The 71,695-nt window shown below is 49.1% G+C and overlaps 2 protein-coding genes across 2 annotated transcripts; both read right to left on the bottom strand.

Annotated features, from left to right (window-relative positions):
• Positions 1 to 47,426: 47,426 nt before the first annotated feature.
• Positions 47,427 to 50,180, bottom strand: LOC142295639 (uncharacterized). The gene is made up of 4 exons (XM_075338738.1): positions 49,416 to 50,180; positions 48,988 to 49,076; positions 48,004 to 48,093; positions 47,427 to 47,784 (listed from the first exon to the last, which is right to left on the bottom strand). Exons 1-4 carry the CDS (start codon positions 50,165 to 50,167, stop codon positions 47,645 to 47,647), a joined length of 1,071 nt encoding a protein of 356 aa, XP_075194853.1. The 5' UTR covers positions 50,168 to 50,180; the 3' UTR covers positions 47,427 to 47,644.
• Positions 50,181 to 50,238: 58 nt separating this feature from the next.
• On the bottom strand, positions 50,239 to 57,139 carry LOC142297325 (microtubule-associated serine/threonine-protein kinase 1-like). Its single transcript, XM_075341561.1, has 14 exons — positions 56,847 to 57,139; positions 54,870 to 54,971; positions 54,318 to 54,411; positions 53,935 to 54,005; positions 53,453 to 53,538; positions 52,910 to 53,118; positions 52,297 to 52,435; positions 52,071 to 52,203; positions 51,770 to 51,935; positions 51,514 to 51,615; positions 51,140 to 51,262; positions 50,878 to 50,987; positions 50,306 to 50,533; positions 50,239 to 50,250 (listed from the first exon to the last, which is right to left on the bottom strand). The coding sequence occupies exons 1-14, from the start codon at positions 57,075 to 57,077 to the stop codon at positions 50,239 to 50,241; spliced, it is 1,806 nt and encodes a 601-aa protein (XP_075197676.1). The 5' UTR covers positions 57,078 to 57,139.
• Positions 57,140 to 71,695: the final 14,556 nt, after the last annotated feature.

The following is a 71,695-nucleotide window of genomic DNA, read 5'->3' as shown; positions in this document are numbered from 1 at the left end:
TAAAGAAATATGTACAATTCCTACAATTTCTATCAGATATTTTTGTTCAAACCTTCAAATTAAAAGTTACAATCTGCACTTGAATTCTGTTGTAGAGGTTTCATTTCAAATCCAATGTGGTGGCATGCAGAGCCCAACTCGCGAAAATTGTGTCACTGTCCAAATATTTCTGGACCTAACTGTACATTCAAATTGCATCAAATAAGTTTGACCAAAATCAAATTTTTGGGTCAATTTTAAGCAATGTGCCAAATTTGAACATTGGCAGCTTAACTCAATATTATGCATTGCCCATTCCTTAAAAAAAAAAAAAAAAATTGTCTCCTAACATTAAAAGCAATGAATAAATAATTGCTTTCCCATGAAATAACAGTTCTGGATAATATTTTCTTTGAAATTTATGTTGTACCATTCATATGTTATTCCTCCAAGAAATTTTTGAAGAAATTGCAACGGGGTATATGGAGACAGGACAGGGTCCCCTAGGCTGGCCCTAAAAGTTGTGACTCTGCGCTGTCCCTTATCTCAAAGGTAGGTTTGATGGTAACCAGGTTCAAGCCCCCAACGTGATCCTAACTGCTGTCCAGACCCTGATCTTACTCCCCCTCTTCCATTGCCTCGGGGTGGGCCAGAAAACACAAAGACAAAGCCCCACAAAATGATACGGATAAGGAAGAACAGAAACTTGTACACACAACACTCAAAACACACAGAAGAGACAATATGTGTAGCAGGGCGCAACGCAAAAGGGGAGGAAGTAACACACAACCAAGGAACACTCAAACCACTCAAAAGCCCCCCACGAATCACCATTATAAGAAAAGCACCAATACCGGGTTCGCTGCAGAAAAACTGAAGCTAACATCAGCACTTCCTGGAAGGAGGCAGTGTCTTAAATAGGAAAACAACAGTTGCACTTGGCAATCAGCAATTTGAGCACTTAGGTCCTACTCCAGCGATCCCTGCAAGGTCAGGTTACTGGTGGGATCGCTGGAGCATCGCTTAGTGTGACATCTCACCAGCGACCTCCTAGCAACTTACCAGCGATCCCTATCAGGTTGTATCGTTGTTGGGATCGCTGGTAAGTTGTTTAGTGTGACTGGGCCTTTAGTATTCCTCTTATCAAACCTCTTATCTACTAACACCCTGTTGTCAATATTATTTCTTACATTTCTAAGAGGAATAACAGGAACAGAACCGTACAGACATAGGTAAAAGTTTTGAGATTCATACAATATTTTATTTTCCCAAAGTTTGCTGCTTCACTGCTTTTAGATCTATTAGAAAGATGTTTCTATGGTAACTCACATACAATTATAAGTATTAGAAGTTTTTAAACTTTTTTGATAAATACACTAAGGGGTACTTTGCACGCAGCGACATCGCAAGCTGATGCTGCGATGCCGAGCGCGATAGTCCCCGCCCCCGTCGCAGCTGCAATATCCTTGTGATAGCTGCCGTAGCGAACATTATCGCTACGGCAGCTTCACATGGACTCACCTGTCCTGGGACCTCGCTCTGGCCGGCAACCCGCCTACTTATTAAGGGGGCGGGTCGTACGGCGTCACTGCAACGTCACACTGCAGGCGGCCAATAGGAGCGGAGGGGCGGAGATGAGCGGGATGTAAACATCCCGCCCACCTTCTCCCTTCCGCATATCCTACGGGAGCCGCGGTGCCGCCGGTAGGAGATGTTTCTCGCTCCTGCGGCTTCACACACAGCGATGTGTGCTGCTGCTGGAGCGAGGAACAACATCGGACCATCGCATCAACGTAATTATGGATTACGCCGACGCTACACCGATGATACGATTACGACGCTTTTGCACTCGTTAATCGTACCATCTAGGCTTTACACACTACGATGTCGCCTGCGATGCCGGATGTGCGTCACTTTCAATTTGACCCCACCGACATCGCACCTGTGATGTCGTAGTGTGCAAAGTACCCCTTAGTTTATACAAAGACTTAATATTTATAGTTGAAATGTATTATTCAAGATGTCTACAATTCACATTGACATACTGGATATCTGCTTCTAGTACTAAACGTTTATCACAATTCCATGTTTGGTTTATTCTCCCACTTTTTGAGGATAAACCACAGGTTCTCAACAACACTGAGATTTCATGGCTACAGTCCCAAAATGTCAATGATTAGTTTACTGAGCCACTTAGTTATCACATTTGCCCTGTGACATGGTCTCTGCTGTGCTGGAAAAAATGCTGTTCATCATCTTATTGCTCCTGGATCATTGGGAGAAGTTGCGCTTGGAGGATGTTTAGATTTCATTCTTTATTCAATGTAGTGTTCTTTGGCAAAATTGTGAGTGAGTCCCCACCATGGATGAGACGCAACCTCACACAAGACTCACAATATAACTCATAATTTCTTTTCCATACAATCATTCTTCCAAATGTAACAAACAGTCCAAACGAGGTTTTCATTAGAGAAATAACTCTACCCCAGTCCTCTGCAGTGCAATCCCTGTACTTTCTGCAAATATCAGTCTGTGTTTGACATTCTTCTTGGTCAGAAGTAGTTTTTTGCTGCCCTCCTTGACATAATGCTAGCCTAAAAAGATATTTGCATCACTGTGGGTACAGAGCCTGACTGCTGCCATTCCTGAGCAAGTTCTGCACTGGTGTTAAACCAATCTCATAGCTAAATCCTCTTTACGAGACTTGGCGCTTGTAGGACTTTCTTTGGTGAACTGAAGCCTTCTTTAGAGCAATTGAACCTCTCTCTTTGAAGATCTTGTTGATCAAAAAAATGGTTGATGTAGGGGCAATCTTACGAGTGGCAATGTCCTTGCCTGTAAAGGCCTACTGATGCAAAGCAATGATGACTGTACATTTCCTTGGAAATAACCATGGTTAACAGAAGAAGGCCATGAATTCAAGCTACAGCCCCCCTTTTGAAGTACCATGGTTTTCGTATGGGAAGAGAGTGTGTTGGGAAATGTTAATTACCAAGTTTGAGGTCTTACCTGGGATCTTGTGGTCACCTTCTTTTTGGACCTGTGCTGGGATGATCTTGTTAGTTTCTTCTCCTGCGGGCGATGGATAAAAAATTGATACTGCCTGATGGACCAGCAGAGGAATCACTTTCGGAGCTGTAGGACCCTTGTGATCATTGCAAATTGTACGATTTTCAAGGTCTAGAAGCGGTGGAGTCTATATACCCTTTTGTTGGCGCAGTCGTCAATATCTATCTGGAACTTCTAACTTTTTCTTTCTTGAAAGGCTCTGCAATATTAATGGAGGGCGGTCTCTGTTTTCTCCTTAAAATGTGTCCACTCCGTTGTGGTCAAAGTGGAGGAACGTTATGATTCAATTGCAGATATTTTGTCTTTGGCTTTAATAATGGTTTGCTGTAAGAACTCTATTGTCAATATAATGATGTCAAGGGAGCACTTATTAAGGATCTTTGGAAACTTTTCCCAGTAATGTGAATTTTTGGCAAAGAGAGTTGGTTGTAGATTGTTTCTCAGACCCCTAGGCATTTTACTTTGCCAGTGATACACAAGAAGTGTCCATCGATTGAGAAGGAACACTGGGCACTATTCTTTATAGTATAGACGGATTGCTCATTTCAAAAATGCCACAGGCAACAACAAGTCAACAGTTCACCACCTTGTTAAACCTTTGCAGGTGTGCAGCATGAGCCCAAGCTTAGATCTACTGTCTGGGATGCACTCCAAAAGACAAAGCCGTGGTAATATAATAAAGTGAAGAAGAAGGAAGCACTCACCAGTTTGGTAGAAATTTCAGACGTTACATTTATTCAGGCATAGGGGGAGGGTGCTGGGATGGCTGCACACAGACTACAGCTGTTTTGCTCCGATTACCGATGCTTCTACGGGTCCAAGGACCCATTAAATGTTAAATGTTATGTCATTTCAACTTCTACCTTAGTAAAAGACTTTCTGTTGTTAACTACAGTGGTGAGCAAAATAGTAACAATGTTTTGACATTATGAATTTCAGGCTCCATATTTCACCATTCACTATATCGTTTAGTATGAGACTACCTTTATTTTATAGACAATCGTTTTGGCTAACTCATACATAAATTTGACTTTAGCATATGATTAGTTATGCAGATTCATTTAATCTCACTCACTGCATTGTTACTGTTTTGCTCCTAGTGTTTGAATTTTTTTCTTCTTGGATACTATAAATTACAACCCGTTCTCACATTCCCTAATAGCTCAGTATTTTATTAGGTTAATTTCCAACCTAATTACAGGTGGTTAAAACATCGCATCAACCCAAAAATGGAATGATTAAAAAAGTTAGCTCAAGACGCAAAAAATAAGCCATCACTGAGCCTCAGATACCGAAAAATGAGTACAGTAACGGGTACTTTACACGCTGCGACATCGCTAGCGATTGCTAGCGATGTCGAGCGCGATAGCACCCGCCCCTGTCGTATGTGCGACATTTGGTGATCGCTGCCATAGCGAACATTATCGCTACGGCAGCGTCACACGCACATACCTGTGCAGCGACTTTGCTGTGACCGCCGAACAATCCCTTCTTCAAGGGGGAGGTGCGTTTGTCGTCACAGCGACGTCACCGCAATGTCACTAAGCGGCCGTCCAATAGAAGCGGATGGGCAGAGATTAGCGGGACGTAACATCCCGCCCACCTCCTTCCTTCCTTATTGCCGGTGGACGCAGGTAAGGAGATGTTTGTCGTTCCTGCGGTGTCACACATAGCGATGTTTGCTGCCGCAGTAATGACAAACAACATCGTACCTGCAGCAGCAACGAAATTAAGGGAAGGAGCGACGTGTTAACGATCACCGTTTTTGGACGATTTTGCGATCGTTGACCGTCGCTCCTTGGTGTCACACGCTGCGATGTCGCTACCGGCGCCGGATGTGCATCACTAACGATGTGACCCCGACGATATATCGGTAGCGATGTCGCAGCGTGTAAAGCACCCTTAAGGCTTTCAGAAAATGGCGCAATTCTTTTTTTTAAAAGCTTATGAATTATTTTTTTTCACCACTTAGATAAATGTAAAACTATACATGTTTGGTATCTATGAACTCCTACTGACTTGGGGAATCATATTGATAGTTCAGTTTTACCATATAGGGAAAACTGTAAATAAAAAACACAAAACAAATTGTGTAATTGCACTTTTTTTTGCAGTTTCACCGCACTTGAATTTTTTTTCCCATTTTCAATATAATCTGTGGCTGAATGAATGGTATAATTCAAAAGTACACCTCAGCCAAAAAACAAGTCCTCATATGGCTAGATTGACAGAAAAATAAAAATAAATACCTCTTGGAAGAAAGAAAAGAAAAAACGAAAAACGAAAAATTGCCAGGTAGTTAAGGGGTTCTTGAACATGGGACAATCCCAATGCCTCAATGCATTGCCTTTGTATTTGCTCCACATTATCATTGCAAGCATCTTGTTTCAGTTCACCAGGTTTCACCTCTATTTTATATCATTTGGGGGTGAGATATATTATAGATTGTAAATAAGATTCAAATATTTGCAAATTCTTTAAATTTGACGTCTACAATTCTTAGTATTCTTGTCCACGAGCTGCTAACGGTAAATGTTAACAATGCCCTGTTTGTACATCAGCTAATGATGTTACCGCAATGACAATATTGATCCAATAGAGATTCTGCATCCTAAGCAAGGATCTAAGCAATAGCAAGCAATTAGATTATATTAAATGAAATTAACATGCACAGAACATTATGGCTATGACTTGTATTGTGAATGATTAATGATCTTTGTTATTTCTCATTTTATGGAATGAATTTTTTGGAAACATTTCAAAGGCAACAAAAAGATTACACAAGGAAATAAGAGCATGTTTTCTTGGTATATGAAATGTTAACTGCTTCAGTTCTGGCTCAGCTAGATTGGATAAAGAACTAACTGATATCATTGCTGCTTAACATAATAATCAGTGACGTTACTAGAGTCCTATGGTCCTGGGTGCAAAATTTAGACCTGCCCCCCACTCCCCCGCATATTGATCATATGTATATAGAGTTCTAAATTCTATAAAGACATATGTGTTTTCCTCCATCATATAATAATGTCCCCCATCCTGGACCCTTCCAGGCATATATGTGTCATGCAGTGACTACCGGGGTCCCACCAAGGTATAAGCGGATTCCCAGCAAGTGCTGCAAAACACAGGGTACAACGGGAACATAATACAATGGTGGGCCTTGGTCAGTAGCGTAGCTAGCAGGGGGGCAGAGGGGGCTGTTGCCCCGGGCCCAGAGGGGCCCACCTGGAGCTTCTGCTACTCTTATAAATCCTTGTAAAACTGTAGGGGGGAAAAAAGTGCAATAGGGTCTTACCCGGTATGAGGGTAGACAGACAAGACAAAGAAGCACTCACCTTGTGAGGTTGTGCCAGTAACAACCCCTTATAATAGCCTGTGAGTGCCCGATGGTTTAGCTGCAGCCCCGGAAGAGGAATTTTGTATCACACAGGTAGAAGAGAAGACCAGGTTTATGCCGCACTAAAAACCACTGATGCGTGTAAATTAAAAGATTTCCTTTTTATTTGACAGTTCCTACGCATTTCAGAGACATCGTCCCCTTCCTCAGGAAAAAAAATAGCGTAAAACGCGTAGGAACTGTCAAATAAAAAGGAAATCTTTTAATTTACACGCATCAGTGGTTTTTAGTGCGGCATAAACCCGGTCTTCTCTTCTACCTGTGTGATACTCTTATAAATACGGCATTTGCTTGAGGAGGTGGGGCGTTGCGAGAGCACAGAGATCAGGTTGCAGTAAGAAAGCAGAAGAAAATGAAAGAAAAGCGCTGATTGGTGAAACAGCAGTCAGCAGGGGGCTACTGTGAGAGGCTCCTCCAATCAAAATGCAGATTTCTCTCACAGAATAGTGTGAGGACAGCATCTGTGTACAGACACTGCAGGCTGTGTTGCTGGTAAGTGGAGGGGATGGCAGAGTTCATTGTTTCATGTAAGAACTTCTGTCCTGTTAGTTATTCCCCTCTCCCTCCCTGTGTAGTGCAAAGGCTCCAGGGTCTTGAGAGTCAAAAATAGTGTGACCCCGACCTGTGTCTGCACCTGGTGGTGGGGGAGGGGGAGTTCACGGATGTGTAGGTCTGTGACACTGCCCTGCCTCTCTGCCATGCCACACTGCTCAATTACTTCAGCCCACCACTCTGCCCCACCACTGTATACTGACACCTGCTGCGCGGTGCTCCTGTCCTGACACTGTACTTAACTGTAACCATAGGACAATGCCACCAGTCAGTGACCCCATGACATCCTTAAAAGAGTTTTTTCACTTTCTGTTAATCTTCATCCAAGAGTGCACTTCAGTATAAAAAAAATACAAACCGTGTGTCAGGTCAGACTCGCCCATTCAAGTCTAAAGGCCGCTTTACATGCTATGACATCGCTCAAGCGATCTCGTTGGGGTCACGGAATTTGTGACGCACATCCGGTCGCTTTAGCGATGCCGTTGCGTGTGACACCTGTGAGGCAAATCCCGGGATATGAAGATGAATTATGACTCCAGTCATAATCCCTCATCACTCCCTGGCAGTGCCCCCTCCCTTCTTGTTCTCAGTGTTCCACTTACACCTCCATGGCCATGTCCTGTGATATGGAAATTAGGTGGCTTGGGGACAATGGACACAGGATGACTCCCTGCCGTGACCCTGTAGTGGGGGCTGCTAGCTAGTTAGCAAGGCTATGGAAATAGCCAGACAGAACGACTCCAGTAAAAAATGGTTCATATCTCGCAAGCCATATTTCCGATAAATATGGCAACCATAAAAATGGTGTCTCCGCATGCGGACGATGCTGGCACACCCTTTTTATGGGAGCAGGACGTTGGGAAATGCCCCAGGCGTGATATCAGCCAATGGGGAACTGGCAGACAGGTCATGAGTCCCCTCGTTCTGTAGCTAAATTCATAACTGTCACAATGAGAGCATTGGCGTCCGCCTACGACGCTCCCAGGCAAAGTTATGGCCCATATTCCATGTTGTGGATTGTCCATAACTCAAGCCAGGGGTGGAGCAGTGCTCCCTCTGAGGTCACTAAGGTAGGAGGGGACCTGGATTTGCCCAGGTTGATAACCCTACTTCGGCCATTTTCCAGTGTTCTTTTCGCTGGGGGCACGTGTAGGAAACATCTGTGGGAAGGATCCTAGAAACCTGGGTACAGCGCCCCCCTGTGGCCAGACGCAACAAGGTAACTGCTGGAACTGTGTATACCTGTTTGTAAACCATGCTTTATCTGTAACTGTACTCTGACATATGTATATTCTGTAGATTCCCTATTGTATATATTGTAGTTTCTAGTGTGCTTTAGGCTGATTAAATTATATAATTAATCTTGGGCTGTTCTGTTATCTCGATCTTGAATCCCACGTCTGTGTGTTCGGCTAATAGTTACCGTAAATCGGTTGGTGGCAGCGAATTGTGCCAAGGATTATTGTGGGGAGGCCAGTGAGATTCGGGGAGATTTTATATATTCCGCCCGCGGAGGTCGGGGGAATATATACCTTACTCTCACCGGGGACCCTTCAATAATCGGCATAAGTAGTATAGCGGCCTCCTTGCTTATGGTCGGGCAATTCCATAATTGGCCTGACTATAAGAGGGGCGCTAGAGAGCGCGTCACGTGCTCTGTCTGTCGGTCGGGAGGTATAAAGGAGGGGTGACCCCCACTTGTTACCCCCCGATTGTGACGTACTGGTAGCCAGCGCGGGGGATTTCTGAGTGACCCCCCCCGGTGGTTTGTGACAACACCTATGAGCGATTTTGAATTGTCGCAAAAACGTTGAAAATCGCTAATCGGTGACATGCCCCCCTATTCCCAATTATTGCTGCTTGGACGATGTAGTTCGTCGTTCCTGCGGCAGCACACATCGCTATGTGTGACACCGCAGGAACGAGGAACATCTCCTTACCTGCGGCCACCGGCAATGAGGAAGGAAGGAGGCGGGCGGGATGTTACATCCCGCTCATCTCCACCCCTCCGCTTCTATTGGGCGCCAGCTTAGTGACGTCGCTGTGCCGCCGAACGAACCGCCCCCTCAGAAAGGAGGCGGTTCGCCGGTCACAGCGACGTTGCCAGGCAGGTAATTAGTGTGACAGGTCTGAGCGATGTTGTGCGCCACGGGAAGCGATTTGTCCGTGTCGCACAACCGATGGGGGTGGGTACACACGCTAGCGATATCGGTAACGATATCGCAGCGTGTAAAGCGGCCTTAAGGCCAGTGTCAGACGAGCGTAGAGCATGGAATGCAATCTGCTGATGACACTCGGCTCCGGCTCTGCTGTATGCTGCCATTATTTTCCTCACTCTGTTTAGAGCTGAGAAAAATCTCGCAGATCAGATCTGTAACAAGTGCAATGTGAGATTTTATCATTGCACTTATCCGATTTACACTGTAATGTAAGCGAGCCCTAAGGCTGTGTAGAAAAAGTAGAGCCCATACAGAACATCCTGTAGCATGCAATTATTTTACGGATTCACTGCAACACTTCAAATCTTGTAAATTATAACATCAAAGTTAGCCTTTGTGTAGAGATTTATTGTCAGTAACAGCGCAGTCATCTGCTGAGGGTCCCCTATACCCATAATTAGGGTGCGGCACCGTAGTTGTAATCAGGATTACTGCTTAGGGGCCCACTCAGATTTTTTTGCTCCCCCAGAGCTGAACCCCTAGCTACGCCTCTGGCCTTGGTACTAGGGAAAGGGGAGCAGGGTCACCCCCTAACACTCACCTGAGACTGATCCCTGCACTTCCTAACAACCCTAGACGGATCCGTCCACGCGTACCCCGATCACGTGTCTAATGCCTCACTGGCTTTGATTTTCGCTCTGACTAGTGCAGGCCAGCGAGATGCTAGTCTTGCTACTGACATAAAAAAAAAAATAGGGGAGAAAAACACAACAAATAAAACTCTAGCAGGAAATTCTTAGCTGCAACTGAAGCCACACCTCAGCTTCCTCCATAGACTAGTTCCTTGCAAGTGAACAGCATAGGTGTGAGCTTTAACCGACATAGGAAGGAGTGAGGAGTGGATATTTATAGGAGAAGGATGTGACTGAAGCTGAAGTTACAACTACCTGTTAGATCATGGCAGGACAGAAATTAACCTTAACCCCCCTCAGTGCTGGATGGAATTAAAGTGATTCTTGACATCTTACTGCATTGTTACTGTTTTGCTCCTGTTGTTTGAAAACCCTTTTTTCCCCTGTATACTATAAATTACAACCTGTTCTCAAACTTCCTAATATCTCAGTATGTTATTAGTTTGATTCCAAAGTGAAAGTAACTGGTTCAAATCGAGGAGAAGCCATGAAGAAGATTTCCAAAGAGGAATAGCATCATACATCTAATTTATAGCGAACTCTCGGCCAACCAAATTGGCAAACTTCATCATATGAGTGCTGTGACAGAAAAATAAGAAATGAAGTCCGTTCATCTATTCAAAAGCCAAGAGGTGGGCGTCCATGAAAAATATCTGAGTCAACATCTCGACTCATCACAAGTCTAAGGCGGGCTTTGCACGTTGCGACATCGCAAGCCGATGCTGTGATGTCGCACTCGATAGTCCCCGCCCCCGTCACAGGTGCGATATCGTGTGATAGTTGGCGTAGCGAAAATTATCGCTACGCCAGCTTCACATGCACTCACCTGCCCTGCGACCGTCGCTCTGGCCGGCGACCCGCCTCCTTCCTAAGGGGGCGGGTCGTGCGGCGTCATAGCGACGTCACACGGCAGGCGGCCAATAGCGGCGGAGGGGTGGAGATGAGCAGGATGTAAACATCCCACCCACCTCCTTCCTTCCGCATAGCCGCCGGCGGCAGGTAAGGTGATATTCCTCGCTCCAGCGGCTTCATACACAGCGATTTGTGCTGCCACAGGAACGAGGAACAACATCGTACCTGTCGCGGCACCGGCATTATGGAAATGTCGGTGAATGCAACGATGATACGATAACGACGTTTTTGCGCTCGTTCATCGTATCATCTAGCATTTACACAATACGATGTCAAAAGTGACGCCGGATGTGCGTCACTTTCGATTTGACCCCACCGACATCGCACGTGCGATGTCGCAACTAGAGATGAGCGAACTGGCCGTGGTTCGGCTCGAGTTCGGTCGTCGAACGGAGGTCTCGTTCGAGTTCGGTTCGGCGAAAGTTCGACGAACCGAACTCGAACCGCATAGAAAACAATGGCAGGCAATCACAAACACATAAAAACACCTAGAAAACACCTTCAAAGGTGTCCAAAAGGTGACAAACAACTCACAACACAACACAAACACATGGGAAAGTGACAAGGACATATACTCATGCAAAAACAAAAGAGCAGGACAAGGAAAAAGAGGAGATATGAGTATATGCAAGGGAACGTCGATGCCATTACTGTGCAACTTGAGCCCTGCTCATTTTAGGCTTCCAATCTGGATAAATTGCCTGAGCTCACCATGTACGCCTTGGGGATCTTGTTGTGTCCCGTAGCCAGCGTTTTCTCGGAATGTGTCCTCAGTGCTGCTGGGGGTGTGCTGACAGCTAAGCACACGCATCTGTCCACTGACAATGTGGACAGACTAACGTTCACCAAGATGAACAAGTCATGCCTCTCAGAGGACTTTTCTTCCCCTGGCTCAGCCAGGGGAGGTGAAAGGCACGCGTATTTTTGAGAGTGCTTCAAGCAAAGCATCTTTTTCATCTTGAAAATGGGGTCAACTGATGCCAGTCAAGTGGGGTGTGTGTGGCCCAATTAGTGGAAACGAGGGAGACTGTGGTTGGAGTCCCCTCGCTGTGTTTTACATGCTTTTTGAAGGGCATGACATGCCTAAGAGGTTGAGTTTCAGCATCTGCAACTTGTTGGCTACAGAAAGGCTGCCTTTACACCCTTTTGAGACCGAGGATTTTCGAGACCTTATGCCCATTGCAGTGCCCCAAGAGCCGATGGCCATTCGCCACTCCTTTTCCAAGAAAGGCGTGCCCGCGCTACCACAGCAGGTCGCACACAACATCACCGATTCCTCGAGAAACTCTGTGTGTGACGGGTGCATTTCACCACAGATACTTGGACCAGTAAGCATGGACAGGGGAGTTACATGTTGCTGACTGGGCACTGGGTAACTATGGTAAGAGATGGAGAAGGGTCTGCTGTACAAGTCTTTCCGTCCCCACGAGTTGTGTGCTTTAATCCTTCCTCTGTATGTACAAGTTCCTCCACTGCTTCTGCCTCATCAACCTCGTGTTGTTCCTGCACCTCAGCCCAAACCCTTTGTGGTCAGGCCACCCTTCCTTGTAACTGCGCCCAAGGAATCCCACACACCTCCTTACTATGCTGGCAGCAGAGCTCAAGGCCATCAGGTGGTCAAATGTTTACTTTGAAATGTAGGGGAAATGTGAGTCACACCGCTGAGAAGTTGTGGACGGTTAGCTCTGGAGACCAAGTTTCATCAATGGTTGTCTCCACTCAACCAGCAGACAGGGAAGGCCGGGTGTGACAATGATGCAAACATGGGTGCGGCCCTTCGCCGTGACAATGTGACACACGTGCCTTGTGTGGCTCACGTGTTGAATCTAATTCTCCAGCAAGTTTTAAAACACCATCCCGGCCTACATGGCCTTGTGCAGCGGGCACACTCGCTATGTGCTCACTTCCATCGTTCGCACACAGCAGCTCAACAACTTTCGTCACTCCAGAAGTCTTTAGGTCTGGTGGTTAAACGCCTGAAATGCGATGTGCCGACACGCAGGAATTTGAATCTGCACATGTTGCAGCGTTTGTGGCAGCACCGCCGAACCCTGCTGCAATACGTTATGACATATAGCCTGGCCTAACTTGATCCAGAGGTGGTGCAGATCACGCTGCTGGAGTGGTGTCAGATCAAGGAACAATAAACCCTTCTACACAGTTTACAAATGTCGACGAAGATGTTTAGCACTGGCAATGCCATTCTCAGCGTGATAATTCTGGTCATCTACATGATGGAGCACACTGTAAGTGTCGCGGGCGGAGGAGGGGACGCCGCGCTCTCCCTCTGCTGCTCGGGTCCGGCTGCCACGGCTGCTGCGGCCTGCCGCTGCTCGGTGGCTCGAGCGATGGGCCGGATCCCGGGGACTCGAGCGGCGCTCCTCGCCCGTGAGTGAAAAGGGGAATTGGTGTTTTGGGATAGTTTATTGTCCGTGACGCCACCCACGGTTGTGGTGATTTGTTAACACCACCGCTGCTCTGTATGGGAAGCCCGGGAGTGATGGTATGGAGCAGCCAGTTGTTGTGTTGCCCCTCCGTGGGTAGGGGTTGGTGATCCCGGGGCCCAGTGATGGGGTGTTGGATGGTGGACAGGCGGGCTATGGGGCCTGTGGAGATGCAGGGGCAGCGCTGTGCCGCACGGCACGGAGGTACTCACTCAGCCAGTAAACACGACAGTTCTCGGTAAACAAACGGCTGGTTGGACGGGTCCCTCCGACGGTTCACGGTGCTGATGTTCCCTGCAGTTAGCGGTGATGGTCTCTTCCCTGCACCTATGAAAGTTTCTTTGGTAGCGATGGGTTCCCACCGGTTACCCACTCCTCGGCTTCAAGCTGGGCCGAAGGAGCTCTACTCAGGCGCTGGCCCTGGGAAACTGGTGCCTTGGCGGTGGCGTAGTCTCCCCTTATCGGTCGGACTGTTGCCTTCAATCGGGACTTGGTTGTTAGGAGACAGACGTCCCCTTCACTGACAGATTTGGCAAATTATGGCGACTCCTAGCCTTGCCGGGATCCGAAAGGCCCCTGCCCTGGTGCTGACTGTTCCTCGTATACTGCTCCGGTACCGCCGGGTCACCACCCGTCCGCGGTCCTTCCAGCAACCTCCGAGCAGTCCCCCTGCAGACTATCACCGCCGTCTGCTGACCTTGCTGTCACAGTCCGGGGCACACACCTGGACCAACTTCAGGCTTTACTACTGTCACTTTTCTGTCACTTCAGCTTCTCTCCTTTACCACTTCACCGTTTTACTCGTTACTACTTACTCCTCTACTTCCCTAGCTTAACTCCGTTCCTCACTCAAGCTCTGCCTGAGCTCAACCCTTGGTTCCTCCCGCCTCCAGGGCTGTGTACTCCTCGGTGGGCGGAGCCAACTGCCTGGCCCACCCCCTGGTGTGGACATCAGCCCCTGGAGGAAGGCAACAAGGATTTTGGGTTAGCTTGGTGTACCTGCAGGGAATGTGGGGTGCGTGTGGTGTTGTGACCTGTGACCCCTGGCTTGCCCAGGGCGTCACATTCCCCCTTAGAAAAACGCAGACCGTCCTCGGGCTGCCCGTCCATCACCAGTTTTATTTTCCTTTTTGTTTTTCTGAAAAAAAATATGAAAAACCGGTAACATACATACAAATTATGACATCATCCCACATCGGGAGGCACATTTCTTAAACGTTGCAAACAGTGTACGGTTACGGTTTGCGCTCTCTCCCACCCAAGCAACCTGGCCCTGATGCTGCCCCTAAAAACCAGGCAGCACCCCTTGACCCCAGTCCAGCACAAGTTACCCGAGCGGGATCTGTCCTTCCCCTCCAGAGGGTAGCCACCGGTTCCTGTGGTGGCTGGGCCCCAGCCTGCTCTGCTGTGGGCCCTCCCTCCAACCTGCCTCTCCGGAGGCGGTAATTGCGGAAACGGTAACGGTAACACAACTTATTTACATGCCACTTAACGTTTGTGGTTCCCCTGCAAGTTCACGGGCTTGTCCATGAGCAGTTCCTCATGTAACTTTTTAAACGGTCCCCACGGGGACAACGGTGCCGGCAACGGCCGGTTTCCAAATCACGGTTGACAATCAGGTGAACTTCACGGTTTCATTTTACTTATCATCTTTCATTTTCAAACACAAACGCTAGTGGTCCCAACGGGGACTGTGCAACGGTGCTCCGCTGCCTTTACTCCGAGTCCTCAACATCACCTGAGGGAGGGGGCGCGGTACTCACTCGGGACTCCTGGCTGCCCCTTAATTTCGCATCCAGCGCGAACCACCCCCTCTCCCCACAGTGCCGGGTGTACTGCACGATGTCGCCCGGCATCAAATTACGACCGGGATGCTCCTCAGGCAGGTGGGCATTCACATCCCGCCGGGCTATAAACACTTCGGCCTCCAGGCCCGGTTCATATATGAACCCATAGCCCCGGCGGACATCAAACCGCCTCACCTGCCCTTCGTACTGCGGGCCCCAGACACGGAACGTTGCCTGACGGAGGCTCTCTTTTTCTCTGATTGCACGGGCCACCAGCTCCGCTTTCTTCCTCTCCCTCTCACCGATCTCCGGGCCCAACGGTACCGGCTCCCTGTCCCAGTACGGCGCTGCTGCGAGCTCCGGCGCACGGGTCGGGCCCCGCAACACCTGTTTGACATTGCCTACTGCTGGTACTCTGGGTGACAGGTCCCGTGGTGACGTGGCCTTAGACGCTGCCTTGCATCGGCAACCCGGCGCAACCTCATCCGAGGTGTGGGGGATGGGCACAGGGGCTTTCCGCAGTTGGGCCTTCGGCACGGAGTGGGTCATCGGCTCCGGCTCGGGGACTTTCTTGGAAGACGCCTCCGGTTCGGTTTTCAGAGCCTTCCAGGGCAACACCTCCGGTCGACTACGGGCTCCGGCTACAGGTCGGCCCGACTGGGCGGGCATGCTGGGTATTGCTACCGGTTGCGGTGGTAGCGGGCCTAATGGCGGGGTCACGGCTTCCGAGACGGGTGGCGAGGGAGGCAGCGGGGGGAGAGGGCTTGGACCGGGTCCCGCAGCTGCGATGTCCGGCCCTTCAAGGGCATCGGGGCGTGGGTCACTCACCCTCCCTTCCTCCGCTTCCTCCTCGCGTCTCCGCACGGTTGCTATAACGTCCGCCATGTCGGTCTCCCACTCCTCCATGAGGAGCTGCATCTTGACCTGCAGCCTTTGGTAGAGCTGCGCGGTCCGGATCTCCACTCACGCCGCGGTTCCAGGCGCGGGGGCTACGGTGTTGCGGGACGGCATCCACATGCTGCTGGCGGCTTCTCCCAGGAACAAGATGTCCGCAGAGTCCTGGCATCCCTGCTTTTATAGCTGCATTCACATGCAGCCAGCCGCCATCGCATCCCCCTTAGCCTCTTTTCCGGCCCCTCCTCTATCGGGGCGGGGTTTTGGCCTTCGCGCCTCTACTACTCGAGAAGACGCTCGAGCGGGAACTTTTCGCGCCAAAGATGGCGACTTCTGAAATTTTCCGGCCGGATACCTCCGGCGGTCACAAGGCGCACCTCTACCCAATGGCAGAGCGGTAAGATCCTGTTCGTGACGCCAAGTTGTCGCGGGCGGAGGAGGGGACGCCGCGCTCTCCCTCTGCTGCTCGGGTCCGGCTGCCGCGGCTGCTGCGGCCTGCCGCTGCTCGGTGGCTCGAGCGATGGGCCGGATCCCGGGGACTCGAGCGGCGCTCCTCGCCCGTGAGTGAAAAGGGGAATTGGTGTTTTGGGATAGTTTATTGTCCGTGACGCCACCCACGGTTGTGGTGATTTGTTAACACCACCGCTGCTCTGTATGGGAAGCCCGGGAGTGATGGTATGGAGCAGCCAGTTGTGTGTTGCCCCTCCGTGGGTAGGGGTTGGTGATCCTGGGGCCCAGTGATGGGGTGTTGGATGGTGGACAGGCGGGCTATGGGGCCTGTGGAGGTGCAGGGGCAGTGCTGTGCCGCACGGCACGGAGGTACTCACTCAGCCAGTAAACACGACACAGTTCTCGGTAAACAAACGGCTGGTTGGATGGGTCCCTCGGACGGTTTACGGTGCTGATGTTCCCTGCAGTTAGCGGTGACGGTCTCTTCCCTGCACCTATGAAAGTCTCTTTGGTAGCGATGGGTTCCCACCGGTTACCCACTCCTCGGCTTCAAGCTGGGCCGAAGGAGCTCTACTCTTGCCCGCAGGCGCTGGCCCTGGGAAACTGGTACCTTGGCGGTGGCGGTGTCTCCCCTTATCGGTCGGACTGTTGCCTTCAATCGGGACTAGGTTGTTAGGAGACAGACGTCCCCTTCACTGACGGATTTAGCAAATTATGGCGACTCCTAGCCTTGCCGGGATCCGAAAGGCCCCTGCCCTGGTGCTGACTGTTCTTCGTATACTGCTCCGGTACCGCCGGGTCACCACCCGTCCACGGTCCTTCCAGCAACCTCCGAGCAGTCCCCCTGCAGACTATCACCGCCGTCTGCTGACCTTGCTGTCACAGTCCGGGGCACACACCCGGACCAACTTCAGGCTTTACTACTGTCACTTTTCTGTCACTTCAGCTTCTCTCCTTTACCACTTCACCGTTTTACTCCTTACTCCTCCACTTCCCTAGCTTAACTCCGTTCCTCACTCAAGCTCTGCCTGAGCTCAACCTTTGGTTCCTCCCGCCTCCAGGGCTGTGTACTCCTCGGTGGGCGGAGCCAACCGCCTGGCCCACCCCCTGGTGTGGACATCAGCCCCTGGAGGAAGGCAACAAGGATTTTGGGTTAGCTTGTTGGGTTAGCTTGGTGTACCTGCAGGGAATGTGGGGTGCGTGTGGTGTTGTGACCTGTGACCCCTGGCTTGCCCAGGGCGTCACATAAGCATTATTCGGAGACAGGTGTTGGGACAAGAGGAAGGGGAGGAAGTACAGGAGGAGTCATATGCGGAAGGGATAACAAGATCTACGAGGTCCAGATGGTCAGCGGCACCTAGGCGGCAGTCATGGTGGGGGAGAGGGATTAACAAGGGCGCATAGTATCAGCAAAAAGTGTTGAGGAAGGTGCAGGAGCCCATGAAGAAATGGAGGACGAACTGGCGATGGGCATGGAAGACTCAGCAGATGAGTGAGAGCTTGCTCACATTTCGGTTGTGCGAGGTTGTGGGGAGAGGGCAGAGGAAGGAGGCACGATTCTCACCTCTCTGCCACCAACACACCAAGGACTTGGTCCTCCTGGATGCACAAGACACATGAGCACCTTCTTGCTGCACTACCTACAACATGACCCTCGGACTGTACGAATTCGAAGTAATGCTAACTACTGGGTTGCCACACTGTTAGATCCCCGGTACAAGACAAAATTTGGCGAAATAATTCCTGCCATAGAAAGGGACGCACGTATACAGGAGTATCTGCAGAAGGAGGTACGCAATCTTAGATCTGCTTTTCCACTGAACACCAGTGCTGCACAGAGTGAATCTCAACGCTTTGTCATGGATAGGAGGAATGGTCTTTTACTTCTCCACATCTGAGCGACCGAGGGCTGGCTGCTGGGCTGAGATGGCATTGAGTACGGTGTCCCTGCAGAGTTGCACTTTTGGTCATATACAAAATGAGTTGAAAAAGGACAGATGCTGGTGGAAAGGGGAACAGGTGTGTTGGAAAGGGGAAAAAAGTTTTTGTCCGTGGGTTTGGTGGTTAAGCAAAAGAAATATTTGCTGCCAGTCCCACCATCTGTTACGGTGGGACTGGCAGATTTGGATAAGGTGGTATATACTATGTTACCGCTATATAACGAAAATGAATAAGAAAAGAAAAAGAAAGGTATATATCCCCATCAGCAGTCAGTGTCCACCGTGCTCCCAGATGGAAAAGGAGAGGTTGCCAACTGGAAGGTTAGGTGGAGGATACAGATCTGTGTGGCTATGAAACTAATAGTAGCCTGAACCGAGTTAGACGCCACTCGGATCTGGAGACTGGGAGCCCTGTTACCGTCACAGGGTCCACACGCCCACCCAGCCCAGGAACTCCCTGTTAACATCACAGGGGCCATTGAGTACACTGACCGTGTGCATTGGGGCCACACCTGTGGACAGCAGGCGCATCAGCAGCAGCAGGCCTGTTAATGCCACTGGGCTGCACAAGCAGGACTTGTAGGACAGGAGCTGGTCTTAACCGTTCTGCGTTACCAACTGTGGTGGCGGCCTGCATCGACGCCGTATCCCTGCCTACCTCTGGCCTAAAGCCGCAATGGGTTCAACACATGGAGGTGTGCTCTTTCGGAGCATAATAGAAGACTGCGCACCTCCTTGTTGGCTCCAGCCCGTTTTATAACCTGGGTCCGCCCCAAACCAGGGTGGACCACAATGCACCTCCTGGAGACAAAAGCAGAGTGACACGTCATGAGTGGCATAACTAGCGTCCTATTTGGAACCGCAACTTCAATAATGACCTCATGGCTGCCACGACACAAACACCTCACCAGTCATCGTCTGACCATCAATAATGAGGTGACAAGTCATAGGGGCGGGCCTCTGCAAGCCATTTGGGAGTGGCCTGGCCACATCGTCAGGACACCTGATGCCCTGTGGTCTATATGGGCCCCCCACATCAGGGGCAGGGCCAAAGAGTTCATTACCGGACCTAGTCTCTGATGCAGTAAGTGCCTGAGCATGCTCAGTAGCATGAAATACAGTCTCTGAAATACGACTATCAGCTTTAGCATGGTGCTTTTCGCACTAAGTGTGGGAGCATGCGCTGTATCCCGAAATGAAGACTTAGCCTCAGCAATGGCACAGTCAGGCTGAGCATACTCACTAGGCGAAACACTGTAGTTAGGCTGCGGCTGGGGTAAATCGGCACACGCATGCGCACTAGCTACCTCTCCACACTTAGACGTGGAGGAGAAATTGCTCTTCGGGTGTGGACTTGGAGATGCTGTCTATGAACAGAAGGAAAAGCTAAAGATGTGTGTTACAGCAAGGAGCCACCGCGGAAACACTTCGTTCAATTGTCAGGGGAGTCATTTTGGAGTTTGGTGAGGAGTACCGTAACGCCAGTGAGCAGCATCCTGTGCCACAGACCAACATTCTTACAGTGCTGTCTATACTGCTTACCGTGAGAAGAGCGTAAAGTCTGTATTTCTGGCAACTGGACATCACAGTACCCAGGTACGGTAGGCTGTGCCAAACAATAATGCGGGCACGCAACACTTTGTTTTATTAGCAAAACACATATGTGTTCTGGGTAGGCCGACTACTTATAGACAATAAGGGGTGCTTCACACACAGCGAGCTCGCTGCCGAGATCGCTGCTGAGTCACGCTTTTTGTGACGCAGCAGTGACCTCATTAGCGATCTCGCTGTGTGTGACAATGAGCAGCGATCTGGCCCCTGCTGCGAGATCGCTGCTCGTTACACACAGCCCTGGTTCGTTTTCTTCAAAGCCGCTCTCCTGCTGTGACACACAGATCGCTGTGTGTGACAGCAAGAGAGCGACAAATGAAGCGAGCAGGGAGCAGGAGCCGGCGTCTGACAGCTGAGGTAAGCTGTATCCAAGATAAACATCGGGTAACCAAGGTGGTTACCCGATATTTATCTTAGTTACCAGCATCTGCAGCTCTCACGCTGCCTGTGCTGCCGGCTCCGGCTCTCTGCACATGTAGCTGCTGTACACATCGGGTTAATTAACCCGATGTGTACAGCAGCTAGGAGAGCAAGGAGCCAGCGCTAAGCAGTGTGCGCGGCTCCCTGCTCTCTGCACATGTAGCTGCATTACACATCGGGTTAATTAACCCGATGTGTACTGTAGCTATGGTAGGAGAGCAAGGAGCCAGCGCTCAGTGTGCGCGGCTCCCTGCTCCCTGCACACACAGCTGTGCGCTGGTAACTAATGTAAACATCGGGTAACCATACCCGATGTTTACCTTAGTTACCAGTCTCCGCAGCTTCCAGACGGCAGCTCCGTGCAAGCGCAGCGTCGCTTGCACGTCGCTGCTGGCTGGGGGCTGTTCACTGGTCGCTGGTGAGATCTGCCTGTTTGACAGCTCACCAGCGACCATGTAGCGATGCAGCAGCGATCCTGACCAGGTCAGATCGCTGGTCGGATCGCTGCTGCATCGCTAAGTGTGAAGGTACCCTAAGACTTGCTGCCTCTAAACTGTCAAATTGTCACGTGCAGTTTAAATCATAGAGGGTCAGCGACACATGTTTGCATTGACTGTTGATTTTCAAGATTTCCATGACTGTGTTGCAGAGCTGTGTGGTTTGCATTCACACTGTTATCATCTGCCTTATCTGTGAGGCTTCAGCTAACAAGGGTATTCAGGGGGGGAATGTGTTTTGTCTATGTTTACGTAGATAACTGGGAAGCTCTTGTGATGCGCCACTGGTAAGTCATGTTCGCACACACACACACACACACACACACACACGCACAAACACACAATTACTGCTACGCAGAGGGATTAGCAGGTAGTAGGCAACAGAATAGATTGTTCAATTATTTAAATTGTATGCATGGTTCTTATTGTTTGTTTTGGTAAAGTTAAACAATCATTTATCAACCCAACTGCCTAGAGTCCTTTTCCTGTTGCCTGGTTTTGCTGCATACTGGGGAGCCCACCCTGTACACGACTTAAAATGAAGCATAAGTCGCAATGTGAATTTCACTGTGCTACAATGCGGCCTAGCGTGCCTGTGCAACCACCGCCTGCCCCATCAAGTGCATCTGCGTGCTCTTCATCCTCTGTGACTGTGGGGACAGCAGTCTCACATGGTTTTTCACACTGAACTTCCACCCCTTTACACGCAACAGGGAGTGTAATTGGCAGGTCATCACTTGTTTTGGAAGTGGAAACAGATGGTATTGTTGAGCTGTCAGACATCGAGAAAACCAACATTGGATGCAGGCTACATTCTATCCACACCTGCACCTTCGTCACAGATTGGCTGGACTACCTGCAGTTAATAATTGCATTCCAGAAATGGAAAGGAGTGTAGAATGTACATGTGTTGTACCTTGCTTGGCAGCAAAGGAACACTAACTTAGTATTACTGACAATTTTAGGAAGGCAGAAAAAGAGTCAGCTCTTTGGGCAAAGTAAATAGCGTGGCAAAAGTGGACAGGTGGGTACAGTGGCCGTGTTCTGTAGGTACCAGGACAGTAAAGGAAGCCTCACTTTCTATGCCTCCGAATGATCAAATGCAGCAAGGAATTCCCTGAGTTTGCTATAAAATTAGCATAGCAAAATGTGCATGAGGGTGTCATGCAGAGGTGCTGCAAATAGATTTGCACCAGTGGGACACTAATGGAAGTCCAACAGTCACTTCTTGTATGCCACTAAATGGCAGCATTTTTTGCTATTATAGCTGATTAAAAACAGAGTAGGAGGGTGTCATGCAGAGGTGCTAGAAATAGCTTGGCACCAGTGGGACAATAATGGAATACAACAGCCAGTTCTTGTATGCCACTAAATGGCAGCATTTTTTGCTATTATTATAGCTTATTAAAAACAGAGCAGGAGGGTGTCATGCAGAGGTGCTAGAAATAGCTTGGCACCAGTGGGACAATAATGGAATACAACAGCCAGTTCTTGTATGCCACTAAATGGCAGCATTTTTTGCTATTATTATAGCTTATTAAAAACAGAGCAGGAGGGTGTCATGCAGAGGTGCTGCACATAGATTTGCACCAGTGGGGCACTAATGGAGTACAACAGCCACGTTTAGGATGCCACTAAGTTTCCTCAGTGTTTGCTAGTATAATGGCTTAGTAACAAGGAGTTGGAGTGTGCAATGCAGGCAGACGTGCTGCAAATATCTTTGCACTAGTGGGACAATACAGAAGTCCAACAGCCACGTTTAGGATGCCACTAAGTTCACTCAGTGTTTGCTAGTATAATGGCTTAGTAACAATGAGTTTGAGTGTGCAATGCAGGCAGACGTGCTGCAAATATCTTTGCACTAGTGTGACAATACAGAAGTCCAACAGCCACGTTTAGGATGCCACTAAGTTTACTCAGTGTTTGCTAGTATAATGGCTTAGTAACAATGAGTTTGAGTGTGCAAAGGGCAGGAGGGTACAGTGGCAGGGTTGTGGGTCTGGGTAGAGGAATGGAAGCCTCCCTTTCTATCCCTCCTAATGGGGAAATGCAGCGAGGAAATCCCTGACCTTAGCTACACAGACGCTGTCATCTTGTGTAGCTGTTAAAATCTGTTTTCACTGCCCTGACTGTCACCTATGGCTCTGACCCTGCCGGTATTAACCCTTAGAAAGGCTGAAAGAAACTTCTATCCCTATTCTGTATAGCGCTGTGTATAGAGCGTACACAGCAGTATCGGAGACAGGAGCTACGCCAGCGGTGACTGACAACAAGACGCAGAAGGCAGATAATGGCGTGCTGGAGGAAAATGTCCGTTTTTATAATGCAGGGACATGTGACATGGACATCCTATCACACATGCCGTTGCTTCTCTGGCTAAAAGTCCACTTAGCTGTGTGTGTGTCTGGGATTGGCTGACATGCTGGCCCGCCCCACTACACGCGCGCGATTAGGGAAGGAAGACAAGGAAAAAAAAAATACAGCAGTGATCTGAATGCGCTGTTCCCGCACACTATACACTGAAATTTTATAATAGTGTGAGTCACAGAGTGACTTACACTATTACAGCGGAAAGCCAGCTAGTAATTAGCTTGTCTTTTTGCTACTAGAACCGTTCTCGAACGTATCTAGAACTATCGAGCTTTAGCAAAAAGCTCGAGTTCTAGTTCGATCTAGAACAGCCCCCAAAATCACTCGAGCCGCGAACTGGAGAACCTCGAACCGCGAACCGCGCTCAACTCTAGTCGCAACGTGCAAAGCCGCCCTAACAGTTCTGGCGTTACAAATATGGGAGGGAAGGTGGCTCATACACTTCATAATAGTGAGTTCATAAAAGTTCATGTAAGCCCTTTATGATGCATATTCACACAAGTGTGAATGGTGGCCTGAAAAAATGTGAAGAAGCCTCAACTTTAATATTATCATAAGAAATCTCAGCTCGAGTTTGAAAAAAAAGTAAGAAAAGGTTACAGTAAAAGATTGGAAACAGGTGATTTGGAGCAATGAGACGAAAGTCAACAGACTAGTCTCTGATGGGGACAAACAGGTCTGGAAGCAACAAGGGAAAAAGAAAGCTAATGAGTCGAGAAATTGAAGAAATTGTCAAGTTCAGTGGAGGAAACCTGATAATTTGGGGTTGTTTCACATCCAAAGGTATTGAGTACTTGACCAGGATCGATAGAGGTCTCATTGCTGAGGTATATGTGCGCATCCTACAAGATGAGTTACTTTGTCTACTAGAATACTATTGGCATGATAAGGATGACATAGTGTTCCACCAGGACAATGACCGAGGCATACGTCGAGATTGGCAAAGAAATGGTTTAATGTCAATGAAGTAGAGGTGTTGTATTGGCCTCCACAGTCCACAGACCTCAACCCAATGGAACACTTGTGGGTAAAGTTGAAGAAAAGCTGTATACATATGTGACACCCCTGGACTGTCAGGTCGTCACAGGGAACTGCACAAGCTGCCCTCCCATGCAGTATTCCGCCTCCCTCTTGGTTCTGGGTTCCTACTTGAGTGGTGTTGCCTCCAACAGCAAATCAAATCCTAGATACACCCTGCACCACACCCACCAGATACACCAGTGGATGGCTTGAGTGGAATAGAGTCGCCCACCTGGGGGGTCAGGGAGGGGAGGTGAGGAGTGTAGTCAGTCTGAGAGTAGAGAGCGAGTTGGGAAGTAGCCCTCGAGCTTTGAGGAGCTCAGAGGAAGTCGGGAGTGGTGACTCCTGAAGGAACTGTCTAGGTTGCAGACGGTGGTCTGAGCCTAGAGGAGTCGGACCCCCGGTCGCAGGGGATTGTGGCGAGGTTCCCGGACCTGTCGAGGAGGACAGCCGGCAGCCTAGCTCTATCACCGGTCATGGCCCGAAGTCACGACGGGGTACACGGACCCTAGGGAGTAGCTTCAGGCAACCCAAGAATTCACCTTAGGAGAACGAAGCCTTTATGATTTGTTCCCACCCGCTCCAGAATCGGGGCATTAGTGTTACGTCACCACTGGAGTCCGCTCCATCGACTTCTACTCCGATCGCCAGGCGACGCTGTGTTCCTGCCATGGATAGTGCTGGTGATGGGAGAGGAGTCGATGCCAGCAGCGCCGGTGGGCGCAGGCTCCACTCATTCACTGGTCTAGGTTTCCTGGGGATCTGCAGTGCCACTGGCTGACTGTAAGTGGTGGGTGTCTCCCAGCTGAAGTACCATCATTTAGCTACAGCCTATGGGAAGACACCATACCCTTTTTAATGCCCCTCCTGTCTGCTGACCTCTGCCAGAAATAGTTCTGAAAATTCTAGCTCCTGTTTCGTCCTGTTCTGTGATTGTGTGTGCTGATTACCGCTTGTTTCCTGACTACCCTCCTGCCTGCTCTTTTTGTACCTCGCTGCCCGATCTGTTTTTGACCTCTGCTTGTTTCTGATTACATCCCTGTATAGGGGTTAAAAGGTTTCAGGGTTCTGAGGGTCCTGCTTGGTGAGTGACTTCCCTCTAGCCTGTCTATTACAGCCTGTTATGATCCGGAACCATGGAACATCACCATAAATCATTGGTAAAAAGGTGACAAGAGCATTGGCAACTAATCTGGCCACCATCCCCTTGCAAACCATCAACACTAGAAGTAGCTGAGGGGTGAACTAACATCCTATGCACCGCGAACCCAGCCGGAGAACTAGCTATCCTAAAGGAAGGAAAGATGAATAACTCTCTGCCCCAGAAAATAGATTGCAAAGGTATAGCAATCAAATAGGTACAAGGCACTCTCAAGGGTTAATTTTCATATAATTTATTCCAAAACAGTCTTAAACATGTTTAAGACTATTTTGGAATAAATTATATGAAAATTAACCCTTGAGAGTGCCTTGTACCTATTTGATTGACTTACGGTTTGGAAACCAACAAGTGCACCTCGATATACCTCCACTATATTGGCTGTGCCTTATCCTTTTACATGCAAAGGTATAGCAAGCCCCCCACATTCAAAGACTGTGGTGATATAGGAAAACACAATACACAGATAGATGATAGGATTAGCAAAGGTGAGGCCCTACTGACTAAATAGGACAGGATAGGAAAGGGGCTGCTGGTGGCCAGAGACAAACTCCAAACAAACAAAAATCCAAAAACCTGATAGTAAAAAAAAACACCTCAGAGCGCTAGATACCTAGCCTAGCCTATACCAGGCTCTCTTGTCATACCAATGAACAGAAAGCAGGAATCATTCCAAATTCAAGAAGCAAACACATGGACTTATAGGAGCAAGACTCCAAACAAAGCTGCAGGGAGCTTCCCAGCTAAGCAACTGAGAGGGAAGATTCTTGCATGCAAATAAACTGACAATAACCACAGTAAATCACAAACTCAGATAAGAGCAAAAAGAACAAAACAACAAATAAAGAGCCAAGCACTTACCTGGGGTAGATGTGGCCTGGAGCAGGATGAGCAGGCTGGTGAATGTATAAACGGAAAAATAGCAGGAAAAGGACATCCAGCAAAGCCAACCGATAATATAAAATAAAAGTTATTTATTAAATCTCCATTAAAAAATAGGATTAAAAGGATTAGTAGAAAAGCAGATTTAACTGACATATTCCTGGTGAAACTGCCCTTAATTATAGCATTAGAAGCAGGAAATGACAGATCCTATTTAAATAAAAAAATAAGGTTTTTTTTGCCAGGAGATGCAGATTTCGTGCAGAAATTTGGTGTATAAATTCAAGCACCAAATCTGCATCTCTTGGCTGAAAAACACACAAAAACGGTTTTGATGCCATTTCGGTGCGGTTTTCTACCAGGAGATGTAAATTTGGTGGTGAAATGTCCGCACCAGATTTCTGCACCAAATTTGCATTTCCTGGCAGAAAACTGCACTGAGACAACCAAGAGATGCAGAATAGATGCGGGACTTACCAAATTCCTGCACTAAATCTGAATCTCCTGGCAAAAAATTGTACCAATACTGCATCAACAGTTTATTATGCAGAAAGCAGAGATTTTTTCTAATTTTTGTACAATCCCTTTTGACATCAGTATTTTGGCCTTTTTGGTCCTGAGTACACGCAGCACCGGCCACCGGCTCCATCGTGCATTGTCTAGTCTTCTCATCCTGTACATTTATCCACAGGATTTGTATAATACATGCTGGTCAGACCAATGGGGCCATGACGTGCGCTGCTCTCAGCTCGGAGATGGCAGAACTCCCATCAGTACAGGAATTTATAACATTTCTTCATGAAGAGCGTCAGCACCACATTCTCCAAAGACATGTTGGTCCCATTGATGAGATCTGCATGTACCATCCATTATGTGATATCCATAGATACAGCATAAATGGACAAGATCAGAAGACCCCTATATAAACGAGGTCAGACATGGTGGAATTAATGAGGATATTTGGTGCAGATTCTCTAGCACAAATTTGAAGGAGTTTATTGTACAATACATTTGAAGAAATCAATTTTCTTAGGATATAAGAATGGCCTATTTTCCTTGTTTGTGTCCTGGGAAAATTGGTAAAAAAAATAGCAAGGTGGGGCCTCAAAGGCACAGGGCACCATTTAGGCTATGGCCGGCCCTGGTTAAGAAGGATGCAAAATCACCAATCTGTGTTGCCGAATATGCGTATAATGCAAAAGTCCATGGAATGGCAGTGGGAAATAAAGTCTGCCATGTGTGCCAGACTCCCAACAGTCCCACCAGAGGGAAGACTATGTATCTCTTCATCCTCCTCCTCCCTCTCCTTCTCTGCAGGGGATCCATGCTGAACATATAGGATAAAACTGTTGGGGTAATACCCTCTGTAGTGCATGTGTGGCGCCCCTGTGGCTTCAGGCACCACAGGTTTCTGAACCTTGGCCGAGGTGCAGTATTCATCCCGGATACAGAGGAGGTCATCACCGGTAAACTACCACAATCCATACAACATACAGTAGATGCCCTCCCACTGGGACTTCGCTAGGGTAGGTGCTGGGGGTGACGAGGAATAGGTCTTCTGCCCACTAGTTTAGCAACCTGGGAGGTGGGGCACCTTGAGGGTAAGTAAGGAGTCACATCACACATAGTCAGTCAAGCCTTGACCATCAACCAGGCAGCAGCAGACAACAGGAGAAGAAGTGCAGCAAGGGACCTGCGATCTGGAGCTGGAGGCTTGACCCGGGTTAATAACAAGAAAGGGGATCCCAGGGTTCGCGGAGCATGCAGCAGGTACTCACAACCCGTTCCACTACCCAGGAGTTGGAGTGGAGGGAACACTAATAGAAAGGACACACAGAAGGAACACCGGCTGTGACCTCCAAACTATCTGGGATCGGCTGGAGACCATCACGGCAGAACTGAGCACTCCAAAGGCAGTGACTTTTCAGTGAGTAAAGACCTTTGAATGCAACCTCTGTGTCATCCCATCTTTGCCGGCGCCAACGGCTACTGCTACCACTCTCATCATCCCTAGGCCTGAGCTCTGCCTGTGGAGAGCTGTACCAACTGTGTGTTACCATCTGCCCCATTAGATACCCCCCGCAGCGGCGGCTCCTATATTAGCCGCATACCACAGGTGGCGTCACAAATACAAACTCTCTCCCCTGTAAATACACTCCATCTCCCCCTTTTATTGACACTGCAAAGCTTCTTTTTTCATTGTGAGCAGTGAGTGTTTCAGTAGACACAGAAGCGGGATAGTTTAGCTGATTATTGTATTGGGGCGCCCTGGACTAGCCAGGTCGTCACAGAGGGCACACGAACAACCCCACCCCCATCAGACAGGGACATCAGCCAAACACAAAACCCTTGTTGCCTCCCTCCAGTGTCTGATGTCCACACCAGGTGGGGCGGAGCCAAGCGGTTGGCCCCACCCACCGAGGAGTTCACAGACCTGGAGGCGGGAAAAAGAACAGTTTAGTCCAGGAGGTGGAAGTGAGAGGAGTAAACACTTGGGTGTCTGGGTTTGTGGCCCAGGCACTGACAGCAAAGTAGGCAGACGATGGTGGCTGTCTGCAGGAGTGGTGAAGCAACGCGGAACCGTAGGACCGGGGTCGGGCGTTGGCCCGCCGGTACCGACCGGGGAGCGAAGTGAAGCCAGCTCACACAGGCAGGGCCATCGGATCCCGACCAGGCTTGGAGCCGCCGACAATAGTCAAATCCGAATGTGACGGGAACCCCAGGGGTTTCCTAACAGCCAAAGACCCTATAGAACGCAACCGCCCACATGGTGAGGGTATACAGCTACCGCCTAAGGCTAGAGACCCAAGGGACAGCGCCTGCGGGCAAACGGGCTCCTCCGGCATCCATACACCGGGGAGCGGACTACCGTTGGGGATCCATAGTAGTCAACTAAGAGCATCAAGGTGCAGGGAAAGACAGCCGCCATCACCTGTCCGGGGAGAGACACTGCAGCCGGCTGCGGGACCCGTCCATCCAGCCGTTTGGTTTACCGAGGACTTTGTGCATCTCTTACTGAGTGAGTACACCCATGCCATCCGGCACCGCGCCACTCTGTCCCTGCAACCCTGCACCTCACCATCCCAGCCTCCCCGTCACATCACTGGGCCCCGGGACCACCGACCCCTACCCACGGAGGGGGAAAACAACATCCCAGCTGCTCCCTACCATCGCTCCTGGGATCCCCGTCACCAGCAGCGGTGGTGCCTATCTTCACCACGACCCGTGGGTGGCGTCACGGACTAAATCCCCCAAACCAACCACCCCTTTCACTCACGGGCGAGGAGCGCCGCTCGAGTCCCCGGATCCGGCCCATCGCTCGAGCCACCGAGTAGCAGCAGCCGTAGCAGCGCCGGACCAGAGCGTTAGCGAGCACCCAGCATCGGCGGCGTCCTCCCCGCCCGCGACAACTTGGCATCACGAACAGGATAGAACCCCTCTACTTACCAGTAGAAGTGCGCCTTGTGATCTCCGCCGGCGGTGTCCGGCCGAAAATTTTGAAGCGCCGCTATCTTGGCGCGAAAATCTCCCGCTTGAGCGTCTTCTCCGAGCAGGGAATGCGCGAAAGTGAAGCCCTGCCCCCAACAAACGGAAGTGCTGAAGAGAACCAATGGGGGGCGGGTGTGTGTCTGCCTAATGTAGCCGAGGCTATAAAAGCGGGGATGCCAGGACTCTGCAAACATAACCGGTTCCTGGAAACAGCTTGCAACATGTCCGCACCATTTGAGAGACCTGAGTCTCTGGAGCCTGCCCCCGCGACAGCGGCTTGGCTGAACACCCAAGTGATGCTGTTGTGCTGCCGTAACCGGGCCCAAGTACGGGACCTGCTAGATCGCTGGACCGCTGAGATGGAGGAGCTGGCCGCGGTCGTGCGGGCGCATGAAATAGAGACCATGCTACAGGAGCTGGTGAGAGACCCACACCCTTATGTCCCTAGAGGACCGGCCGCTGCAGCTGAAGGACTCGGTCTACCCCTGGCCCCAGCAGGGCCCGACCCATCGCCTGTGCTGACTGTCTGTACAACCCCGCTCAGACCGCCATCCCCGATGGAGGTGGCGGAGTCCGTGTTGCCCCGCCAGGGCCCGGAGGCCCGAGAGGAAGCCAGCCAATCAACAGCTGGAGCGGGTGACTTAGAAGAACCGATGGCAGACCTCCATACACCAGCCAATGACGGGTCACTTGCCACTGAGGAGCCACGAGTCTGGGCTCAGCTGGAAACCGTCACTGACCTGCCAAGTCCCACCCTTAACCCCCTGGAGTCCGATGACAGCGGCTCGGGGGCTGACACAGAGCCTGTCTCGGAGGAGGAGGGAGTCTTCGGCTTGTATGACATGGAGGCCACTTACATCCCCGGAGCGGAAATAATGGATACCGGGCAGCTCTTCCTCGTCGCGCCTGCCGTGCGCTGGAGGGGCTGGAACCCGTGCTTCTTCACCTGGAGTCGGGTGAGGAGTACGGAAGTGAGCAATAGTGGCAGCGGTCCTCCGTTGCACCCTGTTGTCCCCCGTTGGGACCCTCAGCAGTTTAATTGAATGACATTAATCAACCGTGACCTTCATCTGATTGTCTACCTGATTATTCTGGCCGTTGCCGGCAAGTTGTCCCCGGAGGGACTTTATGTGTTTACCACCTGCATGAGAGACTACTCATGGACACGCCCAAGAACTGCCAGGCCACCCACGAACTGGTGGGCATGTAAATAATTTTATAGGATGGAAGCCGTTATCGCCTCCGGAGAGGCAGATTGGAAGAAGGGCCCGCAGCAGAGCAGGCTGGGGGCCGGCCACCACCAGGACCGGTGGCCATCCTCCGGGGGTCAGGGGTCCCCCAAGGACGTGGGGTCCCCTGAAGTGACAGCCGGGTGTGAGAAACCGTACCCGTTCCCGCTCGGGCAGCCTGAACCTGGACTGGGGTCAAGGGGTGCTGCCCACTTCTTAAGGGCAGCATCAGGGCTAGGTTGCTTGGGTGGGAGAGCAGAAGACATCCGTCTGTTATTATTAAAAATGTTTTTATATGTGCAACATTAAGTGACCTAACAAAAATGCTTATGTTTGAAATGTTTACATGTTAATTTATATTTTTACAGTTTTTAAAAAAAAAAAATAAAACCGGTGATGGACGGGCAGCCCGCGGACAGTCTGCATTTCACCAAGGGGGAATGTGGCGCCCTGGACTAGCCAGGTCGTCACAGATGGCACACGAACACCCCCACACCCATCAGACAGGGACACCAGCCAAACACAAAACCCTTGTTGCCTCCCTCCAGTGTCTGATGTCCACACCAGGTGGGGCGGAGCCAAGCGGTTGGCCCCACCCACCGAGGAGTTCACAGGCCTGTAGGCGGGAAAAAGAACAGTTTAGTCCAGGAGGTGGAAGTGAGAGGAGTAAACACTTGGGTGTCTGGGTTTGTGGCCCAGGCACTGACAGCAAGGTTGGCAGACGGTGGTTGTCGTCTGCAGGAGTGGTGAAGCAACGCGGAACCGTAGGACCGGGGTCGGGCGTTGGCCCGCCGGTACCGACCAGGGAGCGAAGTGAAGCCAGCACACACAGGCAGGGCCATCGGACCCCGACCAGGCTTGGAGCCGCCGACAATAGTCAAATCCGAATGTGACCGGAACCCCAGGGGTTTCCTAACAGCCAAAGACCCGATAGAAGGCAACTGCCCACACCATGAGGGTATACAGCTACCGCCTAAGGCTAGAGACCCAAGGGCCAGCGCCTGCAGGCAAACGGGCTCCTCCGGCATCCATACACCGGGGAGCGGACTACCGTTGGGGATCCATAGTAGTAAACTAAGAACATCAAGGTGCAGGGAAAGACAGCCGCCATCACCTGTCCGGGGAGAGACACTGCAGCCGGCTGCGGGACCCATCCATCCAGCCGTTTGGTTTACCGAGGACTTTGTGCATCTCTTACTGAGTGAGTACACCCGTGCCATCCGGCACCGCGCCGCTCTGTTCCTGCAACCCTGCACCTCACCAACCCAGCCTTCCCGTCACATCACTGGGCCCCGGGACCACCAACCCCTACCCACGGAGGGGGAAAACAACATCCCAGCTGCTCCCTACCATCGCTCCCGGGATCCCCGTCACCAGCAGCGGTGGTGCCCATCTTCACCACGACCCGTGGGTGGCGTCACGGACTAAATCCCCCAAACCAACCACCCCTTTCACTCACGGGCGAGGAGCGCCGCTCGAGTCCCCGGATCCGGCCCATTGCTCGAGCCACCGAGTAGCAGCAGCCGCAGCAGCACCGGACCCAAGCGTTCGTGAGCGCCCAGCAGCGGCGGCGTCCTCCCCGCCCATGACAGTATCATTGCCGCTCACCATCTTGGTTGATTCCTGAAAGTTTTGGAGAGCAGTACAGATGTCAGACATCAATGGCCACTTGTTGGTTCTTATGTGTAGAGGTTTAGAAGAATATTTATGAGCATGTTGGTACTTGTATTCAGCTACTGAGCTGGCACTTGCAACCACTGCTGCAGCACTTCCAGACTGGCAGTAAAGGGGGCTTTACACGCTGCAATATCGTTAATGAATTATTGTCGGGGTCACGGTGTTTGTGACGCACATCCGGCGTTATTAACGATATCGCAGAGTGTGACAAGTACGAGCGACCTTAAACGATCGCAAAAGCGGTCAAAATCGTTTGCCGCGGAGACGTCGTCCTGAAACTAAAAATCGTCCTCTGCTTATTAGCGATGTTGTTCCTCATTCCTGCGGCATCACACATCGCTGTGTGTGACACTGCAGGAGCGACGAACATCTCCTTACCTGCCTCCATCGGCAATGTGGAAGGAAGGAGGTGGGCGAGTATCCCGCTCATCTCCGCCCCTCCGCTTCTATTGGATGCCTGCCATGTGACATTGCTGTGACACCGCACAAACCGACCCCTTAGAAAGGAGGCAGATCGCCGGCCAGAGCAACGTCGCAGGGCAGGTAAGTGCATGTGACAGGGGTAAGCGAGGTTGTGCGGCACAGGCAGCGATTTGCCCATGTCGCACAACTGACGGGGGCAGGTATGATTGCTTGCAATCTCGCTAGCGAGATCGCAGCGTGTAAAGTACCCTTAAGTGTTGCTGACTTGCAGAAATGGGTGCACACGCAGCGCACCTTCAGAAGTAGCTCAGGAAAGATCTAGGTAGGTTTTCAGAGAGTGCTGAATCATTAAGGTGAGCACGTGGGCCACACATGGTACTTGTGTCAGTTTGCCAAGCTTCAGAGCTATCACAATGTTATGGCCAATATCAAACACAACCATTACTGGTTGAATTTTTAGCAGGTAGATCCACAGATCTGTCTGGTCTGTTAGACCTTTAAAGAAGTTTGCGGTGTTGTGCTGATTGTCAGCTAAAAATATGAGTATCAGCAGTGCCTGTTGCTGCCTCACCAAGGCAGAACTGCAGCGATTCCAGCTTTAGATTGATATGGGCAACAAATCGGCGACGGAGGATGAAGAGGCGGAGGAGAAGAAGAAGGGAGTGCAGGAACTGGAATAGAAGGTGGCGGAAACTGCACTTTGACCAGGAAGTGGACGTGCTTGCTGATGGTGTTTGTGAACGTGCAAAGATAGCTTCAGGGAGGGAGGTATTCACACCTGCATCCTGGATAGGGGATTTGTGGTGCCCCTGTGGCTTCAGTCGCCACAGAGGTACTGCACCTCAGCCAGAGGTGTGGTGCCCCATTCCTGAGTAAGGAGGAGGGCGACTACCGGGACACACAAAAGCACACAACACTCCCAGTTAGCAGCTTGCCCAGGGACATGAGTGGGGTGGCTCATTAATGCTAGAGATAGCGACCAATTGGTTATGACACCCCATTCCGGCTTACCCGGGGGTGGAGCATGGCGACTGGGAGGAAAGTGTGTGGTGAAGTGAGAACCGAAGTGAGAGTCGAGGAGAAAAGACCTGTGGTCTGGAGCTGGGATATCTCAACCCAGGTACTAGGCAGAAGGGTTCCTAGGGGCCATAGGTTGTGCACCATACACTTGTGGGCTCATGCCACTCATAGCAGCTGAGTGGAGTGACTGGCCGCAAGAACGAGAACTGGAAACCTAGGCTAGGAGAGCATAACTACGTGCTCTGCTAGCAGTCCAGATGCCTGGGTTACTTCAAGTGCCCAGGCCGAACTCACATACGAATCCGCTGGAAGGTGTCCACATAGGGTCAGGTGCATACAGCTGGTAGCTACCCCGTAAGACGGCCCACGGACACTGGCTCAGGGCACTGTACGTTTGGCGCAGGACAGGCGGGAGAGGTCAACGCAGGAAGATGACCAGGGAAGGAAACATAGAAAGGTGCATCGGTATAGACCTCTGAACTACCCGGGATAGGCTGTAGCCCATCACAGTAGAGCCCGGCACATCAAGAGGGCCCCTGACATGTAACGTTGCTAAGGGACATTGAGCAGTGAGTAAAAGAACTTTGATTGCAATCCCTGTGTCGCTCCCTTTTTCGTCTGCCTCTAGCCCTGCGCTCCTCTAACAGAGTGGATTACTACTCCCCTCATCCTCCCTGGGGCCTAGCTCTACCTGTGGAGAGCTGCAACAACCAAGCTGCTTCATCATCATCCCCAGAAGAGATACTTCCCGCAGCGGCGGCTAATCATTGGCCGCACACCACAGGTGGCGTCATGAATATCAATTCCCATCATCCCCATCTGTACCGCCCCCGTGGAAGCAGCCGAGCTGCTCGGATCCAGGTTCTCGGTGGCTCGAGGGTCTCCGAACCCGGGAGTCGTGCGGCCACTCAAATGAAGGGGGTATTTACAAGGGATTATAGAGTTAGTGACACCACCCGTGGTGCGCGGTAACTGGGGTGAATACTGCCGTTGCCGTTGGGGAGTACCCGGGGTGATGATGGAGGGTAGCCAGGTGTTATAACCCTCCACGGGTAGGGGGAATGCCTCAGGACATGGTGTGGGGGTAAGGCCGTGGGATGCAGGGATCACTCTTGTACTCACTCAGTCCATTAAGCAGACACCGACAACCGGGTAAACCAAGTCTCTGGACACAGCTGCCGCTGAGAGGAGCTAGTTCGGGTCCCGTCCCCAATAGTGCTGTCTGGTCATCCGTGACCTGCCTCTTGGCACTAAGTTTACTTCTCTGGTGGTCCCGGTAGTGTGAAACTTGCCGGGTCCCGCTCCCCACTATGGCTAAGTGTGGGAGCTTGCTCTCAGGGCTGACGCTTGGGATTTTCTAGACCGTTTTGGATGGAAAGTCCTATCCCCCTCGTTGCGCTAGTGCTCTGATTCTGGAGTGGTTGGGAACGAATCTTGAAGGCTCCGTTCTCCACGAGTAAATTATCAGGTTGCCTGCAGCTATTCCCCAACCTATGGTCATGCCTCAGTCCCAGACCGGTGATGGTGCAAGGCCGCCGGCTGTCCTGATCGAGAGATCCGAGCCCCTTGTCACGATCCCCTGCGACCGGGGGTCCAACTCCTCTAGGCCCAGACCACTTTCTTACGAGAGTCACTGCTCCCGACCTCCTCAGAGCTCCTCACAGCTCGAGAGCTACTCTCTCACGACCAACTAAATAACTAACTACACTCCTCACCTCCCCTCCCTGACCCCCCAGATAGGCGACTCTATTCCACGCAAGCTGTCCACTGGTGTGTCTGGTGGGTGTGGTACAGTGTGTATCTAGGATTTGATTTGCTGTTGGAGGCAATGTGACGCCCTGGACTAGCCAGGTAGTCACAGATAGGCCCTTGCACAACACCCATTCCCTAATAAGGTGACACCAGCCAACCCACAAAACCCTAGTCACCTCCCTCAGGATTTGATGTTCACACCAGGGGGGTGGAGCCAGGCGGTTGGCCATGCCCACCGAGGAGTTCACAGGTCCTGAGGCAGGAAAAACAAGAGGAGTGTTGAAAGGAAAGGAGTGGAGAGCAGACGTGAGGAGGAGAGGAGTTGAGTTAAGGAGTAAATCTGTCAGTGTCCTGGGTAGGAGCCCGGGCACTGTGGCTAGGAGGCAGACGGTGGTGGCCGTCTGCAGGAGCTGGGAAGACAGCCCGGTGGAACTGTAGGTAACCGGGACAGGGTAGTGGCCCGCCAGTACCGAACCGGGGAACTGACTGGAAACCGGAGCACATGTGGGGGTACTCAGACCCTGAAACGCGGTCCCGAAACTACCGGACCCCATTAATTAACTGATTGAGGTCTGGACTGTAGGTCCTTTCCCACCCAAGTCCCGAAAGAAGGCAACAGCCCACCGATTCCGGATAACGGCCACCGCTCAGGCCAAGAGATCCAAAGGGTCAGCACCTGCAGGCAAACGGGGTCTCCCAACATATAACGCCAGGGAGCGGACTCCCATTGCTGAAGCACGGGCTGTCCACAGCTACAGAAGGTGCAGGAGAAAGGCGGACACCACCAACCCATTTGGGGGACCAGAAGCAGCCGGCTGCGGGCAGTGCCCACCATCTTTTTGGTTTACTAGAGACTCTCGTGTATCTGTCAGATTGAGTACCACTGTGCCCTCGGGCCACGCACCACCCTGCCCCGCCGAGCACTGACAGCGCATCGCATCAAACGGGTCCCGGGGTCACCACCCCTGCCCACGGAGGGGTTAACACCAAAAGGTGCACCAACATCTCCCCCGGGGTGCCTAGTCAACAGCAGCGGTGGTGCCTACATTCACCACAACCCGTGGGTGGCGTCACAAACTTTAATCTAAAACCCCCTTCAAAGCACCAGCCCCTTGCAGAGCGAAGTGACCCCCAGTCTGGAGGCGCTCAAGCCACCGACACACACGAGCCTGGATCCGAGCGGCTCGGCAGGAGCCGAGCGCGGGGCGGTACACATCGACTCTTCTGGCGTCATGAACAGGATTGAACCAGTCCACTTACCGGTGGAAGTGCGCCTTGAAGTCAGTGGTGATCCGTTGCGAAATTTGCAAAATCCTCCATCTTGCCGCCATCTTGTGGAGCAAAAATTCTCGCCTAAGCCGTCTTCCCCGTAGAAAGGGCGCGAAAGTGAAGCCCCGCCCCCTGGGAACAGAGAGGGCCGGAAAGTGCGAGACTGAAAAGGAAGCCGTGCAGAAGGTGTGCCACGAAAAGACCAATGGGGGGGCGGGTGAAGATCCCGTCCCATGTGACCGAAGGGATAAAGGGCAGGGACTCCAGGACTCTGCCACCCGTCTGGTTCCTGGACACTAACCGCGCAACATGTTTGACCCGTCCGGCAAGCCCGCACCCGGAACAGCGGTGTGGGTAGAAGCCCGGACGACCCAGATGTGCCTCTGTCTGCAGGCCCAAGTGCGTTTCCTAATGGAATGATGGGTGGCCGAGATGGGGGAAGTGGCTGCGGCCGTGCGGATACGCGAGGTGGAAGCAGTTTTGGAGGAGCGGGTAAGCGACCCACGCCCCTATGTCCCCAAGGGACCGGCCGCTGCGGCTGAGGGACCCGGTCTGCCCCCGCTCACCCTGCTGCTTCCCCTGCAGCCCGTACCGGTTGCTGCTGCTCGTCCGCCCGGTCTGCTGCCCCCGACACCGGCAGCGGAGTCCATCCCATCCGCCTGTGAGGACTTGCCTGTAGACACAGCCAGCGGACTGCCTTTCTTTCAGCCTGCACCGGAAGATCCCCCGGGAGGTGCCCGTTCCCGAAGTGAACCCGGCCATTGGGGGAGTGGAAGTTGCCTCGAGGAAGGCCCAGCAGATGAGGCCAGTTGCCCCCAAGTCCCAGGCCTCGGCTAAGGCGTCGCAGGGTTACCGCTGCAAAGCAGCACAACAGGCCACGACACTGCGGGGTTCCCAAGTCTCGAAGGTGCCGGTCGTAGCCGGCACGGGGGAGCTCCGGCAGGGCCCAGCCCTTGCGCAAAGGGAGCAGACAGACGCTCCGTACTGGGAGTGGCGGCCGAGCCAGCTGGGCCTGGAAATAGCAGCCCGTGAACGGCAGAAGGCAGAGCTGCTGGCTCGCACCATCTGGGAAAAGGAAAACCTGAGAAGTGCCACCTATTGGGTGCGGGGCCAGACCTATGAAGGCCAAGTCTGCCGCTTTGACCCCCAGCGTGGATGGGGGTTCATCTTTGAGCCGGGCCTGGAGGCTAAAATTTTCATATCCCGTCGGGACGTCAACTTCCACCTCCCGATGGGCCACCCGGACTGTGACCTGTTACCCGGTAACCTAGTGACCTACATCTTTCACTGCGGGGAGAGGGGCTGGTTTGCCCTTGGTGTAAAGAGGAGGAGAGCCACCATGTCCAGAGTCGTCCCCAGTCCCCTCCCCTACCGTACAGCACCGAGGTCATGGGTGAAGAGGAGTTCGAGGAATGTTAAGAGGGTAGCGGTTCCTGGCTACCATGTTCCAGTCCCCGTTGGGACTCTGCAGTTTTACCCCGTTTATACATAGACAAGGCCGAGAAGTTGCAGGCCACCCAATAACTGTTGGGCCTTGTAAATAGCCCTTTGGACCACCCTTTCGTTCTGCAGTTTCCGGAGAGGCTGGTTGGAGGAAGGGCCTGCGGCACAGTAGGCTGAGGTCCCGTCACCAGTGCAACCGGTGATAACCCTCCGGGGCTATGGGTACCCTGGACGTGGGGCCTCTGAGAGACTGCCGGGTATGGAAATTTGTACCCGGCCCGTTGTGGGCAATACCCGTACCTGGGCCTGTTTCCTGGACTGGGGAAAAGGGGTGCTGACCTGTTTTTAGAGGCAGCATCAAGGTGCAGGTTTGCTTGGGTGGGAAAGTGGAAGGACCCGGTCTCGTTTCCCGTTAATAAAAATGTTTTAAAGTTTGTAACATTAAAGTACAGTGCCTCCCGTAAGGGAAGATTTTTTGAGAACCACGTAAATGTAAATATGTTATTATACTTGTATATGTTTTTCCCGTTTATCTTTTGCAGTTAAAGCAAAAAAATAAACCGGTGGTGGTCGGGCAATCCGCGGATGGTCTGCGTTCAACCAAGGGGGAGTGTGACGCCCTGGACTAGCCAGGTAGTCACAGGCCCTTGCGCAACACCCATCCCCTAATAAGGTGACACCAGCCAACCCACAAAACCCTATCACCTCCCTCAGGATTTGATGTTCACACCAGGGGGGCGGAACCAGGCGGTTGGCCATGCCCACCGAGGAGTTCACAGGTTCTGAGGCAGGAAAAACAAGAGGAGTGTTGAAAGGAAAGGAGTGGAGAGCAGACGTGAGGAGGAGAGGAGTTAAGTTAAGGAGTAAATCTGTCAGTGTCCTGGGTAGGAGCCCGGGCACTGTGGCTAGGAGGCAGACGGTGGTGGCCATCGGCAGGAGTCGGAAAGACATCCCAGTGGAACCGTAGGTAACCGGGACAGGGTAGTAGCCCACCAGTACCAAACCGGGGAACCGACTGGAAACCAGAGCACACGTGGGGGTACTAAGACCCTGAAACGCGGTCCTGAAACTACCGAACCCCGTTAATTAACTGATTGAGGTCTGGACTCTAGGTCCTTTCCCACCCAAGTCCCGAAAGAAGGCAACAGCCCACCGATTCCGGATAATGGCCACCGCTCAGGCCATTCCAAAGGGCCAGCGCCTGCGGGCAAACGGGCTCTCCCGACATATAACGCCGGGGAGCGGACTCCCGTTGCTGAAGCACGAGCTGTCCACAGCTACAGAAGGTGCAGGAGAAAGGTGGACACCACCAACCCGTCTGGGGGACCACAAGCAGCCGGCTGCGGGCAACGACCACCATCTTTTTGGTTTACTAGAGACTCCCGTGTATCTGTCAGATTGAGTACCACTGTGCCCTCGGGCCACGCACCGCCCTGCCCCGCCGAGCACTGACATCGCATCGCATCAAACGGGTCCCGGGGCCACCACCCCTGCCCACGGAGGGGTTAACACCAAAAGCTGCACCAACATCTCCCCCGGGGTGCCTAGTCAACAGCAGCGGTGGTGCCTACATTCACCACAGCCCGTGAGTGTGTCGCGGGCGGGGAGGAGGGTGTCAGCACACCGCGCTCACCCCTTCTGCTCGGGTCCGGCAGCTGCTCATTGGTGGCTCGAGCTGTGGGCCGGATCCCGGGGTTTCTGGAGCGACACTCCTCGCCCGTGAGTGAAAGGGGGGTTTTGTGGTTGGGTGTGGGGATTGTTATAGTTCGTGACGCCACCCACGGTTGTGGTGATTTCACCACCACTGCTCAATATGGGGATCCCGGGGATGGTGATGCGGAGCAGCCAGTTGTTGTGTTGCCCCTCCGTGGGTAGGGGTTGGTGATCCCGGGGCCCGGTGATGGAGAAGTAGGTGCGGGGCCTGATGGGCGCAGGGATGCGGGGGCAGCGCTGTGCCTTGTGGCACTGTGGTACTCACTCAGCCTGAGACACGGACACAGTTTGTACGGTAAACCAAACGGCTGGTAGGACGGTCCCACAGACGGCTGCACCTGCACTCCCGGTAGGTGACGGTGATGTCCCTCTTCCTTGCACCTTTGTTTGACTTGTGGTAGCGGTGGATTCCCTCCGGTTACCCGCTCCCCGACTGCAATCTGGGCCGGAGGAGCTCTACACTTTGCCCGCAGGCGCTGGCCCTGAGAAACTGGTGCCGTGGCGGTGGCGGTGTCTCTCCAATACGGGTTGGGCTGTTGCCTTCAATCGGGACTTGGTTGTTGGGGGATCTGCGTCCCCGTCACTGACGGATTCGGCAAATTTGGCGACTCCTAGCCTTGCCGGGGTCCGAGAGGCCCCTGCCCTGGTGCTGACTGTCCTTCGGAACACTGCTCCAGACCACCGGGCACACAGCCAACGGGGTCCTTTCAGGAACTTCCAAACGGTCCCCCTCCAGACAGTCACCGCCGTCGCTGACCTTGCTGATCTGGCCCTACACAAAGCTGGACCCTTCAGGCTTCTTTCTTTACTGCCACTTCACTTGCTTTCCTCCTTTTTCCACTTTTCTACTTTCACTTTCACTGTCTTAACTCCTCTGCTTAGCTCCTCACTCCTGCTCCTCCCTGAGCTGTCTGCACTCAAGCCCTGCCCGGGCTAATCTGCCTGGTGTTCCCGCCTCCAGAGTTGTGAGCTCCTCGGTGGGCGGAGCCAACCGCCTGGCCCACCCCCTGGTGTGCATCATCAAACTCCTGGAGGAAGGCAACAAGGATTTGTAGTTTAGCTGTGATGTGCCTACCTGGAGTGTGGGGTGTGGTGGTGTTGTGACCCGTGTCCCCTGGCTTGCCCAGGGCGACACATTCCCCCTTAGCAAAATGCAGACCGTCCGCGGGCTGCCGTCCTACACCGGTTTTATTTTTCTGTAAAAAGGGGATAACAAGGTTAAGAAAACATGAATAACATTTTTAATCAAAACTCTTCCCAAGACGGGAGGCACATTTACTTAAACGTTGCAACGGTTTACGGTCACGGTTTCCGCTCTCTCCCACCCAAGCAACCTGGCCCTGATGCTGCCCCTAAAGCCCAGGCAGCACCCCTTGACCCACAGTCCAGCACAAGTTACCCGAGCGGGATCTGTCCTTCCCCTCCAGAGGGTAGCGACCGGTTCCTTTGGTGGCTGGGCCCTAGCCTGCTCTGCTCAGGGCCCTCCCTCCAACCTGCCTCTCCGGAGACGGTATAGCGGAAACGGTAACGGTAACCAACATATTTACAAGCCACTTAACGTTTGTGGTGCCCTGCAAGTTCACGGGCTTGTCCATGGATAGTTCCCATGCAAATAAACTTTAAACGGTCCCCACGGGGACAACGGTGCCGGCTCCTGCCGGTTCAATCACAAGGCAAATCAGATGAAAAACTCGGTAATTTTCATTTTCCTTATCATTCTTCAAAACTTTTAAACAAACAACAACTCAGTGGTGGTCCCAACGGGGACGGTGCACCGGGCATCCGCTGCCCTACTCCGGTCCTCCAGGCTCCAGGGCTCCTTCCAAGGGAGGGGGCGCGGCGCTTGCGAGGGCCTCTGGGCTGCCCTTCAATCTAGCGTCCAGCGCAAACCACCCTCGCTCCCCAAAGAACCGAGTGTACTGGACAATATCACCCGGCATCAGATTACGGCCAGGATGCTCCTCGGGCAGGTGGGCATTCACATCCCGCCGGGCTACAAAAACTTCGGCCTCCAGGCCCGGCTCGTAGATGAACCCGTAGCCCCGGCGGACATCAAACCGCCTCACCTGCCCCACGTACAACGGTCCTCTGGCACGGGGGGTTGCCCGCCGGAGGTGCTCCTTCCTCGGATCGCTCTGGCCACCAGTTCGGCCTTTTTCTGCTCCCTCTCGGCGATCTCCAGGCCCAGCGGTACCGGCTCCCTATCCCAGTATGGCGCTGCCGCCAGCGCCGGCGCACGGGTCGGGCCCCGCGGGACATCCAAAACGTTACCCACTGTCAGGAAGGTGGGCGGCGTATCCCGCGGTGTCATGGCCTTGGGCGCTGCCTTGCAGCAACAACCCGGCGCCACCTCAGCCGAGGTGTGGGGGATGGGCATAGGGGCTTTCCGCTGCCGGGCCTTGGGCTCGGAACGGGTCATCGGCTCCGGCTCGGGGAGTTTTTCAAGGGATGCCTCCGGTTCTACTTTCGGCGTCTTCCACGGTAACACCTCCGGTGTGCCGCGGGCTCCAGTTACAGGTCGGCCCGCCTGGGCGGGGACGCTGGGTACTGCTACCGGTTGCGGTGGCAGCAGGCCTAGTGGCGGGGTCACGGCCTCCGGGATGGGTGGCGAGGGAGGCAACAGGGGGAGAGGGCTTGGACCGGGCCCCACAGCCGCGATGACCGGCCCTTCAAGGGCATCGGGACGTGGGTCACTCACCCTCCCTTTCTCCGCCTCCTCCTCGCGTCTCCACACGGTGGCTACAACGTCCACCATGTCGGCCTCCGACTCCTCCATGAGGAGCTGCATCCTGACCTGCAGCCTTTGATAGAGCTGCGCGGTTCGGATCTCCACCCACGCCGCGGTTCCAGGCGCGGGGGCTACGGTGTCGCGGGACGGCATCCACATGATGGCTTCTCTGTTTGCTTCCAGGAACGGTATGCTTGCAAGGTCCTGGCGTCCCTGCTTTTATATTCGCGACTACATGCCGCCAGCCGCCATCGCGTCCCCCTTAGCTCTTTTCGGCCCCTCCTCTCTCGGGGAGGGGTTTTGGCCTTCGCGCCTCTACTGCTCGAGAAGACGCTCGAGCGGGAACTTTTCGCGCCAAAGATGGCGGCTTCTGAAATTTTCCTGCCGGATACCTCCGGCGGTAACAAGGCGCACCTCTACCTGACGGCAGAGCGGTAAGATCCTGTTCGTGACGCCAAGTTGTCGCGGGCGGGGAGGAGGGTGTCAGCACACCGCGCTCACCCCTTCTGCTCGGGTCCGGCAGCTGCTCAGTGGTGGCTCGAGCTGTGGGCCGGATCCCGGGGTTTCTCGAGCGACACTCCTCGCCCGTGAGTGAAAGGGGGGTTTTGTGGTTGGGTGTGGGGATTGTTATAGTTCGTGACGCCACCCACGGTTGTGGTGATTTCACCACCACTGCTTAATATGGGGATCCCGGGGATGGTGATGCGGAGCAGCCAGTTGTTGTGTTGCCCCTCCGTGGGTAGGGGTTGGTGATCCCGGGGCCCGGTGATGGAGAAGTAGGTGCGGGGCCTGATGGGCGCAGGGACGCGGGGGCAGCGCTGTGCCTTGCGGCACTGTGGTACTCACTCAGCCTGAGACACGGACACAGTTTGTACGGTAAACCAAACGGCTGGTAGGACGGTCCCACAGACGGCTGCACCTGCACTCCCGGTAGGTGACGGTGATGTCCCTCTTCCTTGCACCTTTGTTTGACTTGTGGTAGCGGTGGATTCCCTCCGGTTACCCGCTCCCCGACTGCAATCTGGGCCGGAGGAGCTCTACACTTTGCCCGCAGGCGCTGGCCCTGAGAAACTGGTGCCGTGGCGGTGGCGGTGTCTCTCCAATACGGGTTGGGCTGTTGCCTTCAATCGGGACTTGGTTGTTGGGGGATCTGCGTCCCCGTCACTGACGGATTCGGCAAATTTGGCGACTCCTAGCCTTGCCGGGGTCCGAGAGGCCCCTGCCCTGGTGCTGAATGTCCTTCGGAACACTGCTCCAGACCACCGGGCACACAGCCAACGGGGTCCTTCCAGGAACTTCCAAACGGTCCCCCTCCAGACAGTCACCGCCGTCGCTGACCTTGCTGATCTGGCCCTACACAAAGCTGGACCCTTCAGGCTTCTTTTTTTACTGCCACTTCACTTGCTTTCCTCCTTTTTCCACTTTTCTACTTTCACTTTCACTGTCTTAACTCCTCTGCTTAGCTCCTCACTCCTGCTCCTCCCTGAGCTGTCTGCACTCAAGCCCTGCCCGGGCTAATCTGCCTGGTGTTCCCGCCTCCAGAGTTGTGAGCTCCTCGGTGGGCGGAGCCAACCGCCTGGCCCACCCCCTGGTGTGCATCATCAAACTCCTGGAGGAAGGCAACAAGGATTTGTAGTTTAGCTGTGATGTGCCTACCTGGAGTGTGGGGTGTGGTGGTGTTGTGACCCGTGTCCCCTGGCTTGCCCAGGGCGACACAAGTGCCGTCACGAACTTTAATTTAAAACCCCCTTCAAAGCGCCAGCCCCTTGCAGAGCGAAGTGACCCCCAGTCCGGAGGCACTCGAGCCACCGACACAGGAGAGCACGGATCCGAGCATCTCGGCAGGAGCCGAGCGCGGTGTGGTACAGCAACACCATTTGGTTAGGGACCCATAATCAAGAGGGAGGTGAATACTGCACGAGAGTGTAGATTGTGCAATACCCTGTGACGATCTGATAGGCCAGGGGCATCACACATCCCCTTCTTTATTGACACCGCCGGGGTCACGAAATGGGGCCTGGCCGCTGTGACATCCCAAACCCTACACTGACCCGGTGACGAGTAACCCCCAAGACCTCGTGGGCGCGTCACATTGACCAGCCCGTAGCGCATTGGAAACAGCAGTGAGGTCACCCGCAGACAATGATTGTGGACTCAGGCGTTTGGGTCACCTAGCCAGGTGATTGGATGACATGTACCTGAGCATGCTGGTAGTGGACAGGTGGGTAGTGGTCTGGCCCCTACCGAGCTTGGTATGGCACAGGTTGCAAATGACCATTTTCTTGTCTTCTGAACTTTCAAGCTCCAGACTGGGGATCACCTAACCCTTAGCCTGAAATGCTGTGGACAAACAACTGCAATAGGGTTTTATCCAATAATAAGGGGAAATGATAAGGTGACTCTGTTTCATTTTATATATCACCACTGTGATTTCATATTAACTGTGATACTGTAAAACATAATAGCTAAAAAAAATTCTTTAGAGCTTGATTGTACTGGTGACAACTCCGTGTTCAGGGGGTCCATGTAAACCGAAGCTGAAATGTTAATATGAAAGCACTGATGCCATTTGATTTCAGGAACACTGGTTGTTATTTGAGCACTGAACAATTTTTGTCCAGTGTTGATAAAATGCCCAGGAGGACGGTTTAGGCCATGATGTATGGTATTAACCATTAGCCTTGTGCTGTGCCTAACATTATAATGACTCTGCATTATGCTGAATATCCCCTGGGTACTATGTGTGGAGATATTTTATGCTGTTCCAGTGACTTTCGTGTTGCTTTTTGGTTTGTGTACAGGTATATTGCTGGTGATTTGATGACTTGGACATAGGGCCCTGATAAGCATTACATGATATGTGGTTTATTACGCTACCTATCCGGGATATCTAAGTCAGCATTCGTCATTTTATGTCCAGTGGACTGGAGATGAGTGTGGACACGCTTGTAATATAGCACTTTAATCACTTATGCACTTTATGAGTATGTGACGCCCTGGGCAAGCCAGGGGTCACAGGTCATGACACCACCGCACACCCCACATTCCCTGCAGGAACACCAAGGTCAGAACACAAAAATCCTCGTTGCCTTCCTCCATGGGCTGAAGTCCACACCAGGGGGTGGGCCAGGCGGTTGGCTCCACCCACCGAGGAGTTCACAGTCCTGGAGGCGGGAAAACCACTCAGATTAGGTTTGGAGGTTGAAGTGAGAGGGAAGTGGTAGAGGAGCAAGTGAGAGGAGTTGAAGTGAAGGAGAAAGTGACAGAAGTAGAGCCTGAAGTTGGTCCGGGTGTGTGCCCCGGACTGAGACAGCAAGGTTGGCAGACGGCGGTGACCGTCTGCAGGAGTGGCCTATTGGAGTCTACCGTAAGGACGGGTGGTGGCCCGGCGGTACCGGACCGGTACACAAAGATTGAAGGCAACCGTCCAACCATATTGGAGAGACACCGCCACCGCCAAGGCACCAGTTTCTCAGGGCCAGCGCCTGCGGGCGAAAGAGGGGCTCCTCCGGCTCATATCCAAGCTGGGGAGCAGGTTACCGGTGGGAATCCATCGCTACCAACAACCGTATTTAGGTGCAGGGAAGAGACAGTCACCGCTAACTTGCAGGGAACATCAACACCGCAGCCGTCCGAGGGACCCGTCCAACCAGCCGCTTGTTTACCGTGAACTGTGTCATCATCCTTGGGCTGAGTGAGTACCTCCGTGCCGTGCGGCACAGCGCTGCCCCTGCATCCCTGCATCCCTGCACCTCAACAGGCCCCATAACCCGCCTGTCAACCATCCTAACCCCCATCATCGGGCCCCGGGACCACCAACCCCCCTACCCACAGAGGGGAAGGAGGGCCAACATCTAGATGCTTTATACCACCACTCCCGGGATCCCCATACAGAGCAGCGGTGGTGTCCACACAATCACCACAACCGTGGTTGGCATCACGGACAATATCCCCCAAAAACCCAAATCCAAACCCCTTTCACTCACGGGCGAGGAGCGCCGCTCGAGTCCCCGGGATCCGGCCCATCGCTCGAGCCACCGAGCAGCAGTAGCAGCAGCCGCAGAGCAGCGGCAGGCCGGACCCGAGCAGTGGGAGAGCGCTGCGTCCCCTCCTCCGCCCGCGACAAGTATGTGTTGTTTTTTTTTATATATATAAAATAACATTATAAGTTATGTTTTATCATATATATTTTTCCTCTATTGCTGTTAAAATACATGTATGCAGCATCTAAAAGGCGCTGTGTGCATATAACCTTAGGAATAACAGAATCTCTGGTCATCACACCACTTCTGGCCGGGGTGTAGAGGATTAATGGGAGACAAAGAACCAATCTTCTCTTTGGTGTCCAACCCATCAGACATTTATGACATGTATAGTAATGCTAGCCATTAATAATCAAAAGGAAAATAATCAATTTTAAATATTTATTTTTTTGGGGGGCTCAATCTAAATTCCCTATCAATATGTCTTTGGAGTGTGGGAGGAAACCGGAGTGCCCGGAGGAAACCCACGCAAACACGGGGAGAACATACAAACTCCTTGCAGATGGTGTCCTTGGTGGGATTTGAGCCCAGGACCCCATTGCTGCAAGACTACAGTGCTAACCACTGAGCCACCGTGCTGCCCATAGATGGTGCTGGATGTGCCGCAGTTTCTTCAGGGCACTACATGTAGGGGTCTTCTGTCCCCGAGATGTCTATAGAGCCCTGCTGAAAGCAAGAAAAAATGCAGCTTTCTCTGACAGCGCGAGCAGCCCTGGATAATCCACGCCGGCAGGATGATATCATCCGGCGGAAGATAGAACCTGTGAGAAGAAATGAAAAACTAGTGTAAGTCATGGGACTCCATATTAGAGGATACCACTGTGGTGTCACTCTGGCAGGATAGTAGAGGAGCCTTCTCCATACAAAGGTACGGGATCATTGTCCATCATCATACATGTGACAATCCCACCACTGATCACATCTGCTCCACATGAATTCTCACTGACATCACACAACATGGCGCTTATGGTCACACTTACTTCGCCTTCTCTCCCCCTCTTTTACTGTCTCTGTTTCTTGCTGTTTTCTCAGTTTTAGAGCAGATCTTCTTCCCTTCTGAACTGGAGATTCTAATCAAAAAGTCATAGAAAATATTCATTAGAAATTCCTAAAAGATTAGCTTTGTATCTTCATAGAGTATGCGAACTGATTACTATGCACCTATCACTATTCTGTGTGCCGCCATCTGGTGTCTCCCCAAAGATCTGTGTCCGCTTATTAATATGACATTACTTGCAGCAGGTCACAGTGTTATTATATAATCAGTTACATAAACCTTCAGTGTAACTTTACAGAGGACTCGTCTCCAGGTCAAAAGTGTCCAGGATTCACCTTTATTTTCTTCCCGCTGCTCCCCAGAGTTTGCTGTTTTTTATTTATTACTATCCCCTTTTCAGTTCCAGAGATATGGGCCTTTATTATTTTGTGCTCATTTTTATTGTGTTTACCATAGGGGTGTGGCTCACAGTTTACTAATGCGGAAAAGCCTGAAGACACGCCCCCAAAGAATCCTGTGAGCCACACCCCCTTGGAGAGACCACAAAAATGTGCACTAAATATAAAGGCCCAATAACTCTGGAAAAGTATGGGGGATTTTATATATATATATATATATATATATATATATATATATATATATATATATATATAAAAACCTTAAAATTAGGGGGGCAACGGGAATAAAGTAAGTAATTTCCTGAGCCTTCATGTGCAGATTCACATTACACTTTTGGATTATAGGCTGACAACATCTGCAAGGAGTTTGTATGTTCTCCCCGTATAATCCGTGAGTTTCCTCCGGGTTCTCCAGTTTCCTACCACACTGCAAAGATATACTGATAGGGAATGTAGAATAGGAGCCCCAATGGGGACAGTGATGATCATGTCTGTAAAGCGCTGTGAAATTAATAGCGCTATATAAAAGAATAGATAAATAATAGGATGATCTATAAATCTGTACATACCTGAGACGGAGGGTGAGGATGCCGCAGTGTTTTTAACAGTGAAACACTGATTCTCACCATCAGATTTGGAAAGGGAAGATTCTTTCTGTCTGTTTGGTAGAAAAAAAAGCCAAGTAAGTTACATAAAAAACAATATAGAAGAACAAACACCTGTCTGTAAGACCAATTAAGACAATACGTAAGTGATACCCCAATCAGGACCCCATTCTACCAGAAATAATGGACTCTAACTAGTAATGTTGGCCTGTACAGAACTGGAAATGAATGGTTGGTCTCAATAATCAGCTGTTATCACATTGTTATCACAAGCCAGACCTACAGAGATCAGCAATCATGGGGCGGTGGATGCTGGATTTAGATTTGTGTTACTCTGTCTCTTGTAAATCACATAATAATAGTAATAATATTAATAATAATAATCTACGTACATGTCTGAGGGTTTTTCGCTGTTCTCTAGGGAACACCCTGGAGGTGACACAGGCTCTTCATTGGTCATCTTCTCAGTATTGGTTATGGAACCCCCTGGAGGTGACATAGGCTCTTCATTGGTCATCCTCTCAGTATTAGTTATAGAACCCCCTGGAGGTGACACAGGCTCTTCTTTGGTCATCCTCTCAGTGTTAGTTATGGAACCCCCTGGAGGTGACACAGGCTCTTCATTGGTCATCCTCTCAGTATTGGTTATGGAACCCCCTGGAGGTGGCATAGGCTCTTCATTGGTCATCCTCTCAGTATTGGTTATGGAACTCCCTGGAGGTGACACTGGCTCTTCATTGGTCATCCTCTCAGTATTGGTTATGGAACTCCCTGGAGGTGACACTGGCTCTTCATTGGTCATCCTCTCAGTATTGGTTATGGAACACCATGGAGGTGACACAGGGTCTTCATTGATCATCCTCTCAGTATTGGTTATGGAACCCACTGGAGGTGACACAGGCTCTTCATTAGTCATCCTCTCAGTATTGGTTATGGAACCCCCTGGAGGTGACACAGACTCTTCATTAGTCATCCTCTCAGTATTGGATATGGAACCCCCTGGAGGTGACACAGGCTCTTCATTGGTCATCCTCTCAGTATTGGTTATGGAACCCCCTGGAAGTGACACAGGCTCTTCATTGGCCATCCTCTCAGTATTGGTTATGGAACCCCCTGGAGGTGACACAGGCTCTTCTTTGGTCATCCTCTCAGTATTGGTTATGGAACCCCCTGGAGGTGACACAGGCTCTTCATTGGTCATCCTCTCAGTATTGGTTATGGAACCCCCTGGAGGTAACACAGGCTCTTCATTGGTCATCCTCTCAGTATTGGTTATGGAAACCCCTGGAGGTGACACAGGCTCTTCATTGGTCATCCTCTCAGTATTGGTTATGGAACCCCCTGGAGGTAACACAGGCTCTTCATTGGTCATCCTCTCAGTATTGGTTATGGAACCCCCTGGAGGTGACACAGGCTCTTCATTGGTCATCCTCTCAGTATTGGTTATGGAACCCCCTGGAGGTGACATAGGCTCTTCATTGGTCATCCTCTCAGTATTGGTGATATATAGCTAAAATAAATGAAGAAATATAAAACAGATTTATTTTGAAACTTTTTCATAATTATAGGTTTTATTCTTATTAGGGATGATCGAATACCTCAAATACTTGGCTTTGCGAATATTTTCCGAATAGGTCGCTGATATGCGAATATTCGATGGGCAATGTATGTCTATGGGAAGCCCGAATAGTTCCGAATAGTTGCTATCGGGTTTCTCATAGACTTACATTGCGCATCGAATATTCGCGAATAGTCGAATCGCGGCGATCTATTTGGAAAATATTTGCGAAGCCGAATATTTGAGGTATTAGATCATCCCTAATTATTATTAATTTTTATTGGCCACATACTTACTTTAGAAAACTTTTGATAAGGTGATACAAAATTTTGGACTTCTGGCCACTCATTGTCATCACTCGTGTCCTCCTCATCTGAATCCATATGTTCATTTTTCATTGACTCAGCTGCAAAGTAACGTGTTATTAGAGATTATTAGAAGAAGACTCGGTCAGACAGTCACCATGTTATCACTAATAATGATGGGAGCTGATTGTCACATACAATAAAAGACAAGACACACACACGTTTTCTGCAGATGACGTCTCATCTTACTTACTGTCAAAGTGGCTGATGTCCTCATCTGACATTAGATTAGGTATGAACAGGGGGTTTTCACTTAGCAAGTTGTCAAAGTCCAAGTCCCGCAGGAATGGATGCATTTTGATTTCATTTGCCCCTCCTGGAAAAGGAAGACATGAAAGAAAATGACAGTCATTGTTAGAGAAATGTCTCTATATCTGTACAGTTTATGTTATTCTGAACTAAAGATAAAGCAGCCAGACATGAAGGAAATGTAGTGAAAGTCATAGTATGAAGAATGGGTAATGGACAAGTAGGTGGAGTAGAGACCCTCAGTGCTGGTCCTCATGGACACTGTTGTTTGTCTGGTCACTGAGGTGTAATAAGTCATTATTAATAATATTATATTACCTGTCCCAAGTCGATGTGCAGGATTTTTTCTCAGCAGCTCCGTGATTAATTCTTTAGCTTTTAGGTGAGGACAGTACTTATGAAATGTCCAAGGTATGTCATCTGTTATATAAAAAGCAAGTATTACAGAAAATAAAACATCTGCATTTATTTTCATGAAATTTTATTTTTTCTTAACAAAGAAAGAAACTTAGGCACAGAGAAAATCAAACCAAATAACAGAGACATCACATAGCATTCAAATTATGTTACTTACCATTGACGATCATGCGTACAGTCTCCCTCCGAGAAGCCGCAGTAAATGGTTCATTTCCAAAAAAGAATGTAAATAGAAGGATCCCTAATGACCACCAGTCAACAGGTCTTCCATATCCTTTCATTAAGAGGACTTCTGGGGCTATGTAGGCAAGCGTGCCAGTAACCTGGAAACAAACAAAAACATGAGGTGATCAATAAATATCATTACAACATCAAAGGAAACGTCTAGATGAGAAATGATCAGATAAGGAGAAAGAGAAGAGATTGGTAAAGTACAAGATCCTGTAAGTAAGGCCGACCTCTTCATCACAGAACTCTCTGATGATGTCCTCAGTTGGAGTCTTGTAGACGTTGGACGTTGGTGTCATGAGGCTGAGTTTTGAACCTCCAAAATCAGTGATTTTAATATGTCCTGTAGCTGTTATCAGGAGGCTGTGAATGAAAAGAGGGTGTCAGTAATAACCCATAGACTCTATAACAAACTGTAACTTTCTTCCCCTTCATTATACTACAGGGGTCACTTACTTCTCAGGCTTCAGGTCTCTGTGCACCACACCATGGCTATGCAGATATTCCACAGCGACAACTGTTTCTGCAATGTACAACCGGGCCAAGGTGGGAGGAAAAGTATTTATCCTTGTTAGGAGATTTCCACAGTCTCCTCCTACACGAGAAAGCAAATATCACAGGTGAGGGTTTGTTACAATGAAAATTACACATGATGAGGGTAAATGAGAAATAATCTGAGATATTGTAACAGGAAGTCATATATAGAGATAAACTGTATAATGCACAGCATATACTGTCTCCTACAGAGGTACCCTATACACAGAGATAGAGCCCGGCCTCATCTACAAGCCTCATTTATTTCTCTGTGAAAGTTCCCATCAATAAAAACTGTTCAAAAAGAAACAAGTTATGCTTTTATCCTTAGCAGAAATTGCTGCCATGCTCAGTCAGGACATACGCCCGAGGATTTCACAGAGATCAATGATTTTTCAGGCATCTCGGTAATATATATCTTATAGTAAATGCTGTGTGGACATGTAACCGCCCATGTGGTCACAATCTGAGTATATATAAGGAGCTCGGATTAAACAGTCGTGGACAGTATATAGATACAATGGATGTGTCCTACCTGGTACATACTCCATCACCATACAAAGATGTTGTCTAGTAGGAAAGGAGCAGAACATGGAGACCAGAAAGGGACAATCCGCAATTGCTGAGATGTCCCTCTCCAGAAAGGCTTGTTCAAGACTCTTTCTATTTTTCAGGTTCTGCTTGTCTATTTTCTTCATGGCGCAGATCTGCTTTGTGTCTTTATGGCGCACTAAGTGGACGGCACTGGAGAAGAGGAAAATCCATGATTTGATATCAATTGTTACTAATAATCTGTCTATAGACCTCATCAAATGATCTTCTGTACTAATGGTTAATACTAGATGTGAGACCATTTCTAGAAATCCGTATCTATACATACATAGACTAACACTCCATAAATGATCAACTATGGTCGGTCCTCATCCCAAATCCATCCCATCTGTTCTGAATAGTAACAGATGTGGACAGTGATGTGGACTCCTAGTTTCTCTATGGGAACACTGCATGAGCAGGACACAGAGACATAGGCATCGTCATAAGGAACCCTGGGAAAAAAATATATCAAAGAAAAGCTCACCCAAAACTTCCAAAGCTGATCAGCTTGATTGGATCATAGTCTCTCTTAGAAGGATTTCTCATCACATTTATGGATCCACTCACGGCCTAAAAATTAATAAGAAATTATATTAGGTCATAGAAACTGCAGAAAAATAAAAGCTCCAGATGCAGGAACATCTCCCTTCTATATTATCTCCCACTGACTACACTGCAGCAGATGTAGAGGACATGATACAAGCCGTACCCTCCACAGACCCTCTTATAAATATAAAAGGGTCTGTGGAGGGTCCGGCTTGTATCACGTCCTCTACATCAGCTGCGGTGTAGTCAGTGGGACATAATAAGGTTGTATCCTCCATATACATATATTATTGTACTACAGGGGATGACGAGGGACATCACACAGAGAAGGCAGGTATAATGCCACCATGGGATACAATATGGAATGTGTAATTCGTACCCTGTCATCTGATGATATACAGACGTCCCTCCGATACTTACACTGGCAGATTCGTGGACGATCTCTGGTGTCTCACATATTCCACATTCAGTATTTGCCAACACAGTTATTCCTAAAATAATGATAAATAATGAAGAGACATTATATCATAGTTTATATCAGTAGATAAATGTGTGATTGCTCAAGATCTGATCGAATCCCCAACAATTATATGATCGTGAGCCTCATGAGCCTCTTTTTACGTTTTTAAGCTGAGAAAAGCCCAGAAGAGAGAAGCAGAATTATATGAGCTCCTCCATTATAGTCTATAGGGGGTTCTAGAGCAGCTACCGGCTTCATTCAGAGGATGAAGAGTAAATCTACATACTCTCTGCCGGTCTCTATTACTTGATATTTGAATGTAAAATATTGGTGATCAGCTTACCTTCTATCAGATCAGTATTAGGCCCCTGCTGACTGGTATCACGGCCAGGCTCATTTAGGTGTTGCCTCTCTTCGGAGTCACCTTCTGATGTTTCCTGATAGATATAATATATACAATTAATATAAAATTTCAGAAATACTAAATTACCGTATACATAAGTCAGGAAGGACTAAACCTGGATTTACTTAATAATTTCAGTATGGGATGAATTATACCCGACTGCTGCCTCTACTAAATCTACATTAATATATAATGGACTTGTACTGTATATACAACTGTTCTCTAATAACTTCCCAGAACTGCAGCATTTATAAGAAGGAAGATTGTGATGACCGAGCTAGACAGAAGCATACATACAAACTCCGCACCGCTGAGTACAGACTGCCATTGCAGATGGAGCTGCAGAGACAGGCTGTCAGAAGACATCCTGTGTCTGCATGGACCCAAAGGGAGAACACGAGCATCATAAATCTGACCTTCTGCTACATGACTGGACATCTGGAGAAGATCAGACAACAAGGATATGAGACAAAGAAGATGATGGATCCTTACCTGACGCTCCAGTGAGCAGAATGGGTACTCTAGTATCATCAGGACATTTTGAGCCAGTTGTTTAATAAAGGCCAATTCTCCACTTTGGGATTTTTCTTCAGCCTATAGAGATGAAAATAAACAAGAAATTCATGAGAGAAAATGAAGAATGGAGGAGGCCATTTACGTCACCATCTTACCCCTATCTGCACTAAAATGCTTATATTGAGAGCTGACGAGGGATCCAGTATCTTGTAAACCTTTAAATCTCAACATCCATCCTCCATACCCAGTGTATGTAAATAAGACACGTGACTGCTTGAGATTGGTATAAAACAGCCACAGCAGCGTTTATTAACTTTACAACTCAATCTTGGGGTGACTTCAACCATGGCAACCCCACAATTATATATACCAATGTGGCTAAACCAGGAGAAAAAAACAACACCTAATTAAGAATTACACTGTACAAGAACCACACTGGAACAAGGAGTAAGGGATTAATATTCTACACCAGTTGTAGCACCCGGAGTTGCCCAGGATAGTAACTGTTTCTCTGTTTCTCTCCTAGTCTCTGTCTGTCTCCCTCTCTATCTGACTCTCTGTTTGTGACTGTCTATTTCTCTCTATCACTTTGTCTGTCTGTTTCTTTCCCTGTCTGTCTCTTTCGCTGTCTGTCTCTTTGTCTGAGTCTGTCTCTTTTTCTGTGTCTGTCTGTTTTTTTGTCTGTCTGTTCGATTTTTTCCCTGTCTGTCTCTCTCCCTGTCAGTCTCTTTCCCTGTCTGTCTCTTTCCCAGTCTGTCTGTCTTTTTCCCTGTCTGTCTGTCTGTCTCTCTGTCTATCTGTGTCTGTCTGTCTCTTTCACTGTCGGTCTGTCTCTTTCCCTTTCTCTGTATTTCTTTCCCTGTTTGTCTCTGTCTATCTCTTTCCCTGGCTTCATTGTGACACAGCAACATTCCATTCAAGGGTGTGGCTGCACATTGTGACACACCAAAATTCTGAAGTTCTGGCTGCATTGTGGCTCCCAGCTCACTGACTTTCATGGAGGCATTTTTATGGTGAATAACTGTTAAGTGCGGGGTTAAAATTACCTCTCAAAACAGTCTATGACATTCCCTGAGTCAAATGGGGTGTCTGTGCAATATTTTGTGATTGTACATGCGACGGTGCGGATTCCTTTAGCGGACATACACACACAGAACACATATATGTATATATACACACACACACAACACATATATATACACACACACACACACACACACACACACACACACACATATATGCATACATACATTCAGCTTTATATAATAGATTAATACCCCCAATCCTAACAAGACCTAGGCCCGCTAGTTATATTGGGATGGAATCGAAGTCGCCATTCCCCCCACAATAACCTCAGCAGATTCTGATTATATTTACATCAGTTAAACAGTAAAATCTCACTGCCTGTTTGATATCACAGTTATCAGACTAACGTGTAGAATAATATTTTCAGGTCATTTTTCTGCATAATGAAAGTCTTTTAACATGGATTGCATTTTTGTTACCATTTCATCACACTTGGAATTTTATTGCCGTTGTTCAGTACATTGTATGGCAAAAAGAATAGAGCCATTCACAGCTTCAACTCTTCTTGCAAAACAACAACAACAACAACAACAACCGTCCTCACTCATTTATGTCTATAGAAAAATAACTAATTTATGGCTCTTGAAAAAAAGTGATTAAAAAATGGGAGCGGAAAAGCAAAAAATTCCCTTGCTCTTAAAGAGTTAACCAATTCTATTCCTCCACAATCACAACCTTCCCACCCCTAATTCAATTAACCCTTTAGATCCCACCCCCTCCCTTGTCATATAGCCTGTGGGCCCTGTTTTGGCTTTTTGGCTACTCTTATCAGGGTACTTGTTACATATTAAACTTACATTTTTATTCCATTGTTATTTTCTATTATTACAATTTTTATAAGATTTGTGCAGATTGTCTGCTATTTACCTCTTGTACTGATGTCCTGATGTTCTGCTGTAAATGCTCAAGATATTCTGAGCTAATACGACCATGTTTGTATTTGGTCAGGCAGTCTGTCACTAGCTTCATAACCAGCCGGAAAGTGAAGCTGAGGACGCCACATGGTAGTGGTAGCACACGGTCCGGGTCATAGGTGGTAAGAATCCCCTGGAGTTGTGCTGCTAACACCTGAAGTTTATCTGGAGAAATTCCAGACATTTCAAGTAAAAGTAATGCAAAGCGCGATCTGTATATGAAGAGCTATATAGCTTATCACTAACAGCAATGACCACAAGTGTCAAAGTGAGAATGAGAGTGAAAACACTTGTATAAGTAGGGATTCTTAATTGTGATGTCACAATGGAACCCCAAGTTCTATTCTTAAAGTGGCATCTTACCTTATAAGGAAGTTGCCTAGCAACCCTTAAGGAGGCAACAAGGTAGCTGACCATTAGTACCAGATGCAGGCATAGAGGACAGAGCTATGGGGGCTTTATATTCGATCAGATAGGGTATGTTTATGTCATAAGATAAATTATTTATATTTGTTATATACAATAAAAGTTATAGTGTTTTGTATCAGTAAGAAATTCATTACTATGGGATATCCCACTCGTGGTCATAACCATGGATACCTGAGCTACTACCATTCCTGCACATGAGGTAATAGAAATAGCTATATCAAGAAAACTATACTACATTTCTAATTGGAGGTATTTGCTAATATTACAATTTTTGCTGAGTATATATCGGAATAGGATTTTTGAGATAACAATACCCCTTTATCTGTCACTTTGTGCCCTAATTGGACATATTTCTTTATGCCAATTATGAAATATATTGTAGAGAGGGGAAACGCATCGAAAGGCCTTTGAACCCATGTATTTACTCCCTGGGCTTTTAGGCCTGGTGGAGCTTTTTCTGGCACTATATCTGTGTTATCAATCTGATATTTAATGTGCATTGTTTTCTATTTTTGAGTGTGTTTCTGGTATTATTATATTTTTATGTCCCTTTTTTCATCTGTATAGGTTATTAGGGCCTGGAGCAGCCGTCGGTGAGTGGGGGCGCCATAAGCGCAGAATTAGGTTCATCCATGAGTTTGAACCAGTGATTGCTGGATGGTGGTCGGTTTCCATCCTAGTTGGACCACAGCCTGTTTTGTGTTAGTCCAAATGCCTAAGGATCATTTCTATTCAGGTTTGTGCACTTTCACATTTTGTTTGATCAAACACATTTTGCTAGGGCTTATTTATACTTACTACTCCCATGTCTCAGTGCTGGCTATATTTCTGGATGGATGGTTGTCTGGAGTCTATGGTTCTCGGTTAAAGTTTTCTTAATGAGGGATTACTATTGCTATTTGCTGCAGCTTGTGTGAATACGTTCCCAGTTATCTCCTAGTTTGTTTCATTTAGGTTTGGGAGGGTTTTCCTGTATTCTGTTATTCTTTTTGGTTTCTTGTATTTCATCATTCCTGTATGACTGTGTTTGCACGTTCCTAGCCCTGTGATTCCCACTCAGCCTGTGTGCACTTCATTTATGTTTATTGTTGTGTTTGGGTTACTGTTGGTTTATAGATTAGAGTGCAGTTAAGGTCACTCAGAGTAAGCCATGAACGACTGGAGGTTCCATTACTTGATCTTAGGGTGCCATCCTCTACTGTCAGGCAGGGATAAGTCTAGGGCAAGTACTATTCTGTTTTGGGACCCGTGGATTTCTGGTTTTACATTTTTTCCTGGTTTGTCCATCCCCGTGAGAGTGTTAAGGTTCAGTCATAACAGCAAGACAATGGTCATCTTGTAAGTGTGTTTGGGGTCTTTAACATTTTAGAATACTGCCCTGGGGCCCAGTTTCCAAAGGGAGTGGATCATGCCTTGCTTCAGTATGCCACAGTATATGTTGGCATTCATGGTTCCCTCAATGAACTGTAGCTCCCCACAGCCGGCAGCACTCATACTCAGGGACATGGCCAAGGTAAGGAAGGCTGAAAAACCACCACCTTTGAACAAGAAACATGAGATAAAACGTCAAAACTGGGCCAAGAAATATCTTAAGACAGATTTTTCAAAGGTTTTATGGACTGATGAAATAAGAGTGACTCTTGATGGGCCAGATGGATGGACCAGAGGCTGGATCAGTAAAGGGCAAAGAGCTCCACTCCGACTCAGACGCCAGCAAGGTGGAGGTGGGGTACTGGTATTGACTGGTAACATCAAAGATGAACTTGTGGGACCTTTTTGGGTTGAGGATGGAGTGAAACTCAACTCTCAACCTACTGCCAGTTTCTGGAAGACAACTTCTTCAAGCAGTGGTACAGGAAGAAGTCGCTATCGTTCAAGAAAAACACGATTTTCATTCAGGACAATGCTCCATCACATGCATCCAACTACTCCACAGCGTGGCTGGCCAGTAAAGGTCTAAAAGATGAAAAAATAATGACATGGCCCCCTTGTTCACCTGATCTGAACCCCATAGAGAACCTGTGGTCCCTCATTAAAATGTAAGAGCTACAGGGAGGAAAAACAGTACACCTCTCAGAACAGTGTCTGGGAGGCTGTGGTGGCTGCTGCACGCAATGTTGATTATAAACAGATCAAGCAACTGACAGAATCTATGGATGGTAGGCTGTTGAGCGTCATCATAAAGAAAGGTGGCTATATTGGTCACTCATTTTTGGAGTTTTGTTTTTGCATGTCAGAAATGTTTATTACTAAATTTTGTGCAGTTATATTGGTTTACCTGGTGAAAATAAACAAGTGAGATGGGAATATATTTGTTTTTTATTAAGTTGTCTAATAATTCTGCACAATAATAGTTACCTGCACAAACAGATATCCTCCTAAGATAGCCAAATCTAAAAAAAAAAACCACTCCAAGTTTTAAAAATATTAAGCTTTGCTATTTATGAGTCTTTTGGGTTGATTGAGAACATAGTTGTTGATCAATAATAAAAAAAATGTTCTACAATACAACTTGCCTAATAATTCTGCACACGGTGTGTATATATATATATATATAAAAAATATTATGATTAATGACATACAGTATTGGCATGCATTTCCAATATACTGCAGCCAGACAAGAGGGAGAGCGGTTCAGGTAAATAGGAGGGCTATAAAATGACTATTTTCCATTTTTTTTTCTTCCCTTCTTCCAAGAACCATAAAAAAATAATTCCACGTACGTTGAAATTGCAAAAAATGTGAATGTGAAATTCTGAAATTTATTTTCCCATGTTCACTATGCAGTAAAATGGATTTGATAATTTGCTTTTCCAGGTCATGAGAATTGCGCAGTGGTCCCAAGGAATTGGTAATTTGAAAAAAAAAAAAAAATGAATACATTTTTGCTTATGTTGCTCTTTTCTGTAATGCTTTACATTTTCCGTATCTGGGGATGTTTGAGAACTTTTTTTGTGTGTCATGAGCTGACGTTTTTCATGATACCATATTGGGGTAGTTAAATAGATACATTTTGGGGAGATCGCCTCATAATGCATTTTATCACAATATTGCTGCGGCAAAAAAACGTAGCTCTAACGTTTTGACTTTTTTATTATTACTCCATTTAGCGATCAGACTAATTTATTTTATATTTTGTTAGATCAGACTTTTATAAATGCAGAGATACCAAATATGTGTAAACGGAAAAATAGCAGGAAAAGGACATACAGCAAAGCCAACCAATAATATAAAAAAAAATTCTTTATTTATAAAATCTATTAAAAAATAGGATTAAAAGGATCAGTAGAAAAGCACATTTATAGGGAACCTGTCACCAGATTTTTCAGTATTGAACCAAAAGTATCACCTTCTGCAGCTCCTGGGCGGTTTTCTATGAAGGTGCACCTTGTTCCCTGACTCCCCTTGCAGACCCCACAAATACCTTTATAAAATCTGCCGCCACGTATATAAATTAAGTGTTCTGGTTGGATGGGTGTTCCTTTTTTGGCCTCCTGTCCCTCCTTTTGCCGCTCTTTGCCATCCCCCTTTGATGATTGACATGGATGACACCTCCGTCATCATCCATGTAGCTGGGCAAAATCGCGTGCCTGCACAGAGTTATTCCCAGCTCGCGCAGGCGCACTTCGCTCTGCCCCATTGCGGGCAGAGCCGAAAACATAGGTGCTCTTGCTCGAGCCAGTGAACTCTCTCAGGTTCCGCGCCTGTGCAGACAGCTCATCGACTCGCGCAATCGCACCTATGTTTTCGGCTCTGCCCGCAATGGGGCAGAGCGAAGTGCATCTGCGCAAGCCGGGAATGATTCTGTGCAGGCACGAGATTTTGGTCAGCTACGTAGATGATGATGGAATCGTCATCCACGTCAATCATCAAAGGAGGACGGCAAACAGTGGCATGAGGGGGCACAGGAGCCGAAAAAGAGCACGCCCATCTGACTAGAACAGGTCATTTGCATAAGTGGCAGTTAGATTTTATAAAGTTATTTCTGGGGTCTGCAAGGGGGGTTAGGGAACAAGGTGCATCTTCTTAGAAAGTGTGACGCCCCTGGACTAGTCAGGTCATCACAGGGTACGGCACGCTCTTTATCTTCCAGTGCAGGACTCAACCCCTCTTGGTTCTGGGTTCCAAACCTTCGGCACTGCCTCCATCAGCATCCAAAAATCCCAATCACAACTCGCACCACACCCTGTCAGGCACACCAGTGGGCTGTTAACCTGGAATAGGGCCGCCCACGGGCGGCACGGTGGCTCAGGGGTTAGCACTGCAGTCTTGCAGCGCTGGGGTCCTGGGTTTGAATCCCACCAAGGACAACATCTGCAAGGAGTTTGTATGTTCTCCTCGTGTTTGCGTGGGTTTCCTCCAGGTACTCCGGTTTCCTCCCACACTCCAAAGACATACAGATAGGGAATTTAGATTTGAGCCCCAATGGGGACAGTTTTCCTGATTATGTAAAGTGCTGCGGAATATGTGGGGCACACCCCACACTCCAGGTAGGCACATCACAGCTAACCAGAAATCCTTGTTGCCTTCCTCCAGAGGCTGATGATGCACACCAGGGGGTGGGCCAGGCGGTTGGCTCCGCCCACCAAGGAGCTCACAGCTCTTGAGGCAGGAAGTAACCAGGCAGTTAGAGTCCAGGGAGAGTTCTGTCAGGGAGGAGGAAGTGGAAGGAGTGAGGAGTAGCCCAGGCAGGGGCTAAAGTAAACAACAAAGTGAAAGTGAAGGTAGTAAAGGAGGAAAGCAAGCAAAGTGACAGAAGGAAAGAAAGCCTGAGAGCCCAGCCGTGTGTAGGGCCAGAACAGCAAGGTCAGCGACGGCGGTGACTGTTTGGAGGGGGACCGTTTGGAAGTTCCTGGAAGGACCCCGTTGGCTGTGTGCCCGGTGGTCTGGAGCAGTGTTCCGAAGGACAGTCAGCACCAGGGCAGGGGCCTCTCGGACCCCGGCAAGGCTAGGAGTTGCCAGATTTGCCAAATCCGTCAGTGACGGGGACGCAGATCCCCCAGTCCCGATTGACGGCAACAGCCCGACCATTACCGGGGAGACACCGCCACCGCCAAGGCACAAGTTTCCCCAGGGCCAGCGCCTGCGGGCAAAGTGTAGAGCTCCTCCGGCCCAGATTGCAGTCGGGGAGCGGGTAACCGGAGGGAATCCACCGCTACCATCAGACAACGTAGGTGCAAGGAAGAGAAACGTCACCGTTACCTACCGGGAGTGCAGGTGCAGCCGTCTGTGGGACCGTCCTACCAGCCGTTGGTTTACCGTACAAACTGTGTCCGTGTGTCAGGCTGAGTGAGTACCATAGTGCCGCAAGGCACAGTGCTGCCCCCGCGCCCCTGCGCCCTCCAGGCCCTGCACTTCACATCTCATCACCGGGCCCCGGGATCACCAACCCCTACCCATGGAGGGGCAACACAACACCTGGCTGCTCCGCATCACCATCCCCGGGACCCCCATACTGAGCAGCGGTGGTGCAATCACCACAACCGTGGGTGGCGTCACGAACTATAACAATCCCGGCATCCAACAAACATCCCCTTTCACTCACGGGCGAGGAGTGTCGCTCGAGACACCCCGGGATCCGGCCCACCGCTCGAGCCACCAGTGAGCAGCTGCCGGACCCGAGCAGAAGGGGTGAGCGTGGTGTGCTGACACCCTCCTCCCCGCCCGCGACAAAAGCACAGCGGGGTATTGGACCCTAGGTCGGGGAGTAGCTTCAATCAACCCGGCAATTAACGTGCGGAGGATAGTGACTTTATGGATTGTCCCCAAGAAGCTCAGAGTTCAGGGGCCTTAGCGCAACGAGGGAAATAGGGCTTTTTATGCCAACGGGCCAACAGAACACTTCAAATTTGTGCACAGAGGCAGGCTCCGGACCATCAGGCAGTACTGTAGGGGATGGATACCCGGACAGGCTCCCCCAAGAGGACAGCGGCATCCAGAGACTTGGTTTACCCTGTTGTCAGAGTCTGCTTTTCAACACCAACGTTATCTGAGTGAGTACATGGTAATCCCCTGCTACCACCTAGCCCTGCGCTAGCTGCCCCACTCCATCTCCCTCGGGTACTCCCATCGGCAGCGGTGGTACTCCCCTTACCGCACACCACGTGTGACGTCACAAACTATTATCCCCTGTAAATAGCCCCCTTTACTTTTGAGTTGCCGCAAGACCCCGGGTCCGGAGACCCTCGAGCCACAGCAATTCCAGATTCGAGCGGTTGGACCGCTGCAGGGGCGGCACAAATGCAGCCCAGGAGCTACAGAAGGTGAGACTCCTGGTTCAATGCTGACAAATCTGGTGACAGGTTCCCTTTTACTGACATGTTTCTGGTGATACTGCCCTTAATCATAGCATTAGATACAGAAAATGACAGATCCTGTTTAAATAAAAATAAAATAATGTTTTTCGACACTCGATGCAAGCATGTTGCGTGTTTGGAAGCCAAGGTAACTGATCTAAATAAGCAGCTTGCAACACTCAGGGGCATTGCAAACCCGGAGAGGAGTTTAGAGCTCACTGAGCTTTCTCTGGCTGGGGCCAGTGATATGGAGGAGGGTGGAGGTGGAGAAGATCAGGACCCAGAGGTAGGTAGATGGGTAACAGTTAGAAGAAGAGGTAGGGGGAAAAGTGTCAGGGAGCATAGTCCTGACCTGGCACAACCTAGTAAATATGCTCGTTTGGCTGATATTAGGAATGAAGGGCCAGGACTAGGGTCACTACAGCAGGACGTTGCTCCTAGCAACCAGGAAAACAACTGCTGTAGGAAGGAGGGAAATAGGAGTGCAGCAAAGCCCAGACAGATGTTAGTAGTAGGGGACTCTATAATTAGGCGGACAGACAGGGTCATCTGTTGCCGAGACCGTGAATGCCGAACAGTGTGTTGTCTGCCGGGTGCTCGGGTTCGGCATATTGCGGATCGGATAGACAGATTGCTGGGTGGGGCTGGGGAAAACCCAGCGGTCATGGTGCACATTGGTACTAATGACAAAGTTAGAGGCAGGTGGAAGGTCTTTAAAAATGATTACAGGGAACTAGGAGAGAAGCTGAAGTCCAGGACCTCCAAGGTGGTGTTTTCAGAAATACTACCGGTGCCACGAGCGTCACTAGAAAGACAGCGGGAGCTTAGGGAGATAAATACGTGGCTTAGAAATTGGTGCAGGAAGGAAGGGTTCGGGTTCATGGAGAACTGGGCTGACTTCTCAGTCGGCTGCAGGCTCTACGGTAGGGACGGGCTGCACCTCAATGGGGAAGGTGCAGCTGTGCTGGGGGAGAAAATGGTGAGACGGATGGAGGAGCTTTTAAACTAGGATCTGGGGGGAGGGAGGGTAGTGGAGCAAAAAAGGGGATAGATAGAGCAGATAGAGACAGTGAGATGGTAGGGGTCAGTGAAGGATTAGGGGGGGATGGGACATGCAAGGAACATAGGGAGGCTAGGAGTAATAAAGGTGTTAATAGAATTAAATGTCTACTGGCAAATGCAAGAAGTCTTGCAAACAAAATTAATGAATTGGAGACTCTTATGTCAACCATGGATTATGATGTGGTGGGCATTACGGAAACCTGGCTGGATGAAAGCCATGACTGGGTGACAAACATACAGGGTTATAGTACATTTAGGAGGGACAGGAAAGACAAAAAAGGTGGTGGGGTCTGTATATTTATCAAATCTAACCTAAAACCTGTGTTGAATGATGACATTGGGGGGAACTGCAACAATGTAGAGTCAGTATGGGTAAATGTACATGGGGAGGGGAATAATGGAAAAATGTTAATTGGAGTTTGCTACAAGCCTCCTAACATACCTGAACAAATAGAGGGTGAAATGCTGGAACAAATTGAAAAGGCAGCTAATAATAATAATCGGGTTCTTATTATGGGGGATTTCAACTATCCAGACATACAGTGGGACATAGAATCTTCTGGTTGTGCTAAAAGCTGTAAATTCTTATTTACCATTCAAGACAATTACCTCTCTCAGATGGTAGATGAACCGACGAGGGGAGATAAAATTTGCTAGATTTGGTCCTGTCAAATAGACCGGATACAATTTCAGATCTACAGGTCCGGGAGCACTTGGGCACCAGCGATCATAATATGGTAAGCTTCAACGTAATATTCAATAGAACATTTCAATGGGGAAATGCTAAAACCGGGAATTTTAGGAAAGCTGATTTCAACAAATTAAGGGAAGAGCTTAAATGTGTAGATTGGGACAAAGTCATGGTAACTGGGGATACTGAACATAAATGGGGAAAGTTTAAGGATATACTGCTAGAGTCCTGTAAAAAACGTATACCCTCTGGTAATAAAATGTCCCGGAATAAAAAGAAACCACTAGGGCTAAATAAGACTGTACAAAGTATAATAAAACAAAAACAAAGGACGTTTAAAATCTTGATGGCTGAGAATACAGAAATAGCATTTCAGGAGTATAAAGATATCAATAGGCAATGCAAAAAAGAAATCAAACAAGCAAAACTAGCTACTGAAACAAAAATCGCCAATGACATTAAAATAAATCCCAAAATCTTTTATAAATACATTAATGCCAAAAGGAAAACAAAGGATAGTATTGGCCCCTTAAAATATAATAACAAGTTAGTTATAGAGGACAAACAAAAGACTGAGATATTAAATAGGCATTTCTCTTCTGTGTTCACCAAGGAACTGACTGTACCAGGCATCATTCAACAAGGGAAAAATCAAAGTTCACCACCCGATATAATTAAATTAACACAAGAAGAAGTACGCCTACATCTGAGTAAATTAAACATTGACAAATCCCCAGGGCCAGATGGCATTCATCCACGAATATTGAGGGAATTGAGCTCCGTAATTGACAGACCGCTGTATCTTATCTTTTTAGACTCGCTTGTAACAGGGTTGGTGCCTCAGGATTGGAGGATTGCTGATGTGGTACCAATATTTAAGAAAGGTAAGAGGGTAGATCCAGGCAACTACCGTCCAGTAAGCCTGACATCAGTAGTATGCAAAGTTTTTGAGAGCATTTCAAGGGATGACATGCAAAAATATGTTGCAGAAAATAATATAATAACTGACAGACAGCATGGATTCATGAAAGATAAATCGTGTCTAACCAACCTGTTGGGGTTCTATGAGGGGGTAAGTGCAAACCTGGATATTGGTAATGCAGCTGATGTGATTTATTTGGACTTTGCAAAGGCATTTGATACTGTACCACATAATAGCCTTATACTAAAGCTCCAGAAGCAAGGACTAGGGGAAACTATGTGCAACTGGGTAAGGAATTGGCTAAAAGATAGGAAACAAAAAGTAGTCATAAATGGTATATTCTCTAAATGGGCCATAGTCAGCAGTGGGGTGCCACAGGGATCTGTGCTAGGACCAATTCTTTTTAATCTCTTTATTAATGACCTTGTGGATGGGATTGATAGTAAAGTGTCAGTCTTTGCTGATGACACCAAACTATGTAGGATATTAAAAACTGACCTTGATAGTATAATATTACAAAAAGATCTGGATAAGATGTCAGAATGGGCAGATACTTGGCAAATGAGATTTAATGTTGATAAATGTAAAGTAATGCACCTAGGACGGAGTAATCCTATAACTGCGTATACATTAAATGGAAGTAAACTCGGGACTACAGAACAGGAGAAGGACTTGGGTATTCTCATTACAAATAAGCTGAGCAGCAGCACTCAATGTCAGGCAGCAGCTGCAAAAGCAAACAAGATTCTAGGGTGTATAAAAAGAGAGATTAGATCCCGTGATCCCAACGTATTGTTACCCCTCTATAAATCACTTGTAAGGCCACATCTGGAATATGGGATTCAGTTTTGGGCTCCACATTTTAAAAAAGGACATTCAGAAGTTAGAGTCAGTTCAAAGGCGGGCAACTAGACTACTACAAGGAATGGAAGGCCTCCCATACGATGACAGGTTGAAAAAGTTAGATATGTTTAGCTTAGAAAAAAGACGTCTCAGTGCAGATCTCATTTATATGTATAAATACATGTGTGGTCAATATAAAGGACTGGCACATGACTTATTTCTTCCGAAGACAATACTAAGGACCAGGGGGCATTCACTGCGAGTGGAAGAAAAGCGATTCTGACAGCTAAATAGGAAAGGGTTCTTTACAGTTAGAGCGGTCAGACTGTGGAATACACTACCACAAGAGGTAGTAATGGCAGACACTATAACAGCTTTCAAAAAAGGGTTGGATGATTTCCTCAGTACACACAACATTGTTGGTTATAAATGACTTTGTGACCAAATGTAGAACTGGTGGAGGAAGGTTGAACTAGATGGACCTATGTCTTTTTTTCAACCTTAGTAACTATGTAACTATGTAACATCAAAATTATACAAAAATAATAAAATAAACATATTCAATTAATACATGTAGAAAAAATCATCATACCATATGGAAATGTCATCCTTGGGGTAAGTGTATGTTGTAGCTGTTCTGTTTTTTCACAAGTCAGCTTATGGGATCACCAGTGAGGTCCTCTGAATTAGGCCCCTTCAGACCTAATCAAGATCGAGCTCTCTGAGACAAGACCTGCATTCATGTGAGCATGATCAATTTTCTGTTTATTCAGCTAAGGTACAGTTTATTTATACCATTTACAGATCAATGTGATATTGCAAAAAAGGCTTCTAGCTGGACTTTACAAGTTGCTCACATGACCTTTCAGTTTTAGCAAAACAAAAATGTAGAGTCATGCATATGAGATAAGAAGATAAGAAGAACATTTAGAGACAATAATAATCCTTGAGCTTGTCTCTCATTCCGAAGGCTCCATAATGACTATGCACTACCACCAGATATACTTACTAATGGAACAATTAAATACCTTTAATAAAGAAATAGAGAAACTATTAACCCTTCTATATCAATTTCCCCCTTTTGTAAATGGTATAACCTTCACTACAGGGTCAGTAGGCGTCTAAACAGGAGCTGCTGGCTCATGGGCCTAGTACCCATGAGGGGTCTTACTACCACTTCACCCATCCACCCTCAGTGTGGACACCTACTCCCGGTCAGCAGAGGCCGTTTGGGGTCCGTAGTAAACTACAGAGGGTTCAATACTGGAACTCTTAGCACATACATTATTCAGTAGTTTAGGTAATGCATATATCAATGCTTTTACAGCTATATAAAGCAACAATATTTGCAGTGTTTTATGAGCACACCACGTATTGTTCATTTGTTTTCAGGTCATACCCGAGATACAGCTACCCCGCTCCCTCCTAAAAGTCCGTCTAATAAATGATGATGTACAGCCCTCAATACCCTTCTGATATACTGTCTCATTGTCCTTGGTTAAGTCATGTGTATGTATATAGAAACAGTTATTGTCTTTTCCACAATTTCCAACACCATTGTATTGAAGACTGAACCATAATCCATCATGGGGAATGGGGCCCGAATGAGGAATCTTAGTCTTTATTTTGGCAGTTATGCCCTTGTCTGAATCGTATTCCATCCACCACGAGTATCCATCGGGGCGTGTGATATTTAGCTGGAACCAGGGTTTAGTGACCCATCCAACTATAGTCAATGTAGCAGATACATCACGAGGTACATCTTCTCCCAAAAATCTAGATTGAGTCCAGGTTTCATTGTGTATACAGTCTGGTACCAATACCTCCTGTGGTTCCAGAGGGAAGGCTAAATAAGGCATAGTCTTTGAAGAAATAGGACTGTGTGTGCAGATCCAACAGTCTTTTGGCTTTTCTCCTTCCATGTCCTCAGTAAGAGAAATATGGTGGCGAATGAGTTTATTATCCTAGTCCGTATTTAAAAGTTCGCTCAGTGTCTTTGTTTGGTGCAGCAACCCTGCTACACCTAGCAGGATAATTTAGCAAAACTATCATTCTGCTGCTGGAGTGACCTTTTTACAGTGACTGGCGTGGATCCAGGTGGGTTTTCCCTCAAGTTTCACTGAGGTGGATGTGGTCAGCTGGACTTGGAATGGGCCATCAAAGCGTGGATCTAGGCTCCTTCTCACGTGTCTGCGCACGACCACCCAATCACCTGGATTCAGCTGATGCACATCAGCACTTGCATTGGGATCTGGAAGGGATGAAAAGACATGTTAATGCACCATATTAAGTCTTTCCTGTAAGGCCTGGACGTAGGCTGTCATAGTGCCGTGTTGCATCTGTAACACTTGTGGAAAGTAGAGACCTGTTTTTGGGGCACTACCAAACAGGACTTCAAAAGGAGACAAGCCTTGGCCTTTTGAATTTTTAGTTTAAGTGTCCCGTTTAATCTCTCTACTTTTCCACTGCTCTGCGGATGATAAGGGGTATGGAATGCCTGCTCTATTCCCAGGGCCTGCATAATGTCCCTCATTATTTCTCCAGTGAAGTGTGTACCCCTGTCACTTTCTATGGCTTCTGGGATGCCATACCTACAGACTAGTTCCTTCATCAGTTTATCTGCAGTTGTTTTAGCATTTGCACATTTTACTGGATAGGCCTCAACCCATCCTGAGAAGAGATCTACACATACCAGGACGTATTCATACACTCCTACCTTGGGTAGTTGTATGTAGTCTATTTGTAGTCGTTGAAATGGGTAGAGCCGTCTGGGTGTTGCTTTCTTAGGGACTTTTACTGTTTTACCTGGGTTGTGTTGTGCGCAGATAATGCAGGATTGTACGTGTTTGGAGGCTACGTAACTGAAGTCAGCAGCGATCCAGAAGGCATTCACCTGGTTACACATGTGACTTTTTGAGGCGTGAGTGGGGCCATGTGTTGCTTGTGCCATCATAGGGAACAGGGACCTTGGTAAACACAACCTATCCTTACTTTCCCATACTCCATTTGAGTTCAGCCCAGCTCCCATTTTCTCCCAGTGTTCCTTCTCTGTTTGGGCAGCCTGATGCTGCAGGGATTTCAGGACATCCAGACTCACTGTGGCTGGGACTTGCTGGCTCCCTGCCACTATCCTCTGATCCCTAGGCCTCTTTGCCGCTGCTTTCGCAGCCGCATCTGCCCTTCTATTGCCCGCTACCTCCAGTGAGTCACCTTTTGTGTGTGCTTTCACCTTAATGATGCCAACCTGGACTGGTAACATTAGTGCCTCCATTAACTGTTTTACCAATTCTGCATTTTTAATAGGCTTACCAGCTGACGTAAGAAAAGCTCTACTTCTCCAGATAGGGCCAAAATCATGACAGATCTCAAATCCATAATTTGAGTCTGAATAAACATTCATTTTCCCACCTGATCCCGCTCTACACGCCTCAATGAGCGCTGTTAGCTCCGCCTCCTGCGCGGACATGTGAGGCGGGAGTGGTGTGGTTCAGCTCGGATTACCTCATATGAGGATACTACTGCATATCCAGTATAGAATCTCCCATCCAGGTGGTATCTGGAGCCATCTACAAAAAACTCAAAATCTGCATTAGGAATAGGTGTATCATAGACATGTGGAAAACCTGCTGTCTCCTGACTCATCAGCTCTATGCAGTCATGTTCATGCGTCATGTCAAAGTATTCATCCTCACTTGCTACCATTGTCACTAATTCCCCCTTTTCTGAATCTACTGGCAAAAGGGTGTCTGGATTCAGAACATTACACCTCTTGAGGGAGACATACTCAGGAATCAGAAGGGCACATTCAAGTCTGAGCTGTCTGGCCATAGACAGGTGTTTCGGTTGGACTTGCACAAGTATAGCATGGATGTCATGCGGGTAGTAAATTGTTAAGGGAAATGTCAATGTGATCTCACAAGCCTTCCCTAGCAGTACTGCAGCAGCCGCTACAGCACGGACACACGTGGGAGACCCTCTGACAACTGGGTCCAGTCGCGCTGAGTAGTAAGCTATTGGTCTTTGTTTGTCACCATGTTGCTGTGTGAGGACGGCTGTCGCATGCCCTCCCTGTTCTGTGCAAAACAAGAAAAATGGTTGATCGTAATTTGGAATACCAAGGGCCGGGGCAGATACAATGAGTAGTTTAAGGGAATGAAAGGAATCAATAGCTTCCTGAGTGAGGTCAAAGGGGTCAGATGACAGACAATCATAAAGGGGTTGCATCATTTGCGAGGCAGACCTTATCCAAGGCCTGCAGTATGATACTAAGCCCAAAAAGGTGCGCAGTTGCCGGTGGGACCTGGGTAAGGAGAGATTTTGGACTGCTTGTTTTCTCTCCTCAGTCAGGTGTCTTGTACCTTCAGAGATACAGTGACCCAAAAATGTTACCTTTTGCTTACAGTACTGTAATTTTTCACGTGAAACTTTGCAACCATTCTCTGCCAGAAAACACAGCAAAGAAATTGTGGCTTCCTTGCAGGACGTCTGGTCTGGACAGCAGAGCAAAAGGTCATCCACGTACTGCAATAGCGCAACCTGTGGATGAGGTGGTTGCCACT

The sequence above is a fragment of the Anomaloglossus baeobatrachus genome, chromosome 3 (assembly GCF_048569485.1).
Source record: "Anomaloglossus baeobatrachus isolate aAnoBae1 chromosome 3, aAnoBae1.hap1, whole genome shotgun sequence".
Classification (NCBI taxonomy): domain Eukaryota; kingdom Metazoa; phylum Chordata; class Amphibia; order Anura; family Aromobatidae; genus Anomaloglossus; species Anomaloglossus baeobatrachus.
Note: the sequence above shows the minus strand (reverse complement) of the source record. Positions and strands in the feature narration are given on the sequence as shown.

Excerpts from the sequence above, each read along its gene's own strand:
- LOC142295639 (XM_075338738.1), bottom strand. The coding sequence starts at position 50,167 with ATGACCAAAGAAGAGCCTGTGTCACCTCCAGGGGGTTCCATAACCAAT. Across the intron at positions 49,077-49,415 it reads AGCGAAAAACCCTCAGACAT|ACAGAAAGAATCTTCCCTTT; the intron begins GTACGTAGATTA and ends TCTACCAAACAG. Across the intron at positions 48,094-48,987 it reads ATCCTCACCCTCCGTCTCAG|AATCTCCAGTTCAGAAGGGA; the intron begins GTATGTACAGAT and ends CTTTTTGATTAG.
- LOC142297325 (XM_075341561.1), bottom strand. The coding sequence starts at position 57,077 with ATGTCTGGAATTTCTCCAGATAAACTTCAGGTGTTAGCAGCACAACTC. Across the intron at positions 53,539-53,934 it reads TCGTCCACGAATCTGCCAGT|GCCGTGAGTGGATCCATAAA; the intron begins GTAAGTATCGGA and ends ATTAATTTTTAG. Across the intron at positions 50,534-50,877 it reads CTTATCAAAAGTTTTCTAAA|CTATATATCACCAATACTGA; the intron begins GTAAGTATGTGG and ends CATTTATTTTAG.